We start from the raw sequence: 72,089 nt of genomic DNA on the forward strand, positions 1-72,089 counted from the left end.
GGTTATAAGGCAATACCGATAGCTTTGATTCTGGGGAATGTTATAAAATGGGAGATATCAACCAGCCCTCCTTGTAACGACACCAACCTTTCCCTTTCTGTGGAAGTCAATTAAATAATGCTTCACAACTGTTGCAGTGGCAGCTTTATTTGTTCAGGTGCCACCCAGTTACCGGTAACTGAGCTGTAAAAATTGGGAAAATCTGAGGTCTGATCCTTAGTCTATGTTAAATCGGCTGGGATCAAACACGATAATGTTGATGGGCGGGGACTGCGACAATTAAACACATTGGGTTGGTATCAGAGTTGGGATTCAATCTGCAAAAGCATTTAAAAATCCTGTCAGCCACGTTGAGAAATGGCAGCTATTATTCATAATGCTAGAGTCAACCAACTAGTTGTAGGCTTGGAACTACAGAACATGTTCAGGATAAAGAATCAATGCCTTAAATAAATTGTCTGTAAACTCACTTTGGAACATCTTGAGGTTATGAAAGGCACTATCTAAATGCAAGTTTTTCTTTTGGAATCCTTTTTCTCTTCAAGGTGATGACTGCTTATTTCCAAATATTTGAGAAGGGCTAAATGATGAAACTATGTGGATGTGTTGGATAGATGAGGCCTGTATTCGGTAGTTTGAAGAAGATTAAAGGGTTATCTGATTGAGGTACTTAAGATGATTAAAGGATTTGAAAGGGCTATTGGAAATAAATTGTTTTCTCTGTTGGGTGTGTTGGGTGGGATGGAGGGGGAAAAGAATCTAGAAGTGAACTCAACTTAAATATTGGAGCCACGATGATCAGAATGATGTGAGAAAGCATTCCCTCACACAAAGGAAAGACAAAATCTAGAGTTCTTGGTACCAAAATGTCTGGTGCATTTGGGGATCAAACGGAAATGTCAAAACTGAGATAGGGAGTTATTTAAATAAAAAACAATGAAGGAAATATGTTGACTTGACTAGTCTGGTTGACATATGACTTCAGATCCATAGCAATATGATTGACTCTTAACTAACCTCTGAAATGGCCTAGCAAGCCATTCAGTTCAAGGGAAAACTAGGGATGGATTACAATTGCTGACCTTGACAGTGGTGCCTATATTACATGAAGGAATGTGTAAACTCACACCATGCACACTAGAGCCAGTCTTAACTTTAACAGCCTTATCAAAGGTTTTGGCAGTGTCAATAAGAGGACTAAAACTGCCAAATCAATAATCATTTGTCAGACCTGCACCAACCTGATCTACTAACTCTGTTTCTCACTCCACAGGTGCTGCTGGACTTTTGCTTTATGTTCTTATTTCCTATTATCCCAGCATCTTTGCTTTGCTGTTGTGCTGATTGATTTCTGTTAGACAAGGGCATCTTAATGATTATGGAACCAAGGCAGGTAAATGGGGTTAAGATAGGGAACAGCCATCAACTAATTAAATGGTAAGAAAGGCTTAATTTGGATGGGATTGATGGTGTGGTGGGACAAGACTTGTACTTTAGAATTCCTGCACACTTGCTTCTTCCTTTTACCTGTATACCAGTTATTCTCAAACTGTGGAGACCCATGAGATTTCAGCAGGTGAGTTGATGCAAAATTTAATTCTTGGACATACAATACCATGCCTAAACTAAGATCAGGCCAGAACCTTTATCTGTATCACACAGGGCACACCACTCCAAAGAGAATAGTCCTAACTTCTTCAATCTATCCTGAAAACTGAAATTTCTTATCCCTGGCTTCTTCACCCTTTTTGAAAGGATCACATCCTTTCTGTATCCTAAACTGTACACAAAACGCCAGTTGTGCTCTTAACAAGTGTCTGACACAAGATCAACATCATCTCCTTGCTCTAGTTAATGGATCCTGTCTCTACAGTGAGCGGTCATTTCAACAGGCAGTTAGGACTAGTTCCTGTGCGCATGGCATGAGTTTACTCATTCCTTCATGCGATGTGGGTATCACTGTTAAGGTAAGCATTTGTAACCCGTCCCTAGTTTTCCCTTGAACTAAATGGTTTACTAAATCATTTCAGAGGATATTGTTGTGGATCCACATTGTTGTGGATCTTAAGTCATATGTCAGTCAGACCAGAAAAGGACAGCACACTTCCTTCCTTATCGGGCATTATTCATGATCCAAAATGGTTTCGACAACAACGTATCATCTCTGTTAGGGTCACCATTACTGAGACTAGCTTTCAATTCCAGATCTTTGTTAATTGAATGTAAATTCCACTAGCAGCTCTTCTGGTATCCAAACCCACACCTCCAGAGCATAAACCTAGGTCTCTGGATTAATGAGTCCAATTATACTATCATTCTGTTATTGTTTCCCCCTAAGTTATTAAGTGATGAACATTAATACTACATTATTTGAAATATTCCAACAAAAATGGAGGGGTTGAGTTATAAAGGAAGACTGGATAGGTTGCGACTTTTTTCACTGGAGTGTAGGAGGTTGAGAGGTGACCTTATAGAGGTTTATAAAATCATGAGGGGTAGAGATAGGGTTAATGGTAGATGTCTTTTCCTTAGGATGGCAGATTTCAACACTAGGGGGCAGATTTCTAAGGTGAGGGAAGAAAAAACTAAAAAGACACAAGGGGCAATGTTTTTACACAGAGGGTGGTTCGCATGGAATGAACTTCCTGAGAAAGTGGTGGATGCTGCCACAATTACAATATTTAAAAGACACTTAGACAAGTAGATGAATAGGAAAGATTTGGAGGGATATGGGCTAGGAGCAGGAGATGGGACCAGTTTAGTTTGGGATTATATCCGGCATGGAGTGGTTGGACCAAAGGGTCTGTTTCAATGCTGTATGACTCTATGCTATTACGTCATCACAGTAATCTTCTTCTGAGAAATATTATTTATTTTACACTTGTATTCATCAACCAAAATCAATAGTATTATAAATCTTACTAATGGAACTACATTGTTGTGGCTTGTGCTTTAAGTGAGGTGATGGGACAATGGGAATATCATCCACAGACTCTTGGGGTCAAGAGTTCAAATCTGATCTGAGTAGCTGGTGGATTCCTATAATGATTGTTGTAAAATGTTTCCACTTCTCTAATAGAAGAAAATGAGGACTGCAGATGCTGGAGATCAGAGTCAAAAAATTAGGTCTCAAAAAGTTGAGCCAGTCAGGCACCATTGGAGGAGCAGGAAAGTCGACATTTCGAGCATTAGATCTTCATTAGGAATGACATTCCTGATGAAGAGCTTATGCTTGAAATGTTGACTCTTCTGCTCCTTGGATGCTGCCTGACTGGCTGTGCTTTTCCAGACCTCACTTTTTGACTCCAGTTCTCTAATGTCCTTTAAGGAAATCTGTTGTTTTACATGGTCTGACCTATGATTTCAGACGCATAGTAGTTGATTCTGAACTACCTTCTGAAATGGCTAATCTCTGGATTCCAATAATTAGAACTAGGAGGTGATGTTGAACAAAACACTTGTTCGACTGGAGAATTGTGTATTGTTCTGGGTGCAACATCATAGGAAGGATGTGAATGCATTGGAGAGAAGCAGGTTACAAGAATGTTTCCAGGCTTATGAAACTTCAGTTATGAGGATAGATTGAAGAAATTGAGTCTATTCTCTTTGGGAGTTGAGAACAGGTTTGATATACTTCTTCAAAGTCATGGGTAGGCTGGATAGAGTAGATAAAAAGAAACTGTTTCCACTCTTAAAAGGAACAACAAAAAGAGGGCATCGATACAAAGTGATCTGCAAAAGAAGCAAGGACAAAGTGAGGAGATAATTTTTTACTCAGCGACTAACTAGGGTATGGAATGTAATGCCTGGAAGTGTGGTGGAAATGGTTCAATTGTGGCATTCGAAAAGGAATAGGATGATTATTTGAATAGAACTGTTATGCAAGTGTATGAAGGAAAACCAGGAGATTGGAAATAGGTAGTGATGTTTATTTGAAGAACCAGTGTTGACACCATGAGCCAAATGGACACCCACAATAATTCTGTAAAATGCTGACTCCTGTCAGGCATACCCACCTTGCATTAAAGAATAAATTTGAATTAAAAAAGTCTCGAGATATTGATTAAAAATGTTCATTAAATATTCTGCATTTATTAGTGAAAATGCAGTAACATATCTGTAGTTTCCACTAATTTTGTTGTATTATTCTGATGTCTAGAAAAGTGATGTTCTCAAATGAGGCATTTGAGGGAGGATTGGATAGTGCAGGAATATGAGAAGGCAGGAGATTGGCACTAGATTTAAAAAAGCCTGATTAGGGACTGATGTGGATACAATGGGCCAAAAAAGCCTTCTTCTGCACCCTAAAAATTGGGATTCTGTTATTTTAAAGTACCACGGGAATGCTCTTGGGATATACCCTAAATGACTCATCGGCTGTCTGTAGACTATTTTGCTCTGCTTCAGTAGACTTTGGAGATGGCAAATAAATGATATCTATTACTGACATGTATCTGTTCCAGCAGTTTGGAAGGGCCATAAGACCATAGAGCATACGGAATAGGTGTAGACCATTGGGCTCCTTGAGCCTGATCTGCAATTCAACAGAATCATGGCTGATCCAACATTTCTCACATCCGCTTTCCTGCCTTTCCCCAAAACCCTGATTCCACTACTTATTAAGAATCTATCTACTTCAGCCTTCAATTTTCATCAGGACTCTGCCCCAACTCTACTCTGTGGCAAGGATTTCCAAAGACTCAGTCCTCTGCGAGAAGAAATTCCTCATTTCAGTCTTAAATTAGTGTCCCTTCATTCTGAGACTATGCCTTGTAACCATGGATTCTCCCATGATGGGAAAGATCCTCTCAGCATTTATCCTGTTTAGGCCTCTTAGGAATACTATCCATTTCAATGAGATCAACTCTCATTCTTCTAAACACCAGGGCCTAGAATCCCAATTTTTGTTCTTCTAAATAATAATGTCTAGAATCCCAAACCGTTTAGCCTTTGCTTATAAGACTCCACACTGGGGATCATCCTAGTTATCATTGTCTGAACTGCCGAAAATGAAATAATACTTTTTCTTTAAATATGGGAACCTAAACTACTCACTCCTCTTTTTACTCCAACCCCCTTGAAATAAAGACCAACATTTCATTAGCCTTCCTGACTACCTACCTCACATTTGTCCTAGCCTCCTAGGATAAGTACTCCCAAGTCACTTTACATTACAGCCTTCCACAGTGATGGTCCATTGAAATAATACTCTCTCAGTTATTTCTCCCTTCTAAAACGAACTACAAAGTGAACACCCTGAGTTGGCAGCGCAATCAGGGTGGGGTCAGGACGTTTTCCCAAAGGGGCCGGCCAGCAGTGACCCCGCCCCTTCACCGATAGGGAGCGCCACCCCCATTCCCACGGTTGGCCAAACTGTGAGACACTTGGATCATTCATTGGAGCAGATCGTTGTCAATCAGATGGATCGACAGTTCCCAATGACTCACCCCCTCCCCACCCTTGAAGGAGGAGCCTTATTGAAGAATTTCACTCACATTTAAAGCAGGGGAGACTAGCTACTTTATAAATAGGCGCTTAGTATCAAAGCGGGGGGAAAAAGTTTTCAGTGAAGTTGTCAGTTGTTCTGTAAGTAGGGTCTCTTGAGAGGATTTTTTGTTTTTTTTTCCCCCCAAGAGCTTTTCGCTTGCCTTCAGGAGAACAATGTTCCCTTCAAGAGTTGTCCTGTTCTTCGGTTTGGCTTTTGTCTTTGTTGGAACGAAAGGTAAAACATTTTTCTTGATCTCCGCTCGTTAGTTTGTGGTTTGTGTTGGTGTTTTTGAAAACAGAATACGTTTCGAGGCAGTCCTCTTGGGCGGATTGAATCCAGTGTTAATGGAAGGAATCTCATGTATTCTCCCTTCTGAACTGTCCCCTTTTTATTTGTGCCTTTCGTCCCTTGTATGTTTGTGCGAGGTTTTTAAATTTTGGTGCTCGCCCTAACTTAACTCATCAAGCTGAACGAAATTCTCATCTGACGCCCCAAATGAAAACTCAACTGCAGTGTGAGAGCTTTAGGAACGAATAAACTAAAATATAAACACTCTTTATGGTTTCCTCCGCATACTTTTTAAAACTTGCTCACGTGCAAAATTCTAGTTTACTTTTGAGACAGGCAGATATTCCTTTTGACAAGTTTCATGAAGGGACTTTTGCGCGTGAAGATATTTGCCGACTGGCGCTCACCGTTTCCGTTCAGTGATTCACTTCTATTTAAATTAAATAGGTCTGTGCACCAACCTTCTCCCCCAAAACATCATCATTCTATTCTTCCGTGGATATCAGTGGCCCGGCACTTGTTGCTCATCCCTAATTGCTCTGGAGAGCATGAGCTTATGCTTAATGTACAACATTGCTATTTTTAACCAATACTGTTTTGTATAACAATAATTGCTGGTGAAACTCAGCAAGTCTGGCAGGGTCTGTGGGAAGAAAGCAGAGAAGGTTTTGAGTCCGGTGGCTTCACTGATGGCTGTGGGGAGGGGTGGGGTGAGGAAATGGCATTTATGTTGAAGACTAGGCTGAGGGAAGTGGGAGCAGTGAAATGGCTAGGTAGAGCCCAGAGCGAGACATATGAAGGGGAAAGATAAACGAGAATTATGGGTGGTGAGTCAAGGCAGAAGATAAGCTGAATGATTGAGTATTAAGAGTAGCAGAGAATGATGGGTAGTCTTGTGCTAAAAGCAAATGGTGTAATGTGGTTTGTGTTGGTGTTTTTTGAAAACAAAATATTTTTTGAAGCAGCCCTCTTGAGCAGATTGAATCCAGTGTTAATGGAAGGAATTTCATGCACTCTCCCTTCTGAACCGTCCCTTATTTTTGTGCCTTTTGCCCCTTTTTATGTTGGTGCGAGGTTTTTAAAAGAGGTGTAATAGTGGGTGAAAAATGGGTTGGCTGAGCCAAAAGCAAACCATGCCACATCAGGTCAGGCAGCATTTGAGGAGCAGGAGAATCTGGAATCATTCCTGACGAAGGCCTCCAGCCCGAAACATTGATTCACCTGCCCCTCGTTTGCTGCCTGACCTGCTGTGCTTTTCCAGCAACACGCTCTGACTCTAATCTCCAGCATCTGCAGACTTCACTTTCTCTATGCCACATCAGAGCTAAGTGTGGGATGGGTTTTTAAAAAAAGATGGAATTTAGCTCGCAAGTTATTGAATGCAGTGTTGAATCCCATATGACTCTATACAACTATATGATTTAAGATGCATCTCGATGGGTATATGAAGGGGAAGGTTTAGAGAGATATGGGCCTAATGCTAGCAAATGGTCCCAGGTTAAATTAATGTATCTGGTCACCATGGTTGAGTTGGACTGAAGGGTCTGTTTCTGTGCTGTACAATTCTGACTCTGAGATGCTAGCGGAATTTTGCCAGAAATTATTTTCAGTCCTCCAGCATCCACCATTTGTTTTATTTTTGAATTGTACATAGAGGTATACAGATTTTCTTGGAATGTCTGTGTTTGCCATGGTTGGAAATAACCGCACACCTGATTATTGCTTTTTTTTTACCCATTTGAGGCCTTTAACTTTGGCAGTGCGTGTGGCCAACTTTCTTCCAACACAGCTATGTTTTTTATTTTTAAATAAGTAAATGAAATGTAAAATATTCAGCTGCAGTAATCTGAAACCACAATTAAATACATGCACACTTTGCAGCAGTAGATTTTCAGTTTTCCAGGAACTGCTCATACCATGTTTTAGTAACTTAATTCAGTAAGCCATCTCAGGCCAAATGAGTTGGTGCAATGGTTATAAAACAGGGCAAGCCATCTAGAGTTTTGGGTTAATAATCCACTGAGCACAAATGTCACATTTTTATGAATAAAACTTGATATTTGTTTTGAAATCTAAATTAAAATGTAGACATCCTAATAGTTTTTTTAAAAAAAGTGATCTTTTATTAACAACAAAAACAGAAATAGCTGGAAAAATTCTGCAGGTCTGGCAGCATCTATGTAGAGAAAGCTGAGTTAACATTTCCGGTTGAGGGATCTTTCCTTAGATATAGGTTATATAGGGATTGAGGAATCTCCAAAGATGAATGTGGCCTAGGGTGGATATTGTGTATTCTTGGCTAACTGCAATGCAGTCTGTACTGAACTAGCCAACCTCATCAGAGTAAGTGGAACACTTTTTTTTGGCTGTTTTGTAATCGACAGTGCATGGAATAATTTACTACAGCTGAAGGGAACTAGGCTTTTGCTTGCCCTACATTTCACAAATCAACTGGTGCTCTGGTTTCCTCCCACAGTCCAAAGATGTGTAAGTTGGGTGGATTGGCAATGCTAAATTACCCATAATGTTCAGGGATATGTAGGTTAGGTGTGTTAACCATGGAAGAGAATTACAGGGATAGGTTCGGGGGATGGGTCTGGGTCTGGGTGGGATACTTGAAGGGTTGGTTGGGCTGAATGGCCTCTTTCCACACTGAGAATTCTATGTAAAAGAGAACTTTAAAAATCTTTCATTAGTTTGTCTTGTGTGGCTGATTCTATACTAATGGCAGTTGACTGACATCAAAAGCTACTCAGTCTTTGACTTTATTGGAAAAAGGACATGGGAGTAAATATTTACTTTCCTATTGGTTCTCATATCCTTGGCATTTATATTTCATTTTTATTGTTTATCGTATTTAAATTGAACATGTAGTCTACAATTTTGCCTTCAAGTTTTTTTTAAAGTGTGATGTATGAATACAGGTACAAAAGTCATTAGTGTTTTCTTGAACAAGTGCTAATTTTGTAAACCATGGGCATATCAATTGAGCATTGCTTTGCAAACTGAAGTGTCATGTAGATTTAAGTTTCCACATCACAGAACACAATGTTTTTTAAAAAAAGAATACTTTTTTAAAAAGATTGCTGGGTAGCCTTCAGTGTTTTCTAGGCCAATGCATAACAATTTTTGAGGGGTGAATCCATTGGATATTTACCAAATAATGGGACAAAAGTGTTTGAGCCATTATCAATAAATGCCTCCCCTCTGAAGCCACAGGAAAAGCTGTCTCCAAATCTATGTTGCGACGTGAAGGGTCACTGGATGCAAAATATTAACTCTGCTTTCCTTCCACGGATGATACCTGAGCTGTTGAGTTTTTCCAGCAATTTGAGTTACTAATTTTAACTTGTAAGCAATTCCAGACAATGCTGTCCAAGAGGGTGGACACGTGAAGCTGATGAAAACTTGGCTAATTCACTTGGAAATGTCTTTTGGAAATGAGATGGTGTCTGCAGCTGCCTGTAGGATATGTCATTCTATCCCCACTGTTCACTTTTTGTCCTCCTTTGTGTTCAGAGAGAACTTGGAAACCGAGGAATACAGAATATTTGGTCTTTTTAAAAAAAAAATGGAGTGATTTGAAGAGTGTACTTGAAATGTTTTAGTTATAGTTTCAGAATAATTTAGACAGTTGATTGTTTAGTGCCCTCTAGCTTCAAGTCCTTAATGATTAACGCAAATTATCTTCAAGATGTTGTGGCTGCATTTTGAAATACGACACAACAATCTGTTTCAGTGATAAGATTAAAATTTTAGAATACTGAGCAACGGTGTGAGAGTTCTAACAAACATGGGACTGGTGAGAGTCAGAAGCTAGAGGTGTACAGCACAGAAACAGATCTTTCAGTTCAACTTGTCCTCCATGATGCCCAGATGTCCTAAATTAATCTAGTGTCATTTGGACCATCCCTCAAAACCCTTCCTGTTCATGTACCCATCGAGATGCCTTTTAAATGTGGTATTCATACCAACCTATAACACTTCCTCTGGCAGCTCATTCCACACACTCTCTCCACCCTCAACATGAAAGGCGACACGGTGGCACAGTGGTTAGCACTGCTGCCTCACAGCGCCAGAAACCCGGATTCAATTCCCGCCTCAGGCGACTGACTGTGTGGAGTTTGCACGTTCTCCCCGTGTCAGCGTGGGTTTCCTCTGGGTGCTCCAGTTTCCTCCCACAGTCCAAAAGATGTGCAGGTTAGTTGAATTGACCATGCTAAATTGCCCGTAGTGTTAGATGTGAGGGGGTTGCGCTTCGGCGGGGCGGTGTGGACTTGTTGGGCCGAAGGGCCTGTTTCCACACTAAGTAATCTAATCTAATGAAAGAAGTTGCCCCTCAGATCCCTTTTGAAATCTTTCCCCTCTCCCCTTAAACCTATGCTGTTTAGTTTTGGACTTCTGTACCTTGGGGAGAAAATACCTTATCTATTCACCCCATCCATGTCCCTCATGATGTTATAAACCTCTTTTTAAGGTCATTACTCCAGGGGAAAATAGCCCCAGACCCCCCCTATAGCCCGAACTCTCCAACCCTGGCAACGTTCCTGTAAATCTTTTCTGAACCCTTTCAAGTTTAACAACATTCTCCCTGTAACGGAGATCAGACTTGAATACAGTATTCCAAAAGTGGCCTAACCAATGTTGATTTGAATGTCCGCAAGAGCGGTGGTATTGAGGGTTCTAATAAGGCAATCGTAAGTAAGCAGAACGAATGCAGGGCCACACATTGTAACATGCAATGATGAACAGTCAAAACATACCCACAGCTTTGAGGTGTACTGCTTGAATCACGGTTGGACTTACAATCTACTTTAAACTTAAGTACCACAAGGATCAAGAATATGGAACTGCTGAGGGCTTTTGGATGAAAATTTTTCCAGTAGCGTGTGATTCCTTGGACTTGGTCAGCTGTGACTTGACTGTTAATGACTGAAAGCACAAGTAACATTGAATGGAAGTCAAAGCTTTTAAGACATAAGATGAGGTTTGTTGCTTTGATTGCTGGATAAGCCTACTTTGGAAGAGAGAGGGTGAAGTGCTGGACAGGGCCTATGATGTTTTTCCAGGACATCCTTAGTGTGTCGGTAAAATGAAAAGAGGTCTGAAATGCCTCAAAGACAAATGCCTCTCTCTCTCTCACTCTCTCTTGAAAATACAAGAAGCTTTTCAACAGAAAGCTGCACAGATTTCTCTGAAGTATTTTCAGGAACCTCAACGTTCCCAAACATCAGCATCTCTGCCAAGTTCATAAACTCTGAAAGCTGAACTACTGCTTGTTAAGATCTTATACTACAGATGTTCAGGAAGACAGCTTATCGCCACCATCTCGAGCAACCACAGATAGGCAATAAATACTGGCTGGGTTAACAACATTCGTATGAATCAATTTTAGACCAAGTAGCTGTGTGAAACAGTTAGTTTCACCTGTTGATCAAATTGTGATATGATAGTTGAGGAACCTGCCAGAGGGAGCTGTCTTCTCCTGTTGACAACACTGATCAGTTATAACTAATTTAGTCAACCTGTTATGATGACACACTTCTGGAGTAGCTGGGACTTAAACCTAGGTTTAAAGAAAAACTTGTATCAGAATTGCCAGAGATTTTACCATTCAGGAGGAGACACTGCTTCAACCCAAGCCTTTCAGACCAAAAGAAGGAATGCTGTCACTGTCAGAACGCAAAACGTTACAGTGCAGTACAGGTCCTTCGACCCTTGATGTTGCGCTGACCTGTGAAATTAGTCTGCCCATCTCAGCAACACTGTTACATTATTATCCATATGTATGTCCAATATTAATTTAACATCACAGTCTACTACTGTTGCTTACAGCCAGGTCATTCCATGCCCTTACTACTGAGTAAAAAAAACTGCCTTGGACATCTGTCCTATATTAATCACCCCTCAATTTAAAGCGATGTCCCCTTGTGCTAGTAGTCATCATCTGAGGAAAAATGCACTCACTATCCGTTATTAACCCTCTATCTTAAATGTCTCAATTAGGTCACACTCAACCTTCTCTCTAATGAAAACAGCCTCAGTTCCTGCAGCCTTTCCTTGTAAGACCTTCCTTCCATACTAGGCAACATCCAAGTAAATCTCCTCTGAACCCTTTCCGAAGCTTCCACATCCTTCCTATAATGCGGTGAACAGAACTGTGTGCAATACTCCAGGTGTGACCTCACCAGTGTCTTGTACAGCTGCAGCATGACCTCATGGCTCTGAAACTCGATGCCCCTACCATCCGCCACCTCAAAAATCCTATCCACCTGGGTGGCAACTTTCAGGGTAATGTGCCTGGACACTGAGATTTCTGTTCATCTATACTACTAACAATTTTACCATTAGCTCATACTCTGCATTCCTGTTAGTACTTCTGAAGTGAACTACCTCACACTTTCCTGCATTAAACTCCATTTGCCACTTCTCAACCTAGCTCTGCGTCTTATGTCCCTCAGTAATCCACAACATCCTTTGGCACTATCCACAACTCTGCCTACCTTTTTAGTGTCATCCACCAGTTTACAGACCCATCCTTCTATGTCCACATAGAGATCATTTTTATAAATGACAATGAGCAGTGGCCCCAAAACAGACCCTTGTGGCACAGCACTGGTAATTGTCTTGCCCCAAGTTATACCTCTTTCCCTGAGGTATGCACCTATCGCTGCCCATTGCTATTGTCAACATAACTGAATTGTGGTCGCTATCACCAAAGTGCTCACCTACCTCCAAATCTAACACCTGGCTGGGTTCATTCCCCAGTACCAAGCTGCTGCGGCACGGTGGGCGGCAAGGTGGTACAGTGGTTAGCACTACAGCCTCACAGCGCCAGAGACCCGGGTTCAATTCCCGCCTCAGGCGACTGACTGACTGTGTGGAGTTTGCATGTTCTCCCTGTGTCTGCGTGGGTTTCCTCCGGGTGCTCCGGTTTCCTCCCACAGTCCAAAGATGTGCAGGTCAGGTGAATTGGCCATGCTAAATTGCCCGTAGTGTTAGGTATAGGGGTAAATGTAGGGGTATGGGTGGGTTGCGCTTCGGCGGATCGGTGTGGACTTGTTGGGCCGAAGGGCCTGTTTCCACACTGTAATGTAATCTAATCTAATCTAAAAATCCAATATGGCATCACCCCTTGTTGGCCTGTCTACAAACTGTGCATCAGAAAACCCTCCTGCACACTGAACAAAATCTGACCATCTAAACTAAAATTATAGTATTCCCAGTCAATATTGGGGAAGTTAGTCCCCTATAACTGTTGTATGCCCTGTGAATCATCCATGCAACAAGTTTAGTCTTACGGGCATAAATAGAGCCAAGTCATTTGCTCACTGTGCAAGCTTGATGTTAAATTAGATAATGTCAAAGGAATACTGGTTATCCTGATATCCTGTCTTGTTTTATATCGTAAACTTGAGCAAGTCTAACATTGATACATTGGTCCTGGAAAGTGCCCAGTCTTTATCTGACAACTCACTCTATTGTGCTCACTAGTGACACACCAGCATTCCATGAAAGAATAAAGAAAAACTATGAACAGAAATTACTGGGGAGAGACTCTGGTCTGGCAACATCTGTGGAGAGACAATTAGCATTTAAGTTGAGTCCAGACACCCTTCAGAACTGACAGCAGCTCGGTAAAGCTGATATGTATATATGCTGTTTATGGGAAATGGCAGGGATGAAGGGGAGGGTGAATAGGTGATGAGGGAGCCCAGTGTGAGATAAAGGAATTGTTGATAGCAAACCAGGGAGGAAGAGAAGCTGGATAGTAGGAGCTATGAGAAGTTGGAAAATGATTTGGCCATACTGAAAGCAAACCCATGTGGAGGGAGGATGGATAACAGACATGGAAGGCAGTGATCAAACTCCCAAATTGTTGTTGAAACCGAAAGGCTGTAAGGTCACCAAGCAGCAGACGAGGCAACGGGAAACTCAGGATTATTTTTACAGATAGAAGAGGTGTTACACAAAGCAGTTACCCAGTCTGCTTCTCATCCCCTATGAGGAGGAGACTGAAACGTAAAGGAAAACTCTGTTCTGAAAACAATAGCAATTATCTTTCAACTCCAGCAAAATAGACATTAACATTTGCATGATATTAACCCTTAGTTCAGTCACTACAATTTTTGTAATGCATGGTGCTTTAGCTGTTTAAACAATTTCTGCATACAAAATTGAGGTAACCATTCTGTCTGCTTGTCTGGAGTAACAAGCCTGCTTCCAGCTACCTGGATTACACCTCTTCCCACCCTACCTCCTGCAAAAATACTATCCTGTATTCCCAATTCCTCTGCCTCCGCTGCATCTGCTCCCAGGAGGACCAGTTCGGCCACAGAACACATCAGATGGCCTCCTTCTTTAGAGACCGTAATTTCCCTTCTCACATGGTTGAAGATGCCCTCAAATGCATCTCATCCACATCCCGTAATTCCGTCCTCAAACCCCACCCCTTCAACCGTATCAAAGACAGAATCCTCGGTCCTCACTTTCCATCCTACCAACCTTCACATTAACCACATCATCCGCCCATGTTTCCACCACCTCCAAACAGGAATTGCAAAACCTGTGCCCACACCACGTCCCTCACCACTATCCAAGGCCCCAAAGGAGTCTTCCACATCCATCAAAGTTTTACCTGCGCATCCACAGATGTCACTTATTGTATCCGTTGCTCCCAATGCAGTCTCCTCTACACTGGGGAGACTGGAGGCTTCCTAGCAGAGGGCTTCAGGGAACATCTCTGGGGCACCTGCACCAATCAACCACAACACCCTGTGGCCCAACATTTCAACTCCCCCCTCCCACTCAGCTGAGGACCTGCAGGTTCTGGGCAGCCTCCACCACCGCTCCCTCACCCCTTGACACCTGGAGGAAGAACTCCTCATCTTCTGCCTCGGAAGACTTCAACCCCAGGGCATCAATGTGGACTTCACCAGTTTCCTCATTTCCCCTTTTTTTTTCTCCTCTTTTCCCCCCAAGTTCCAACCTGCCAGCTTGGCACTGTCCTCGTCACCTGTCCTACCTGCCAATCTCTCTTTCCATCTACCTGCCCTACCCTCCTGTGACCTAACACCTCCATCCCCATTCCCATTCACCTATTGTATTCTTTGCTACCTTCTCCCCAAGCCTTCCCCCCCACCCCCCCACCCCCCATATCATTTATCTTTCCACCCTGCAGGCTTCCTGCCTCGATTCCTAAAGAAGGGCACTCATCTGTCACTCATCAAGGGCACTTGGGAACTCGTCTGTCACTCTCTTAATACGATGCCTCGAAGGTTGCCTCTTGAAATATTCCATGCGCTGCTACACTGTCAGCATGGGTGGGACTGGGGCCCTGACATGTGTTGGTTTCCTGGCATTTCTAGAAAAAATCTAGATCAGGCCAATTAATGGCATGTTACCATGGGAAGGAGAGGACAAAAACATTAAAGTGATGAGATAGAAATCAACAGGTCCAAACATTCTTTATAGGTAAGAAAATCAGTGACATTACCAATTCTGGGCTAAACTTGTGGTTGTTTCATAGGTATAGAGCTGTGCAGCATGGAAACAGACCCTTTGGTCTAACTCAACTGTACTAACCAGACATCCTTAATTTATCTAGTGTAATTTGGCCCACATACCTCCAAACCCTTCCTATTCATATGCCTATCCAGATACCTTTTTAAATGCTGTAATTGTGCCAGCCTCCAACTTCTCTGATGTTTGCCACACGCACCACCCTCTGATTAAAATTTTCCCCTTTGATCAATTTTAAATCTTTCTCCTCACCTTAAACCCATGCCCTCTAGTTTTGGACACTCCTAACCTGGGAAAAAGGCCTTGGTTATTCACCCTACCTATGGCCCTCCTGATTTTTTTATAAACTTCTACAAGGTCACCCCTCAGCCTCTGACGTTACAGAAAATAGCCTCAGCCTCTCCATACAGTTCAAACCTTCTAACCCTGGCAACAATCTCTAAATCTTTTCTGAGCCCTTTCAAATTTAATAACATTGTTCCAATAGGAGGGAGACCGGAATTTAATGAAGTATTCAGAAATGGCCTATCCAATGTCCTGTACAACCGCAACATGACTTCCCAACTCCTATACTCAGTGAAGGAAAGTGTACTAAATGCCACCTTCATTACCCTGTCTGTGATTCCGCCTTTCAAGGAACTGCACTCCAAGGTCTTTGTTTGGCAACATTCCCATGGACCCTACCACTAAGTGTATAACGAAAGCAGAAGTTGCTGGAAAAGCTCAGCAGGTCTGGTAGCACCTGTGACAAAAAATTGGTTAATGTTTTGGATCTGGTGGCCCTACCTCAAAATTGAGGAATAGTTTCTGCCAGACCTGCTGAGTTTTGCCAGCAACTTCTCATTTTGTTTCTGATTTACAACATCCATGATTCTTTTGGGTTTAAGTGTAAATCCTGCCCTGATTTGCCTGACCAAAATGCAATACTCTGGTATGCTGGGGGAAGGGCAGGGAAATAGGTATAGTAGTTCAAATACATATCTTCAGCAAACAGTTTTAAGTTATTTGTGAACTTCATGAACTCTTACAGAGAATATCACAATATACTGAATCCTATCCTAGCCCTTGCTGGCTTGCTGTGTTCTTCCAGCCTTCTGCTTGTCTATCTTGTCAATCAATAGCAGAACTGCACATCATACTCCATCATGCCCTAGCTAAAGTTTTATACCATCCCAACATGAACCCCTGCTTTCATAATCTATACCACAACTGATTTGAAGGCAAGTGCTTTTTGACTATACTATTAACCTTCCCTGCCCTATGGATATGCACCAAGATCCCTCTGTTCCTCTGAACTTCTTAGCATCCTGCTGTCCATTGAGTACTCCTTTTTCTTCCAAAGTGCATCAGCTCAGAATTTAACCTTGATAATTGTATCTGCTACTGATCTGCCTATTTGACCTATCCATTTGTATCTTTCTGTATCCTAAGATCACCTTCCTCCGATCCAGCCAGTCAATCTCCTCTTTTGGGCAGTACATTCCAGATTCAAATCCAGAGCTTCTTGAACTGTTGTGACCCTCCAGAGTTGCCAGTGAAAAGCCTTGGGTTGTGAGCTCTGACTCAGTTAGAGCTCACAGTGGAGCTCCAACCAGGCACTAACTTGGTGATGCCCCTTTTAAGTGTGCAGACTTTATTACTGGTCAAACTGACCAATCTTATAGGTTTGTATCCTTTCCTAAAAAATGTGGAGGTGCGGATGTTGGACTGGGATGGACAAAGTTTAAAAATCATACCAGGTTATAGTCCAACAGGTTTATTCAAAAGTGCTAGCTTTCAGAGCCCTGCTCCTTCAGTGACCTGATTAAGGAGCAGCGCTCTGAAAACTTGTACTTCCTCATAAACCTATTGGACTATAGTCTGGCGTTGTGACTTTTAACTAACAAATGATGGGAAGATAAATTATTGATCTTAATTTGAAAGGTCTATGGGTAAAATAGCTTTTCCTGTAATCTCCCCATCCCACACCTCACTCTGCCCCAAGTAGGTAATCATGATCTTTTTTGAATTTAAAAAATGTTTTGTCAAAATTCTTATGAGCCTTGAATATTTAAACTCCATGTTTTGATTTGATTTTGTTGTCACATGTACCTAAGTACAGTGGGCGGCACGGTGGCACAGTGGTTAGCACTGCTGCCTCATAGCGCCAGAGATCCGGGTTCAATTCCCGCCTCCGGCGACTGACTGTGTGGAGTTTGCACGTTCTCCCCGTGTCTGCGTGGGTTTCCTCCGGGTGCTCCGGTTTCCTCCCACAGTCCAAAGATGTGCAGGTCAGGTGAATTGGCTATGCTAAATTGTCCATAGTGTTAGGTAAGGGGTAAATGTAGGGGTATGGGTGGGATGCGCTTCAGCGGGTCGGTGTGGACTTGTTGGGCCGAAGGGCCTGTTTCCACACTGAGTAATCTAATCTAACGTTTTGCTAGCTATGGAGGCAGATTGCACCATACAAAGTGCATCAGGCTAACTGAACATAGTGCAGAATAGTGTTACAGGTGAGGGAGACAGAATTAACATTTGAGGTCCATTCAAAACTCTGAAATCATTTTTGAATCTATTCATACGTGTATTCAAACTTCTGTCGATGGAAGAGAGTATAGGTGGGATGGAATGGCATCTTTGTGTTGGTTGCTTTCCCCAGGCTGCAGGAAATATATAGATGAAATCAGAGATGTACTGCATGGAAACAGACCCTTCGGTCAAACTCGTCCCTGCCATCCTAACCAATTCTAGTCCCATTTGCCAGCACTTGGCCTATATCTTGAAAAACCCTTCCTATTCGTATACCTATCCTGATGCTTTTTAAATGCTACAATTGTACCAGCCTCCTCCACTTCCTCTAGCAGCTCATTCCACACCTGTACAATCTTTATGGAAAAAGTTGCCCCTTAAGTCCCTTTTTACATCTTTCCTCTCCCCATAAACCTATGCCCTCTAGTTCTGTGATACATCCAGATAGAATGCTTTCTATGGGCCATCTATAAAAATTGGTAAGCATCTGAGGGCATGCTGAATTTCCTTGTCCGCCTGAGGAGCTAGAGAGGTTGTTGTGCTTTCTTCACTGTCGACATGGGTGAACCAGGACTGGTTGATGATCATCACTCCAGGAACTTGATGTCTACCTTTGTAATCTTTATCATGGTATTGAATTCTCTGCATTATTGTAACTATATACTGGGTAGTGATGTCCCATTCAAGACCATAAAGCAGTGAGTGTTTGTTATGGCCAGCATTTTTGACCTACCTTGCTCTTGAAAACAGTATTGCCTCCATGAGCCATTACAATCCATGCCGTTCAGGCACATGGAGAACTTATTTATGAAGAAGTTTTGAGGATTTGATCAGTGACTCTGAAGGCGAATTGATATTTTCAAGCCACTGTGGTCAGCAAGTTGTCTAGAATCATACAGTTGGTAGTGCTCCTTTTGTCCTCCTTGAAGGTAGAGGCTATGGGTTTGGAAGGTGGTCTTCTAGGAAGCTGGAACAGTTACTGTAGAGCATCTTGGATATGTAAGACTTGGTACATCCTTGAAGTAAGGAGTGAATGTTTAAGGTAATCAGACTGCATTTTTCTTGAAGTTAAGCTGTCTGAATGTTGTTTATAACTGCATCAATCAAGGTGAATGGAGAGCATACTGTCACATTCCTGGTTTCTGTGTTTGTAAATGGTGGACATGTTTGTGTAAATTTCCACCTTTATGGACCTGCTTTTGTAATCATTGTGGTTCGTTCAGCTTATTTTCTGGACAATGATAACCCCTTGGGTGTTTAATATGGGATTCACTATTGGCGATGTTTCCTTGAGACTTAATGACAATTAGGTTTCTCTGTTGGAGATGGTCATTGACTGACTGGCAATGTGTTGAACGATGTGGATATGACTTGCTGAACATGCACTATTCCCTAGTAATGCTATTGCTGTTGGAGGTGACCAAAACGATGGGTCACTAGGGCCATTGGCTGAAGCATTCCAATCTTGCTGTTAGCAAGCAGTGGTAAGTTCTTGCATTGGAATTTGGCCACTGCATAATGAAGCCTTCTTTTTTCACAGCAAAGTGAATTTGGATGCTGCTACGGGAGTCTTCCGAAAGGAGGGGGTCTGAAATCTGTCTCAAGTATGCAATGATGGTTCATCAATGAATATGACATGTACTTGGTTCTTTTTTACTTTTTGACTTGAAGTAACTTAGAAATTATGTTGGCAACCTTTCAACCATGGCATGTATTTAAGTTTTTGGGAGTATTGTGTTTAAGCCTGTGATAAATATTTAAAGTTAATTTTCCAGTTTATAGGAAATATTTTCATGCAGCTTTCAATTTGATAGCATGTCATTGTATCACGAGCGGATGTGTTGTAGCAAAAAATCTATTGAGGCTAATGCATTATTGAAAGCTTGCATTTATTACTAGTGTTCAGCTGAATCAATATTTTAATAGGCTGTTATAGTGCTGCAGGTTGTAGTGTTTAGATGCAAATGTAAAATGCTTCATACTCAGCTGATCTCGTAAACTTTTTCCTTCTTCCAAAAACATGTTCTCTCTTGAGGCACTTCAGCCCTGCAATCGGGCGTTTGTTTTTGTGTCCATTAGTTCAGAGTTGCTAATTAATTATATAGTAGCCCAGCCCCCACAATGCTATACTTTCTCATTATCCATATGGAGATTCTAAATGGAGCCAGTTGTAGCTTGTCATGGTAACTATGAGGCATCAACTGGGTGTGGAGCCAGACTGGAACCTCTAATTTGTGACTTACCTGTCTGATATCTTTTCAAAATTGAGTCTTGAGTAAAAAAAAAATTGAAATGCTATTTTCCATTCTTGCAACCTACTTTAATTGTGGTTATTTGTGTACTTTAGGTACAGAAAGAGGCTATTTCCCCCTTTTTTTTTATAGTTTGTCAGCTCTGGGCAATCCAATCAGTCCCACTTCCCTTGCTCTGTCCCCACAGTACTACTTTCCTTTGTGATTTTTCCAGAAAGAATTGAATGGATATTGTCTCCACTTCCACTGTCAATCCTTTGGCAGAGTTCCAAGTGATTTATGACTCTCTCCACTTTTTAAAAGTTCTTCCTGTCACTTTTCTCCCTGTATTTCTTGCCCAAATTCAAGGATTGTGTCCTGTGGTCTTTGCATCATATGGGAGTAGCTTTTTCTTTGCTGAAGTCCTTTCACAATGTTGTATCTCTGTCAAATTTTCTCTTTTACAAGATGGTAGGTTTGTCTTCTCAATGAGTAGGTGGGCTTGTATTCAATGATAATGAATGACCTTCAAAAATAAGTTGGATAGCCACTTGAAAGTAATTTGGCTGTGCTGGAGCAGGGACAGAATGTTTCATTTATGAGCTGAAGTGGCCTCTGAGCTGAATGGCTTCCTTCTGTCAACCTCCTTTTCTTGAACAATGGGACTGTTTTCATCTTCCAGTCTGGTTCTGGAAGCTTGGATAGTTTTATTTTGTTGAACAGAATCAGTATTTTGATTTATCTCTCTAACTCCTTCCGTTCAAGGTATCGACTGTCTGCCAGTGTTTGTCATAATTAATTTCTCCAGTGCATTGTATTTGCTAATGTTTTAATGGCTTTAAGTTCCTCACTGTCATTGGTGTCTTTGTCTTTGTTTCCCAGTATTTCCTGTGCAAGCTTTTGGTTTCTACAATGGAAATAAACAGCATTTGTTTTAGAAATAGAAACCTGAAATGGGGAACGAAGTAGTGGAGAAACTCAGCAGGTCTGGCAGCATCTGTAGAGAGGGAAAATCCTCTGTTCCGAAGATGTTTCATATGAAACATTAAATGTTTTAACTGTTACAACACTTTTCTCTACCCAGGTGATGCCAGGCCTGCTGAGATTCTCGCAATTTCAGATTTCCAGCCTTTTTTTAGTTGCTTCATTTGTGTGTGAATGTCACTGGCCAGGTTCGCATTTATTGCCCAGAGAACAGTCAAGTCTAACACTGCTATGGACCTGAAGTCAAGTGGAGGCCAGGTCAGGGAAGGATAACAGATTTCCATTCCTAAAGGACGATTTTGAACTAATGGGCTTTGAGACAAGAGCTGCCAATGTTTACGCTTGCTCTTCAAATTTTCTGTGAATTCAAGTATAACTCCAATGGGATTCAAATCCAGGTCCCCTGAGTTGTACGTGGTATTCTGGATTCTGGATGTGTAATTACTGCTCTTTTCTGCCCCCCCCCCCCCAGTTCCCTAATCTGTTTACTATCCGTGCCATTTCTGAATTTATCATTTCTCATCTCCACTTCTAATTATAGAGACCCAATTATTTTTGAGGCAATGACAAAAAGCATAGCCAAAGTGTGATTGAAAGCATGGTGAATTTGTGATAAGTATGGTTGAATGTGTAAGGGGGTGTAATTAAAGTATAAAGAATGTGGACATAGAGGTGATTGAGAGGGGAATGTTCAAAATTCACTAGTTTGGAATATTGGAAGGATGTTGTGAAACTTGAAAGGGTTCAGAAAAGATTTACAAGGAAGTTGCTAGGGTTGGAGTATTTGAGCTAATGGGAGGGGCTGAATAGGCTGGGGCTGTTTTTCCTGCAGCGTCAAAGACTGAGACCTTAGAGGTTTATAAAATGAGAGGTAAATAGATATGCTCTTTTCCTTGGGGTGGAAAGTGAGAACTAGAGGGCATATATTTAGGCTGAGTGGGAAGGTTTAAAAAGAACTGAAGGGGCAACTTTTTCACTGTTTCTACACTTGCAACATTTACAACAGAAGGTGGTGCATGTGTGGAATGAGCTGCCAGAGGAAGTGGTAGAGGCTGGTACAATTTACAGCATTTAAAAGGCATTTGGATATGTATCTAAGTAGGAAGGGTTTAGAGGGATAAGGATTCTGGATTAGTGGTGCTGGAAGAGCACAGCAGTTCAGGCAGCATCCAAGGAGCTTCGAAATCGACGTTTCGGGCAAAAGCCCTTCATCAGGAATTTACCTTAGAGGGATAAGGGCCAAGTACTGGCAAATGGGACAAATTTTAAATTCAAGTGTCTGGTCAGCATGGACGAGTTGGACTGAAGGGTCTGTTTCTGTGCTGAACATCAGACTCTGACTATCTTTGTGCTAACTGGCAGTATTATCATGCTCTCTTGTTGCTGTTATAGCACAACAGCTCAGGTAGCATCTGAGGAGCAGCTTTTTGGGCGTAAGCCATTCATCACTCGCCACACTCTTGACTCTGACCTCCAGCATCTGCAGTCCTTCCTTTCTCCTAGTAATATTATGCTGCCCTTTATTCTTGTATGTGACTGTTCATAGTACCACCTGACACTGGTGGTTCACAGTAAACACTATGTTCTGTATTTTACAAATTTGTTCTCAGTTATGTTCAGCACAGCATTGATAGCCTGCAATAGCCTGGTGCTTGCTGTTCAGTACTTCTGGTTGGTGAGCAGGTAGTGGGGTGTGAATGCTGACTTCCTGCAGCTATTGTTTGGGTGAAGATGTGTTTTTTTTAAACTAACTCTCTGCTTTCACACATATGCTTGATTTAATTTGCTCATGTTTGGAAGTTTTCTAGTAAAAGAATTTAAAGGGAGACGTGAAAATCTTTTGTACGATGGGAGACTGATTAGCAAGGTTAGATCTCGTGGAATACGGAGAACTAGCCATTTGGATACAGAACTGGCTCAAAGGTAGAAGACAGAGGATGGTGGTGGAGGGTTGTTTTTCAGACTGGAGGCCTGTGACCAGAGGAGTGCCACAAGGATCGGTGCTGGGTCCTCTACTTTTTGTCATTTACATAAATGATTTGGATGCGAGCATAAGAGGTACAGTCAGTAAGTTTGCAGATGACACCAACATTGGAGGTGTAGTGGACAGCGAAGAGGGTTACCTCCAATTACAGCAGGATCTGGATCAGATGGGCCAATGTGCTGAGAAGTGGCAGATGGAGTTTAATTCAGATAAATGAGAGGTGCTGCATTTTGGGAAAGCAAATTTTAGCAGGACTTGTACGCTTAATGGTAAGGTCCTAGGAAGTGTTGCTGAACAAAGACATCTTGGAGTGCAAGTTCATAGCTCCTTGAAAGTGGAGTCGCAGGTAGATAGGATAGTGAAGAAGGCGTTTGGTATGCTTTCCTTTATTGGTCAGAGTATTGAGTACAGGAGTTGGGAGGTCCTGTTGCGGCTGTACAGGACATTGGTTAGGCCACTGTTGGAATATTGCGTACAATTCTGTTCTTCCTATCAGAAAGATGTTGTGAAACTTGAAAGGGTTCAGAAAAGATTTACAAAGATGTTGCCAGGGTTGGAGGATCTGCGCTCCAGGGAGAGGCTGAACAGGAAGGGGCTATTTTCCCTGGAGTGTCGGAGGCTGAAGGGTGACAAGAGGTTTACAAAATTGAGGGGCATCGATAGGATAAATAGGCAAAGTCTTTTCCCGGGGGTCGGGGAGTCCAGAACTAGAGGGCATAGGTTTAGGGTGAGAGGAGAAAGATATAAGAGAGTTGAAACTTTATTGCTGGAACAGCACAGCAGGTCAGGCAGCATCCAGGGAACAGGAGATTCGACGTTTCGGGCACAGGCCCTTCTTCAGGAATTCCTGAAGAAGGGCCTGTGCCCGAAACGTCGAATCTCCTGTTCCCTGGATGCTGCCTGACCTGCTGTGCTGTTCCAGCAATAAAGTTTCAACTTTGATCTCCAGCATCTGCAGACCTCACTTTCTCCTGAAAGATATAAGAGACCCAAGGGGCAACTTTTTCACGCAGAGGGTGGTACGTGTATGGAATGAGCTGCCAGAGGATGTGGTGGAGGCTGGTACAATTGCAACATTTTGAGGCATTTGGATGGGTATATGAATAGGAAGGGTTTGGAGGGATATGGGCCGGGTGCTAGCAGGTGGGACTAGATTGGATTGGGATATCTGGCCGGCATGGATGGGTTAGACTGAAGGGTCTGTTTCCATGCTGTACATCTGATTCTGATTCTCCGACCAACCCATTGTCAGGAATATGTGCCACAATGTGTTTTTGAGATGTTGAACTGCTATCTCATGGGATAATTGTCCTTTTGAAGTGCCGGAAAAGAATTGTCAGTTCTTTTTGAGGTTTCTCACGAGATGCAATTTGCACACACTGACTTCTGCAAACAGTTAAAATTTATTAAAGCTTGTACCAAGCTAGGTGATCCCCTTTGACCCTCTTCACAGGTGTGTGAAGTAGACTGAGATCCTGAACAAAGAAAATACACCCCCCTTTATACAGGTCAGTTAGTCATGATCACAGATACTCTGGCCACTCCCCCACAGTCACATGCCACTCAAGACAACACCAGTCACTCCCTCAGTCACATGTTACCACAGGTACAATGGTAGGATGAGACCCTATCCTGTGGAGTTGTGATGCAGATGATTTCCTGATTCTTCAAGACAATGCAGGTGCAAGATACCAAGCTTCAGAGGATGGCTAGAAAGCATTTCTGAATGGAAGCAGTTGAAAGCTTTAATTTGATAATTGGGGGGAGTAGTAGCAAATGATTGACTGACTGTCTAACTGGAGTGGGGGTGATTCATGTTCTTGCCTGACTGCAAGAACATCCCCACCCACTTCAAGCATGTTCACTCAGTGCAGTTTAACTCTATTAATATTACACTAATGTCCAGAGATATTCCCATTTAATCTCAACAATTTGCTCAAGTCTAATTATGTTATTAACCTTGCAGTCATGTTTGTCCAAGGGATGAGCTTCTGATCTAACTTGTACCATTTACTGAGGACACTTATTTCCACTGCTTAACTTTGCTTGACTTTGGTCCTTTCTCAACTCCTGCACTATTAAACACACACTCAAGCCCTTTTACCTTGAGACTTGACTGTTCCTTTGCATATTTGCTGGACTTGCACATCTTAAGTCTGGAAACTGAATGTCCTCCAAAATTCCAACTGTCATAATCTGCAGCAAACTCCACTCACCTATTAGCAACTGACCAACATTGGCTTCTGTTCAAGCAATGTTTTTGATTTTCCTTTATTCCAAAGGATTTGTCATCTTTGCTCAATGTTAATAGTTGCATGTTTAGCAGCCATGATTTTAGTTGCCTAGGCCACTTTGGTCTTGAACACCATTCTAACATCCCTCAACCTTTACTTTTGTCTTTAAGACACTCTTTAGCACGTAGCTCTTTGACACCTACCTCCTCACAAAGCTTTTGACCACCTGTCCTAGTATCCCCTGATGTGGCTTAGTGTCACACTTGGCTTTATAAGACTTCTGCCACACATCATAGGAAATTTTATAATGTTAAAGATGCTTTATTAATATTTTTCCCACTTTGAATCTATATGTAGATGTTCAAGCATCACAAGATCACTAATTGTATAAATGCTGAATCCTAAATCCTTAAGGGCCGAATTTGGTGGGTTCGCTCACTAGTGTACAGCTTAACCAGATTCTGTTTGCTTTCCACCTTTTTAACTCTTGGTATCCATTCAGGTGCAGGTACATGAATACTTTATTTTCTGTTGCTCTCCCCTCTGAGACATTTGAAGGGCAACCTGATTCCCATACTGAGACACTAATTTCAGTCAGAGTCTAATTCTGAAGCAGTCTTTAATCATACGGTCTTGCAAGCTGGGTGATCATTAAAGGAGGTACACCCGAACAGGAGGTTACATTACCATTTATACAGTTCAGTTGAGTCTCTCGGTTCTCCCCCTTTTTACTCCATATCTGATAGTTGTATTGCTCTGTGCAGTTGCTAATCTAATCGGCTTACCACATCTGTCTGTCTGGCCTGTTGTTTGTGTGCAACCACCTCCCTTGATAGCTGAGTCTTATTACTTTTGCTGACGCAACACTGGGTCTTATTTGGTCATCTTGTCCCTATGTGCATGACAATTGCAACTGTGATGTCAATACACCTGTTTCTACCAGTCGACCATCTCCCTTTACGGTTAGTTATTTATTAGTATACACCCACGTGATTCCACCTTGTGATTTTTGCAGAAGCAAGATACAGCTACTTATAACGTTTGTGCAAGCATATCTAGCTTAACATATTACCCTCCCCCAATATGACTCAGCTTTGATTTTTGCAGAAGCAACAACCATCGCAAGGGCCCCTCACATCCACTGTTTCTAATATCTGCTGTTGTGGGCGGCACGGTGGCACAGTGGTTAGCACTGCTGCCTCACAGCGCCAGAGACCAGGGTTCAATACCCGCCTCAGGCGACTGACTGTGTGGAGTTTGCACATTCTCCCCGTGTCTGCGTGGGTTTCCTCCAGGTGCTCCGGTTTCCTCCCACAGTCCAAAGATGTGCAGGTCAGGTGAATTGGCCATGCTAAATTGCCCGTAGTGTTAGGTAAGGGGTAAATGTAGGGGTATGGGTGGGTTGCGCTTCGGCGGGTCGGTGTGGACTTGTTGGGCCGAAGGGCCTGTTTCCACACTGTAAGTAATCTAATCTAAACATTTATGAACTCCTTTTATTGCATATGCGTTTTTGTTGTTTTCTATTCTTACTTTTTGGTTTGAGTTCTTAGTTGCATCTAAATGCAAAAATGTTTGACCTCTGTATTAAAACTTCATAATCTCATTCCTCCTTCCCTTTCTTCAACATTTTCCCATTTCTGGGGGTAACCTGGCCACCAATATCCACTCCAAATCCACTGACTTTTGGTTATCTGACTGTTATCTGACTATACAACCTGCTTCTTAAAAAGACTCCATTCTATTCTCCCAGTTTCCCCACCTTTTTTTGTCACACATGTTCCAATGATACCAGCTTCTACAGGTGACTTCTGAAATGTCACCTCCTTCCTCCCACTGAGGATTTACCACCTTTGTCAGACAAAGCTGTGGGCCCTGTCAACCACATCTCCCACACTTTATCCCTCACCTCCCTGTCTTCCCTTCAACAACAGCAATAAGGTTCCTCTGGTTCTCCCTAATCACCCTGCCAGCATCATAGTCAAAGGATCATGTGCTCCCATTTCTGCCACCTTGAGTGGGATGCCACTGTCAGATGCACATTCCCCTCCCCTTCCTTGTCAGCCTTCTGCAGGGACCATTCCCTCTGGGATACCTTGGCACACTCCTCTGAAATGTCCCTGTGGCACCTTCCCATGCAATTGCAGCAAGTGTGACACCTGTCCAAGTACTTCCCTCTTCATTATCCAAGGCTTCAGATACACTTTCTAGGTGAAGTGATTTACCTGCACTTTGCTCAATCTAGTATACTGTATTCACTGCTCTCAGCACTATCTAATCTCTAGAGGGGAGATGAAACACAGATTGGGTGAGTCAATGTAGATCAGTCAAGGAGCGTAAGGGCAATGATGTGTAAAAGCAAATTGCTACGAGGTGGGTTGCAGATAGGTGAACTTTGCATGAACTCGACATGGAGAAAGTGAGGACTGCAGATGCTGAAGATCAGCTGAAAATGTGTTGCTGGAAAAGCGCAGCAGGTCAGGCAGCATCCAAGGCAGATTCCTGAAGGGCTCATGTCCGAAACGTCGATTCTCCTATTCCTTGGATGCTGCCTGACCTGCTGCGCTTTTCCAGCAACACATTTTCAGCTATGAACTTGACATGGGAGAGCTGAAAGGCAATTCTGGAAAGCATTATCTAGCATTTGTGTATGTGTTAATTGAAGTTGTCAAATGTGTCGTCATCCAATTGTTGTAACTGTACAGTTGCAAAGAAAGTCTGAAATTTGAATTAATTTAAGCTAATGCAGCATGTATCAGGGCTTTGCAATGGCAATAACATATAGCCGGTCGAGTCACTGTTATAATTCAGGAAAAGTTTACGAATGGTTATCTGAAAAGATGTACTCCATATATGGGGACAATATATGTATCATTGCTGTAATAGTGTAAATGATCCCACGTCCCAAACCAAACATCTTTGTTTGTTTTTTGAAATTTGAAAATTACTCCTAGGAAATGGGTATGATGGAGTAGGCCATCCAGCTGCTTTGCCATCTGATCACGGCTAATCGTTGACTTGTATCCATCAGGAAAGTGGAATTTTCTGATGCTTTAATTCTTGGTGTTCAAAGCTATATCCACATGACACCAGTGACTACTAGATAGAGAATCCCAAAAACACTCAGCCTGCTGAATGAAGAAATTTCTCTTCCTCGCATATCCAAAACACAATTGTTCATGCTGAGACTATCCTCCTATTTGTAGACATGGGGGAAAATCTATCTCTAGGCATCTAACCTGTCAAACCCTACCAGAAGTTTTTCATTTGAGATGGTCCGATTCATACAGCACAGAAACAGACCCTTTTGTCCCAACTTGTCCATGCTACCTAGGGTTCCTAAACTGAACTAGGTCCATTTGCTGGTTTTGGCCCATATCCCTCTAAACCCTCTTCCTATCAATGTGCCTGTCCACCTTTACCAATTCCTCTGGCAGCTCATTCCATATGCAGACCTCTGCAAAAACAAATTTCACCTCTGGTCTCTTTTTTTTAAGGTCTTGACCTCTCACCTTAAACCTGTGCCATCTAGTTTTTGGACTCCCTTACTCTGGTGAAAAGACCTTGGCTATTCACCTTGTCTATGCCCCTCAATTTTATAAACCTCTAAGCTTGCGCCCTCGGCTTTCTATGTTCCATTAGGGAACAAGACCCATCCTATCTAGTGTCTCCTTTATAGCTCAAACCTTCTCTGGCATCTTTGGAAAGTATGCAAAACATTTTTACAGTTTAATAATTTTTCCAGTAGCAGGGCAACCAGAATTATACACAGTACTCCAAAATGTGGCCTCTCCAATGTCTTGTGCAGCAGTAAAATGACATCTCAACTCCTGCACTGAATGATCTGACCGATTTTTGAAGGCAAGCATGCCAAATGCTGCCTTCGCCATCTTATCTACCTGGGATGCTACTTTCAAAGATCTATGTACCTCCACCTTGAGGTTTCTTGTTCAACAACACTCCCCAGGGCAATACCATTAACTGTCAGTCTTGCTTTGCCTTGCCAAAGTGCAACAGATTGCATTTATCTAAATTTAAACTCCATCTGCTATTCCTCAGTTCACTGGTCCAGTTGATCAATGTCTTGTTGTACTCTTGGATAACCACTTTCACTGGCCACCATACCACCAATTTTGGTGTCATCTGCATACTTAGTAACCATGCCTTCTATATTCTCATCTAAATCATTTATATAAATGATGAATAAGTGAACCCTGCACTAATCCCTGTGGCATACAGCTTGTCACAGGCCTCCAGTCGAAACAACAGCCTACTACCACTGTCTCCTACTGTCGAGCCAATTTTGTATCCAATTGGCTAGCTCTCCCTGAATCCTGTGATCTAATCTATTGGAAGGGAAGCACAGACCTCAGTGGTTAGCATTGCTGCCTCTCACCAGGGACCTGGGATTCCAGCCTCTGACTGTGGAGTTTGCACATTCTTCCAGTATCTGAGTGTTTTCGTCCGGGTGCTACGGTTTCCTCTCTCAGCCCAAAGATGCGCAGATAGGTGAGCTGGCCATGGTAAATTGCCCATAGTGTTCCAGGGATATGTAGGTTAGGTGCATTAGTCAGGGGTAAATACAGGATAATAGGGCAGGATTACTCTATGGAGGGTTGCTGTGGACTTGTTGGGCCGAATGACCTGTTTCTGCACTGTAGGGATTCTATGAAGTGGAAACAGACAGCATCCACCACTTTGCCTTTATCTATCATCTTGGTCACCTCTTTCCAAAAAAAAACAAATTTGAGACATGGTTTCCTACCCCTAAGTCCATGCTGACTATCCCTAACCAGTCCTTGCATCTCCAAATTCTGTCCATCAGAATCTCTCCAAGACTTACCCACACTGACATCAGGCTCACCAGTCTATAGTTCCCCAGCTTCCTTCAGTATTGGCCCATTAGCTACCAAGTGCACCCCCACCCACCCCCCAGATCTTCTGGCACCTCCCCTGTCTTGTCAATGAAATGAATATCTCTGCTAGGGTGCTTCCCACAATGACTGGGATACTCTTGATCAGATCGCAGGGATTTATTTATCTTTATACATTTTAGGACTACTAGTATCTCCTTTTCCATACTGCGGACATTATTTCCCAGAGTTCCATAGCTTCCATGTCATTTCTCCACAGTAAATATTGACATGAAATGTTCATTTAGGATCGACCCCCACCCTCCCCTTTTTCCTGTGGTTCCTTGATATTGTTGATCTTTAAGGGTCCTATTCTCTGCCTGGTTATTCTTTTATCCTTTTTTAATAAATCATTGAAAGATGTGCAGGTTAGGTGGATTGGCAATGCTGAATTGCCCATAGTCAAGTGGGGTGCTGGAAAAGCACAGTAGGTCAGGCAGCATCCAAGGAACAGGAGAATCGACGTTTTGGGCAAGATCCCTTCAGGAGTGAAATTGCCCAGGGATGTGTGGGTTGACCATGGGAAATGTGGTGTTATGGGGATATTTTATGGGGGTGTAGGTCTGGGTCTAGTTGGAATGTTCTTCTTTTGAGTCAGTGTGGACCCCAGTGGCCTGGATGGCATGCTTTCACCATGAGGAGAAAGTGAGGTCTGCAGATGCTGGAGATCAGAGCTGAAAATGTGTTGCTGGAAAAGCGCAGCAGGTCAGGCAGCATCCAGGGAACAGGAGAATCAACGTTTCGGGCATAAGCCCTTCAGGAACTGCTTTCCTGAAGAAGGGCTTATGCCTGAAACGTCAATTCTCCTGTTCCCTGGATGCTGCCTGACTTGCTGCGCTTTTCCAGCAACGCATTTTCAGCAGCTGCTTTCACCATGATTCTTGTAGAACTTGCTGAGGATTCTTAATACCCTATCTGCTGGAGTTATCTCTTGCCTCCTTTTTTAACCCACTTGATTTCCCACTTGCGTGTACTCCAGCGTCCCCTACCCTCAAGGAACATGCTAGGCCCTGAACTCTTATTCTCTTGCTTTTGAAAGCCTTCCCTTGCCAGATGTTCTCTTTTCTGTGCGAACAACCCCCCTCCCCCCCCCCCCCCCCCCCCCCCCCCCAATTAATGTTGGGAAGTTCCTTTTGAAATCATCAAATGGATAAGTTCTCATTCTCCTAAACTCCATAGAATATCTTCCCATTGTGCTCTATCTCTTTGCAAGGCAAGCTGTATTTTCAGAAATCCCTGTGCAGTAAGCTTTTTCGTCTGCATCTCCTCCTTGGGGATACACTGCACTTTTACAAGCACGGATTAAGTCAACGATGGTAGCTTCTGAATTCCAGCCTTTCTGGAATCCAGCTTTAGTGTTTTAGATCTATGTTGGGATCTGCTGCAAGCATTTCCTCCTGCCTGTTGTCATGGATTGGCTGTTGCTCCCTTGTGTAAATAATAATAATTGAAATTACAACATGAGTTTTTGTCTTTCAGGGCAAGATGGTTTTGACCTTGCTGATGCTTTCAAAGACAGTCCCACTAAAGCTCCAGGTGTGTATAAATGTATAACTTTATCATTAATCTATAATGGAGCATTTTAAATACATCTATGTAGCATTACTATTCCTACTTGAAGATGGTTTGGACACTACACTGCAAGAAGGGATTGCACATGACTTTGGCTTGTTTTGATGCCATCGAATAAATAATCGGCAAGTTTCCTGTTTTGCACGATCATGAAGCAAGACACTAGGAGTGTTTTCTTGTCCCTCATTGTCTCTTCAGACTTGAATAAAACTAAGGAACAGCAACTTACACTTGATCATATGTTAACTTTGACACGTTGAGATCTCCTTCGTTTCATTGGAAATGGCGTGTCACCAAGTGTACAGTAATTCAGATAATCTGATAAATGTAATTAAAGTGCACAAGTTAGCCTGTGATGACAACACAATCAAAACTGAGGTAGCTTAGTGGAAATATCATCTGCCTGATGGACCCCTGCCCTTGCTTAACAAAAATGGGTGATAGATGGTAGAGCAGCTATTTTGAAAGCCCATTAGAGATCCTTGGATGCAATCATGTAAAACAAGAATTTAGAATGTTTGTTTTTTATTTGAATGGATTGAGCCTTCAAGGAACCCACAACAACCTCCCTGAAGGAAGACAAAGGGCCCTGATGTTTCATTTTTTGTCGTTGTCGTCGTTTCACATTTGCCTTGGCTTTCCTCTTTGAAGTTTGCTGATTTACCTGAGGTAGATCATTCAGCTATTAAGGCAGGAGAGTGCCTATGATGACATTAGTTTTGTACTGTGGTCCCAGTGGCTGAGTGCCCTCATGGTACAGCCCGTAACTTTGTCTCCAGGTCTCTCGGACTGGCTTTAGAGTCTGTTCTGCACAGTTGAGCACTTCCTGTGTCATAAATCAGGGTGTTGGTTTTCAGGTAAGATGTTAAGTAGAGTTCTTCTTCCCTGTTGCACCTGTCATCTGGATGTTGAAATTCCCATTAGAGTATCTGAAGAATTGAGTAATGCTCTTGAATGGTTTCCAACTCTTAAACCAATGCCATCAGAAGCCAGTATTTTCCTGTCATCCCTACATTAATGAAACGATCTGAGTAAAATAGATGGTCCACTTGCTTATGCAAGTCCCTTAGTACGGGGTTATAATTATTTTGAAGGGTGTGGGCAATCCCAATATAAATGTCACTTGTTATTAAATTGTGAATTGAGTATGCTGGTAGAGTGCTACTTGAATATGGTGATACCACCCACATTGGATATATTGTTGGAGGAGCCAGTCATTAGCAATTAGTCAGTTTCATCTTTGTTTGTTCAGAGGCTGTGGGTGTCACTGGCAGGATCAGCATCTCTTGCTCATCCCTAATTGCCATTGAACTAAATGGCTTGCTAGGTCCTTTTGGTATCAACCACAGTGCAGTAGGTCTGGAGATGGGTAGGTCAGACCAGTTATGGATGGCAGATTGCCTTTAAAAGGCAATCAGTGGACTAAACCAGTTTTGTAATAGTCGGTTAAAATTCCTCAAGGCAGCCATTAATGAGCCTAACTTGGATTTCAGAGGCTGAACAGGCTGGGGCTGTTTTCCCTGGAGTGTCGGAGGCTGAGGGGTTACCTTATAGAGGGGCATAGATAGGGTAAATGGGCAAAGTCTTTTCCCTACAGTTGGGAGTCCAGGGCATAGGTTTAGGATGAGGGGGGAAAGATACAAGAGACCTAAAGGGCAACGTTTTCACGCAGAGGGTGGTATGTGTATGGAATGAGCTGCCAGAGGAAGTGGTGGAGGCTGGTACAATTGCAACATTTGAGAAGCATTTGGATGGGTATATGAATAGGAAGGGTTTAGAGGGATATGGACAGGGTGCTGGCAGGTGGGACTAGATTGGGTTGGGATATCTGGTCTGCATGGATGAGTTGGACCAAAGGGTCTGTTTCCATGCTGTACATCTCTGACTCTGACCAGCTGCTACAAAGCTGGGTTTTGAACCAGTGTCTCTAAGGTATGATCCTGGACCTCAGGACTGCTAATCTAATGGCACTACAACAATGTCACCATCTCTCCAAGTGATGGTGTAACATTTTTTCTGCAGTCCTTCAGGGACACACCGATCACCTGTGGCTTCAAATGTTTGCTGTGGTTGATGGTAGATAATAAGACAAAATCTTAGTCGGTAAGAATATCACACTGAACAGTATGCTAAGTAATTGAAGGTGCGTTGATGTTTGTTTTTGTCTTACGTTTGCTAAAAAATTTAATGTTCTGAATGTAGCAAAAGGATTCGAGATTGCTATATGCAGTGTCTTTTCTCCTTCACAAATTATTGTGAAGCAATACAGAATATGTGCAATGTTACTTTACCTTGAGTCTCCGCTCTTTTTCATATCAGTAATCCACAATGGGAAAATGCTTTCCAAACCCACTCAATAGCTGAAATATTTGACAATATTTTCTGCAAATGTCCTTGAGTGAGTATTTCTCACAGTAAAAATTCTTGTTCTAATTGCACATTATCCTCTCTTGCAGCTGTTGATTCTAATTTTCCGGATGTTGGTGAGTTGTTTATAAATGCCTTTGATGTGGGAATGTTTTAATTAAGAATATTTTCCTTCTGATGAAGACTCTGTAATATAGGCTAACTCAAAAAGGATATTAATGTTTTGTGTTGACTTGGCAGTTTTCTTTGACCAGATTCCGTTCTGTTCTTGAATATGTGTATGGTCATGATTTGGAGGTGCTGGTGTTGGACTGGGGTGTACAAACTTTAACGCTACATTCTCAAGTGAACTAACTTTAAAAGTTCTTGGATTTACATATGAAAGAATTGGAACCAAAATGGTCATTCTAAACAATGAGAGACTTAACAAACAATCCAGGTCTCTTTCAATATATAATTTCAGTTGCATCACACTGTAAACTGGTATAAATTCTGTCTTATGATCTTATACTCCACACCACCTGAAGAAGAAGCAGTGCTCTGAAAGCTACAGCTTCCAAATAACCTGTTGGACTATAACCTGGTGTTGAGTTTTAACTTTGAACATATAAGGAGAATCGTTTCAAGGACTTGACTTCATGATTACACATGTCCTAAACCATGAATTAGCTCTGAGTAATGTAGTGCTTTTTGCTTAATGTGAGCATGTTGTTAACATTATATCTATTAATTAAAATAACTATTTAAAGCTAACTTTTAAATGGTGGTTTTATCCCAACATTTTCATATTTAAAAATGTTTTCTATATGACTGCAAATATGGCAAAATCTTTCAGGTGATTATCTGCATCACCTTTCGCTGAGCTGCCTATATTTTCTAAAGCATTGGTGGGCGGCACGGTGGCACAGTGGTTAGCACTGCTGCCTCGCAGCGCCAGAGACCCGGGTTCAATTCCCGACTCAGGCGACTGTGTGGAGTTTGCACGTTCTCCCTGTCTGCGTGGGTTTCCTCCGGGGGCTCCGGTTTCCTCCCACAGTCCAAAGATGTGCAAGTCAGGTGAATTGGCCATGCTAAATTGCCCGTAGTGTTAGGTAAAGGGGTAAATGTAGGGGTATGGGTGGGTTACGCTTCGGCGGGCCGGTGTGGACTTGTTGGGCCGAAGGGCCTGTTTCCACACTGTAAGTAATCTAATCTAATCATTCACAAGTTAGACCAACTCTCTTCCCTTTCCCAGAAGAAATCCAAGTATTAATTCCTCCATTTTAAGTTGTAGATTTCTGTCAAATCTTTTTTCATGTGGAGATCCATAATATAATCTACATTCCTTATTTTACAAAATATCTTGAAAATTCACACATGAAAACTGCCTAAAGGCTGTCTGAAAATACAAAATGGATTGTATTCTGGTCAGTTTGTTTAGCCAGACCATCACCAATACAATATCAGTTGAAATGTTTTTAAATCACGCTCCTCTTCCTTGTTATAAATCTGTATTAGCTATTTAGCCAGAGCTCCATGTTTAAGGACATGGGCAATCTGAGCAAGCACAAGCCAGACCACACCACTCCTTGAGCTAACTTCATTAGTAAGATCATGGTTGATCTCCAAACTCCTATTTTATACCTTTAGAAGGCAATCAAGGGATCATGGAAGATATTTCAGGATGGTAATCAGTATAACTTGACAGTATCACTGAACAAAATTACCAAAAATGCAATCTCTCCTTGAGTGCAGCTTAACTGCCCTGCTTCCTTTGCCTATACTCCAGCTTAAGGACAAGTTATTTGCAACCAGAATTGACTAACCCTGCACAGTGCAAGGAATGTAAAAACTTGCATAAGGTTGTCTTATTCCTACTTCATTTTCACGATCTTTATTCTGATCTTCTAACCCTTTTTTGTGTTTATTTTGTAGATTTAGATTTTGATGATCCCAAGGCTCCTGAAACCCCAAAGAAACACAATAACAATCGTAAGTTCATGTGTGACTCCCACAAGGCACCTGTAAGGCATTTCGGGATCCATCTGTTTTTCTTTCCCTTCATAATTTCTTAAGGAAAGAACTTCATGACCGGAGAGCTTGAGGACCTTTTACCTCCAGTGAAATAGTTTTTAAAGCTATGTTTACTGTTGCAATGTATGAAATTAAGCAGCAGGCTTGTCCATTGCTGCCTCAAAAGGAGTGGGGCAATTGGAACATTCCCTATGGTTAGGGAGTAGGTATGGACAGGGGACAGATTCTTCGTCATGCTGTGAAACCACCTTTCTTTCCATCTAAATTCTGGATTCCTACAGTGCAGCAACCCCTTAAATCTGTGATGCCAACCTAAACCATTCCCTGAAATCCCTGGTGAAGTCTTTAATGCACAACCTCCTGCTCCAGAGGCAAATGTACCAACACGGAGTCTTGACCTATGTTCAGCTTTTTTTTTTGTAGAGGAAGCCAGGGAGGAGATTGTGGAGCCGCCTTGCTTTTGATCTTTGTTATCATTGTCTACTAGAATAGTACTAGAAGACTGGAGGATAGCAAATGTTATCCTCCTCTTCAAGGATGGGAGTAGAGATCACCCTGGTAATTATACACCAGTGATCCTTACTTCAGTTGTGGGTGAAGTGTTGGAAAAGGTTATAAGAAAGAGGATTTATGATCCTCTAGAGAAATAAGTTGACTAAGGACAGTCAACATGGTTTTGTGAAGGGTAGTTCATGCCTTGAGTTCTTTGAGATGGTGACCAAACAAGTGGATGAGGGTAAAGTGGTTGATGTGTATGTGAATTTCAGTGAGGTGTTTGATCAGGCTTTCTATGGTAGGCTATTGCACAAAATATGGAGGCATGGGATTGAGGGTGATTTAGTGGTTTGAATAAAAAAATGGCTAACTGAAAGAAGGCAGAGGATGGTGGTTGATGGGAAATGTTCATCTTGGAGTTCAGTTACTAGTAATGAAATGCAGGGATCTGTTTTCTGTCCACTGCTGTCTGTCATTTTCATTAAAAATGACCTGGATGAAGACTTAGAAGGATGGGTTAGTAAATTTGCAGATGAGACCAGGTCAGTGAAGTTGTGGACAGTGCTGAAGGATGTTGCAGGTTAGAGGGACATAAGCTGCAGAGCTGGGCTAAGAGGTGGCAAATGGAGTTTAATGCAGAAAAGTGTGAGGTGATTCACTTTGGAAGGAACAACAGGAATGCAGAGTACTGGGCTAATGGTAAGATTTCTTGATGGTGTAGAAGAGCAGAGAGATCTGTGTCCATGTACAAAATGTTTCCCTTCTGATTTCTGATAGTTGCCACCCAAGTTGATAGGGTTATTAAGAAGGCATACGGTATGTTAGCTTTTATTGGTAGTGGGATTGGATTTTGGAGCCACAGATCATGCTGTGACTGTACAAAACTCTATGGTTGCACTTGGAATATTGTGTACAGTTCTGGTCACCGCATTATAGAAAGGATGTGGAAGCTTTGAAAAGGGTTCAGAAGAGATTTACTAGGATGTTGCCTGTTATGGAGGGAAGGCCTTAGAGGAAAGGCTGAGGGACTTGAGACTGTTTTCATTAAAGAAGATTTGAAGTGTGACTTGATTGAGACATACGAGATAACCAGAGGATTAGATAGTGGACAGTGAGAGCCTTTTTCCTTGGATGGTGATGACTAGCACAAGAGGACATGGCTTTAAAATGAGGGGTGATAAATATAGGACAGATGTCACAGGTAGTTTATTTACTCAGTAGTAGGGGTGTGGAATGCATTGCCTGCAATTATAGTAGACTTGCCAACCTCAAAGGCATTTAAATGGTCAGTGGATAGACATATGGATGAGAATGGTATAGTGTAGAATAGATGGGCTTCAGATTGGTTCCACAGGTCAGCGCAACATTGAAGGCCTGTACTGAACTGTAATGTTCTGTCTTCTAAAAGAGTAGTTGAGGTGTGGGGTAGATGTCTCATGCCATTATAAAATGAGGTAGGTTTGAGGGGCTGATCAGCCTCCTGCTTTTTGGAGATATTTCTTTTTTGTTCTTGTGATTTTGTTTTTAAATTCAGCACCAATATGGTGTTTTAAGCAAACTTTTTGTTCTGCATTTGAGAGGGTGATAGCTTTGTCATTGTAATAACACCTTTTTAGGTTCTTTTTCTTTTTAAGATGAACAATACACCTGATGAAATTGTCCAAAGATGTGCAGGTCAGGTGAATTGGCCATGCTAAATTGCCTGTAGTGTTAGGTAAGGGGTAAATGTAGGGGTGTGGGTGGGTTGCGCTTCGGCCGGTCGGTGTGGACTTGTTGGGCCGAATGGCCTGTTTCCACACTAAGTAATCTAATCTAATATAATCAAATTAGAATTGAAATGTTAGTGTTTTCTGTCCACTAATGTTGCCAGACTTGTTTCTTTTGTTTGTTTGTTTCAGATCCCCAATGCTAAAACAATTCTTTATTTCATTTGCTGCTAGGTGCAAGATAACTTTCTTCAATCAGATGGCGTTACGTTGACTAATTTGATGCATGTGAAAGTCTGATCCTTGCGTGGATACCTTTGTTTGAATACTGAATCAATCTGTTAACTTCACATTTTGTCTCTTTTTTTTTCCCCCAGCTGATGAATTTGATTTAAATGATGCCATTGATGGCATAGGTAAGCACCACTATTTTTAAATTTTGTTTTGGTATGATAGAATGTAATTTATCTTTTCAGTAACACTGATTTAACCTTGGGCAAGCACTGTTATAAAATATTAAAATTTGAATTGCTTCAATTAGGCAGGATGAATTCTACTGATTTTAAATCTTTATCTGTGAAGGTTTAAAGCATTCAGTAGCCTAGTCTTGTATAGTATGTAATTAATGTCCACATACAGGAGGGACTGAATTTCAACTATAAGTTTGAGTTTCAAACAGTTAATAAAACAGGCAACAACCTTTTTTTTTCTCATTGTTTAGGGCTACCTTCAAATAAAAAATATTGAAGATACAAACTTGTGTAGTTAGTAGTCACTAAATCTCCTACCTTTTTTAATTTGAAATAAGTCTTGATATGTTTGCCTCAACAGCCCATTCAACTGGTCTAGTCTGTTTTTAAATTCTGAAGGGTCACTTGCAGGTAGAAAGTTGGTTGATAAAGCATGAAGCTAGAAAAAGCACAAGTCAAGCAACATCAGAACAGCAGGAGAGTTGATGTTTCAGGCAGGATCCTACTGCAGGATCCTGCCTGAAATGTCAACTCCTGTTCTTATGCTACTTGACCTGTGCTTTTCCCAGCTCTGTGCTTTATGAACTCTCTGAAGAAGGGTCACGCTAACTCTGATTTCTGTCTGCAAATGCTGACTTTGAGCAATTTCTATTTTTATTTACAGCATCCACAGTTCTTCTGGTACAGATTTTAGTGCTGCTATTAATTCCCATGCTGTACTCAGTAGTTGGAGTGGTATCCCTGTTATCTGCCTCTTTGTCAGTCCAACACTGAGCTGGGTTTCAGAACTTATGGCTCCATTGTGGGTAGTTTGCTCACTAGGTTTGGGGGGGAGGGACATATTACCTTGAATTTCTGTCTCTTTGTATGTCAGCGGGTAATTCATTCACTCCCAGCTTTATCATAGATATTTAGAAGGTGTGGATGTGTGCGTTTCTTGTGAGATCCTTGGTAACTAAGGGATCAGCCTTGTTCTATTCTGTGCTCAAAAATATGAAAAGTATTGACCATGGCCAAATACACTTTTATAGAATGTCTCAAAACACATTGTAATCTGCCCTTGACCAGTGATGGATTTCAAACCTCAACCAGTATTTTTGCTCTTGTAACAGACAAGTTTACTCCAACGAAGCTTCCGAAGCAGCCAGCTAATGGTGATCCAGGTAATGAAATAGTTTCTGATCCAGCAAATAACTTTTCTTCAAAAAAGAAAAATAACTGTCTTCTAAATTCTGGAATGGTTTTAACTACTACTTGGCTCAGTGGTTAGTACCAGCCTCTGGCAACTATCTGTGTGGAGTTTGCACGTTCTCCCAGTGTCTACGTGGGTTTCCTCCGGGTGCTCTGGTTTCCTCCCACAACCCAAAGATGTGCAGGTCCGGTGAATTGGCCATGCTAAATTGCACATCGTGTTAGGGAAATGGGTGGGTTACTCTTCGGAGGGTTGGTGTGGACTGGTTGGGCCGAAGGGCCTGTTTCCACAATGTAGAGAATCTAATGTAACCTTGGAGTGAAATTAGCACTGCCTCATGGTAAAAGGAAAACATGCCCTGTCAAGCCCTTTAAGCATTTTGTTTTAACAATAAATTGATATCTTTTAATATAATAAATACCTACAATACTTCACCACAGTGATTTGTAATTGTAAAGTATTGGGCACCTAACCACAAGGATATATTAGCCTGGCTTTCACTCACTTAGTATGCTGAACTAGACACTAGAACCAATACCTAGTGACTCTCCTGTCTATACCTAGGACTTTTTATAATCTCTATCGACTCAAGATGCCCCCCCCCCCATCACCTCCATTTATCTTTATACACACACTGCCAACTTGCCTCGAATGTGCCATGGGCAGATCTCCGGGGTGATGTTGAAGAAACTAAGTTCTAAAATATTTCTTACAGACTTTAATGTACACACAATTCTCATTTCATGAAAGCAATTTAAATGCAGTCAAATCCTGTCAAGTACTTGGTCCCTTACAAAAAAAAAAATTTGTGTTCATAAACCCACAACAAAGACTGTTAATCCTTTTATACTCTGGGGTGCTGACCAGTAAATGTTCAGCCCATCTATAATGACAAAAGGTCCTGGAAAGTAGCCCAGCACTAATACTGTTATAATTACATCACTTGGGATTGTCAACAAATAGCTATTCAAATTGGTAGTTTTAAGTTTTTTTTTTCTTGAAAAACTGCCTGCCTATGACTGAGCTAAATTTTAGTTTTTTTTTTATAAGACTAGCAGTTTAAATAACTTGACAGTTCTACAGTCTTTATCTGCATTTCACAAGTATTTGCTATGATTCCTAAAGTTTTCTAGCTCCCACACAGATTCTTGCTACAGTGAAGGTGTTTTCCATTTGAGCTCTGCTTTTTGTATTTGAAAACAGCTGGAATTGCGTATTGGACTTTAAGTAAAGCCAGCTTTGTTACTTTGCTGGAGTTGAGTAGCTGCTGTGGATGTTGCTGGAGAAAATCTCTTGAAGCTATCTGCTATTTATATCAAGATCTTTCTAAATTGTCATGTGTTTATAATGTCATTTAGCTCAGTTGCCTGCACGGCTAGTTTGCAATGTAAAGGGATGCCAACGACATGGGATCAATTCCCACACAGGCTGCACTTGCGATGAAGGGCTCCCCTTCTCCACCCCTTCCTCACCTGAGATGTGGTGACCCACAGGACAAAACATTGGTCATCTCTCTAATGAGAAAGCAACCCTGGCAAGATCATGGTAGCTTTAACTTTATAGCATTTATGGTTCTTTCTGAAATATTCTTGTCTTTTATTCAATGAAAAGAATACATTGCAGTGTTGTGAACATGTTCAGTAACTGACCAGCATGATAAACTTTAAAAATAAAAAAACTTGTTTATCAGGCAGGTTTCTGTGCCATAAATTCTGTCAAGAGATGTGGCAAGGCGACAGCTGTACTGATGAGTATAAAACATTTGACTTAAATTGTTACTGTGCAACAGCTGAGGCAATATTCTTGAGCTTAATTGCTATGTCAAAGATTTGTTTTAATGAGAGATTATTACCTAGTTTGGATATCACACTGGTTTGTGATAGACCTGTCAGAAAGTGAAGGGAGTGGAACTTCATGTTTGGAGGAAGTGTTTCCTCAGCTTCTAGGAACAAGATACTCACTCTGTTATTGCTTTTAATCTTGCAGATCGGCAGTTTGGGGATGTGGACCTCGTAGATGTTGCAGGTGGTGCTTACAGCCCTGAAAAGATCATCCCTAAAGGTAATGCTCAAGTCTTTACTGGGTTTTCCTATAATGTGCAAATACTTGAATAAATAGGTCACTTTCAGACTGTCAAATTGTTAGATAAGATGGTGAAAGCGATCGGTGTTAAGTCCTCAACTAATTACAGAATGTCTGCACAGTTGTATTCTACTGATTTTTGAATGAAGAGATTGGCTGCATGCTTTGAAGCCAAGACAAAACTGTCTTCTAATATGACACCAGTCAATTGTTTTATGTAACCATGCCATCAGTTTATCACTGCTATTTAATCTCTACACTGGAGACAGCCATTGGTAGCCATTTCTAATGTCTGGCTTTAGCTGCATAGTATAGGCCCACTCCTCTTCATTCTATGCTGCGAAATGTTGATTCATTTGAAAATGTTCGCTGAAGGTGGCAATATAGAGACAATAACACTATTATAAAAGTAATGCTAAATTGACTAGGTGCGTGTTTTGTATTTGTGTAGCTTGTTTTATTTGGGATACTGTGGCGATCATGGATCGATGTGAATGGGGACAGAAGCTGTGGAAATGCACAGATTGAAGATGCGTCCTCTCACTGGGAGCATCAAATTTAAAAAAAAAATTAGCACATTAACTTTCAAAGATTAACTCTGACGTGGCCAGGCCAATAAGTGAGGAAGCAGCAAAGAGTTTACAAGCTGCAATCGGGGCTCTGGTTCAGAGATTATGGCATACTATGTAAAGTTCCCCTTGTAAATTTCTGATTTACTTTTTTAATCCTTTAACATCAAAATTGTTGTTCCTCTGTTTGAAAATGCATGTCTTGTGCCTATTCAAAAGTCTTGTTTTCTAAATAAACTAATTTTAACTGTTTGCATCTCTGCTCACTATTCTTACCCAGTAATTCCTAACTTTCCACTTTGGTGACACTTTCTCTCTCCTCTCTCTCTAAATAATTCTTTTATTTTGGACAGTTGTAAAGGATGACCATCAAAGCACACTACTTGAAGCAATCTAACAACTTTTTTATTTTAATCTTTTTCAGGTGATAATCAGGAAAGTGGTCAAGGTACAGCTATTATGTTAATACTGAATCAAAACCATCCATTTTAAAGACAAATCCAATAAGATTGCAGTTCAGACAACTTGAGCATACTTCGGATGTTGGGATCTTATTTGCTGGAAGCACTCAATTTTATTTCAGCTTCTTAAAGCATTTGCAAGTTGATCTCCTCCAAACGCACGTTTGGTCAAAATCAAAGTGATTGACAAAGCAGATTCTGGGAAGAAATCATTGTGCCCAGTGAAGGTCATAAGACCTGATTTGTATGGTCATGTCAAACATTTATCTATATGGAGCAATTTTCACATCTCTGGGACATCCCAAAGTAATTAAACATGCTTCCATCTTGTTTGAGCAGCGACTTGAGACTGAGGCATCCACTGGAAGGGTGGGGTTAAAATGCAGCAAGAATGGATTAATAAATTCATCCCTTCTTCCCTCCCTGCCCATGAAGGGAGGTGCGCTCCCGAAGAGTGCATGAGTCAATTTGTTTGCCTCTGCCATCCCTGATCTTAATGTTCCCATTGTGAACAGCAGCCTGTGGCTTCGGTTTCATTTTGAAATGGCGGGGGGGGGGGTAACCCCAGCACTAATGACTCATCTCTGTTGGCCATAGCAACACATCCACATGCTCTGTCTTTATGCGAACTGGTTTGTGTCTGGCTGTGGTCTTCAAATCAGGAACACAGAGGCACAGTCACAGGGACTGCTGTCCATTCAGTAGCATCTTGACTCTAATGCCTAGTTCCGTACTCTTTAATGTCTAGTCAATTTTAGCTCTACTGGCTTTATGAATCAGTCAGTGTGGCACTGGGGAAAAAAGCAGTCAGTCAGGCAGCATTAGAGGAGCAGGAGAGTCGACATTTCGGGCATTCCTGATGAAGGGCTTCTAAACGTAGATTCTCCTGCTCCTCGGATGCCCCCTGACCGGCTGTGCTTTTCCAGCACCATGCTTTTCAACACTGATTTCCATCATTTGCAGTCCTCACTTTCTCCTGGCTTTATGGATCAGTGTTCTTATTGTTTGGCACAAACTTGAGTTTACACAAAGTTGTCCAATAAAAACAATAAGGAATGGGAATAAGCCATATGTACCCTTGAGACTGCTGTGCCATCCAATAGATTGTGGTTGAGTTGGCATTCCTCATGCCCACTTTCCTGGTCTTTTCCCATAAAACTTTTTGATTCCTCTACTGATCCAGACTCCATATCTTAACCTATAAACAGATGCAATTACTTTGTCCCCATGGCTCTGTGGTGAGGAGTTCCAAAGACAAACAATCCTTTGTCAGAAGCAATTCCTCCTTAACTCGGTCTTAAATTGGTACCCTTTTTTTTCTCAGTCGACTGTGCCCTCAATCATTAGAGGGAGCTGCTATGGTGGCTTCAAATGTTATACTTTGCTGCCATCTTGTGGATCTGACACTTCCCTTGGGGCAAGAATTCTCTCAAAGTATTTAATAGATGGGAACTTTTTGAGGAATCATTGAACTTTTTCTCATAAACCTCCTTTCAGATGGTGGCAATGGTACTCTTACTGGTATTATCACTGGTGTCTTGCTGGCTGTGGGCGGTGGAGTATCCAGTTATATCCTCTACCAGAAGAAGAAGCTATGTTTCTCTTTGACAGGTGAGATGGTTTTGGAATCTGCAAATTAATTGGTGGCTAACTAATCCTTAACTGTTTGAGAAGCAGAAGATTCTAGCAGAGCAACAAAACTAATTTGGACATGACACATAGGTCAGGGAGGTGTTTGAGGGACTTTAAAAGCTGACAGATATGAAATGTGGACATGTGATGGTGTTGAGCAGCTCTGACTCCATAATAAAAATGGGTCTAAATTCCAATGGGTTGTTTTTACCTTTCTGCCTGATGGAAAGAGATGCAAATGCATGATTCTGCAAAGTATAACCATGCTGTTATCCACAGTCAGTGGATCATCTTGCTCCCACTGACTTGCCAGGGAATTAGGGTGAATTTGAGAACGTAGCAAAGGGGTAGGTTTATCAAGTCCATCATATCCATTCTACCATTAGGTTAGATTCTGGCTAGCTGGCTGTCTCAAGCCATGTCCTCACTATCTCCATACCCTTTGATGTCATTAGTCCCCAGAAGTCAGTTGGTTTCTGACTTGAGCAATGAATGAACTTCCAGAACCCTGTAGAGTGGAGAATTCTCCAGATTCTTCACCCTCCATGCAAAATAGTTCCTACTCCATTCAGTCTCGTTCAGCCCCATGTTTTTATATTTCCCAGCTAGGGGAATCCTCCTATCAGACTCTAAGTTTGAGTTGACCCCTCTAATCCTGTACACGCTAGAGTACACAGACCCAGTTTCCTCCATTTCTCCTCTGTGTAATATAACCAGGGAATTATGATGGGCAAGTGAATGCATAGTTACAATTGGTGGGAAAGGTGGGGCATGGAAGGATTTGACGACAAAGGAAACTTTAAAATTAATGCAATGCTAAACTGAGTCAGCAAGCACAGGATGATGAGTGAGTAGTTCTTGATGCATGTTAGGGCATGAGCAATGGAATTTTAAATAACTTTAGTTGAGGGGAGGATAAGAATGAGTGAGGCCAACTAGAAGTCTGGAAGAACTGAGTCAAGTGTGAACCAGTTGTTTGTTTTTTCCCCCTGAACTAACCAAACATATAGGAAATAAAACAGAACTACTTCAAAACACTCAACTTGTCGTCCTCTTTAAATTTTTTTTATTACCAGGGAACTCAACTGAGCAGAACACCAAGCAAGAGAATGTACGTGGTCAGCGAGAGGACCCCCAGTGTATGTATTCAGTTTTGCAGTCCAGTATAACAGCATAACGTTTTTCCTTTCTGAAATGTTAATCAATTTCAAAGTGGAATAATGCACCTATGATTAATTCAAGTCAGTGTCTCTTTTCACTTTTTTTTTTTCTTTCCGTTCTTCCTGAGAGCTGGAATCTGGTCTTTGTTTGATTCGGGATTCAGCCTGACTCCTGTGTCTAGGATTTACTTATTGGAAGCCAAGCTTCATTATGGTCTCTCAATTTGAGAGTGAAGCAGTTAAATGATTGTCATTTAGAAATGTCAAGTTTACTAACTGTGTGCTGGCTTATTCTCTCCCCTCTTTTCTTTCTCCACTCTCCACCCTGCCCCCCTCCCCCCACCCCCCCCCCCAATTAGGGTGCTGTGCTATGCACCCTAATTTGTTGATGCGGATTTAACTTTAGTTTGTTGGAAGGTCCAAAGGTGAAGGAAACCAGGAAGGGGGATACAGTTTCATCACTGGATTGAAAATACAGATCATAGAGCCTCTCAACACTGTCCAAGAATAAACAAGCTTCCACAGCAGGAATTAAAGGTTCAGCTGCTTATTGCCACTACTGCCAATACCTCTTACCAGTGGCACGTGCCACACTCAATGCCTCTGTTTAGCCATGCCATTGGGCTTTCCTGAAACTATTGGCTAGCATAATGCAATAATCTTGTCAGTCTCTAGTAGAAATCTAAGCATTCAGCAGAGATTGTGCTCGGAGCAGTAAATGGCCTACATAATTTCGTCGTGTTGTTTTTCTGCTTTTAATCAACCTGTCCAGGTGTTATGAAGTTCTAGTGCAGGTGGGACTTCAACCCAGGCCTTGTACCTCAGAGGAAGGTGCAGTACCAATGCTCCTCAAGAGCCAACACTCATTCTCACCATTTTGATTTGGATTCATCTTAATTGTCCACAGTGTCAGGTGCATTAGTCAGGGGTAAATATACGGTAGGGGGTTAAATATATAGGTGGGTTACTCTTCGGAGGATCGGTGTAGATTTGTTTGACCGACGGGTCGGTTTCCATACTGTAGGGAATCTAATCTAATCTAAATTCCTCTGAATGTAGAAGGTTAATGGTGATTTGACTTGGTGTTTAAGTTAAAGGAGTTAGTCAGTCGATGAAAATAACACTTTCATTGTCTGCGAACAAGAGCTTATAACGCAGTAGTGAGTTGGGCCAATCATGGGGATATCGGGAAGCTCCTCTTCAATCAAATGGTGGTAAACACCTAAACCTCCTATACAATCAAGAGCTGAGGCTCGACTCCACTGAAATTGGAGATGAGAGATTTTTAACAAGTAAGGTTATTAGGAGGGACACCAGGCAAGTTGGTTGAATTATATTATGGATTAGCTGTGATCTATTTGAATGACAGAACAAGCTTGTGGGGCTAGATGATCTGCACCAATTTTCTTATGAATTGGAATCCAGAGAATGTAGCAGATTGGGGAATATCTGGTCCTACATTCAGCTTGGAGCAAATGGTCTGAAGTTCATAATATTTTTCCAGTGTTTGGTCCCAGCAACAAATATTCAGGTCAATAAACATTAAATGTTAAGGAAAATGTACCTTTTTTAAAATTCTGTTCCATCGTCACATTTAAAACTGAAACGAGTAATTTCTTGCACTTTATGGTACTGTGGGGGCAGTAATCCAAAGTAGGGCCGCTCCCAGTTTTGCCCTAGGAAGGAAGCAGCTAAAATTACAGGTGGTCCTGATTTATGAATATCTGAAGATATGAGATCCCACTAGTATTAAGTTAAAGTATTCAACTTCAGTTGTCTTGTATTTACAAATGACTACTGTATTATGTTCTAACTGGTGTACAAATCAATTAATGCGTGTACTTGAATGAAACCCATTTCTAACCTGGGGACTGCCTGTATGTAAATACAATATGGGACCTACTGTCCTGGGTCTGACATAAATCAAGTGGTATTCTGAAGCAGCTAATCAATTGAACTTTTTCAAGTTACTACATGGTTTGATCACTCCTCCACTTGTAAGGGACTCTTGAGTGATTGATATTAATATATTATGACTTGCAGCATTTAATGCATCTAATGTATATTAGAGCTTTTTTGCTTAGCCCATAGTTACACAGCATGTGTTAACATACCATTATCTGCATTAAGCTGATGTGTCAAAAGGATGGTTCAGAAATGGCCTGTAATGCAGCTATTTCTGTTCTGCCTTTTCTAAGCCCAGCACTGAGTTTGTTCTATCAGATCTAGTGTGATTAGAGCTGACTCTGGTGAGGCCAGGGCTGTATTTGTTCCTTGGCCTGTCAACGGTGACCCTGATGTACAAGCAGAATTGCCATCACTACCTGGAACCTCTCGTCAACCATGGCAAGTTTGTGAGGCTCTTTTTCCCTTCCTTGAAGGGGAATTTCTGATTTCCAGTCCAGTGACCTGCACTTCCTGCACTCACTTCTGACTTTATTTTTGTCTCGGAACATGAAAATCTGAGCCTACTCCTAAGTGTGGCATGACTTCTGGCTTTTTTTCCTCTGCACCAAGTTAGGTGTAGACAGTAGCTGAGCTGAAGGTCAAACTGATGGACTGGGCCATTGTAATGTTGCTGTGGAGTAGTGAAAACTGGTTGCCAGTGAAGGGTGTGTTTGGCCAATCCTTCGGAGGAAGGATCACATGCTCATAGGAAGGACCTGATCATGTTCTCTTGGATGCGGGAAGGCTTTGCGTTTGCAGATACCACGCAGGACTGGCTTCACCTGTTGCTCACCTGATTGGCTGGCTGAGCTAAGGCAACCTACACGCCCCCACCCCAAACAAAAAAACTGTGCTGAATGGGATTTGAACCAGACCCTCTGATCCAGAGTCAGGGATACTACCCACTACGTCACACCACCACCACCACCTCTGTGCAGTGAATTGTATAGATCATCCAGCAAATTCAGTGGAGGTTTTATTCAATAGTATTTATTGCAAAGCCGTTAATCAAGTTGTGTTTTTTTGTTTTGCAGCTTACAGTACTCTTTTGCAAACACAGCCTGTTGGAAGTAACTAGAAGACAGTGGACAGCAAAGAAACCAGAAGCTAACACTTGTCCAACATTTCTGTTCTCCTACAGATTTTGTTCTTATCTTTAGCGTTGAGCGATTTTTAACTGTTGATTTTCAATTGGTTTTCTTATAGCCCTGTATTTTCCAGTATGGATTCAAATGAGAAACTTGACCTAAAATCTTTGTTTAACTAACTTACAAAAGTGCCAAGCCTTGCCTTTTTGAACATCATCAAAATGAATCTTAGACACAGACATTGCCATTCTGTTACAGCTTGTAAATTAGTTAAACATACTTGAGCTTTTTGGTAGAAATTTTCAATCTTGGATATAACTAAGTCCACTCCTGTGTGCTAAAAATCAATCTACCATTGTAGAGCAAATAATGACTTGTATTTTTGAACAACATTTTGATCGAAGTTTGAGCACACTACCAAGTGACAAACTTTTTTTTAAAAACTTAGGCCTTGACATAGTTAGTGTTGGAGTTTTGTGACTTGCACATAAAAAAACCTGGTGTTTTTAACTGTTTTTATTGCTGGTGAATGTCATTCAGAATATTTTGTAAAATGTTTCTGTAAGACTTGCAGTGTTGTGCATTTTTATGCTATGGTTATTGAGTAGAAACTTGTTGGAGGTTTTTTAAATAATTATTTTGTTCTTGCGCACCACCTCCCCTTGGAGAGGGTGGGGTTTTGGATGTTGGGGTGGGGGGTGGGTTTGCTGTTGAGCAAACTGATAATGGGGAGGGGTGACTAAATGTGTGCTTGTACAGATTTTTTTCTTTGTAGCCTACAACCCCCATTTTACCCAGTGACTTCAAATATTAAATATGGTAAATTAGAATGTTCAAGTGTGAATTTTTACTATTGTACTTTAACATCTCCATTTAATTTTGCACAGCTGAAACTTAGTGTGAAGTATCCTACGTAACAGCAGATAAGTTTCAAAGTAACTTAGACAAAGCACTGCTCTTCAACCTGCAACTACAAGAGTGGATGGTTCAATTCTTTTGATCTTAGAAATTTAGAATGAACTCTAGTTTGTGAATGAGTTTGGGTGGGAAGTGTAAATTACAGTTGCAGACAGAAACAGGTGTGTTCCAGTGATTGTGCTCCCTTGCAGTACCCAGAGCAATCCTTTTTTAACGTCTTTTGAAGTTTTATCCAGTTCTTTGCTCCAGTCTTGGTGTCTGTAGATCGAGTTAATTGTAGAAAGACTGCTTGGGAATGTAACATCTCTGGCATCAAACTGGCTTACAACGATTTGGACATCAGTGAAAATTCATAGTAACCTTGTGTTGCAATATTCCAGGATTTTGGCCACTGAATAGAAACTGGATTGGTGGTAGCTATGGCTCCCAATATTATGCCTTGCTTCCACTGTGCTTGCAATCTCTAGAAGGTGCTGCCATCTTCTTCCACCCAGAGTTGGCTGCACAGGCTCTGAAGCTTGGAATGTTGTGTGCTAATCAGCTATACTTTCAGGTCACTAAGTATCAGACAGCATCTCTGAGCACCTGGGACTGTTGCAGCTCAACTCTGTTTAGGAGATTCCAGAGTCTTTGTCAGTGTGCCATATCCCTGCATGAGGGAGTGTGTTTACCTTGTCAATCAACTGAAGTTGCTCAATGTTAATATGTGAAATAACCAGAAAACCTAAGAGCTTATTTCCCAATCTCCTACAAACCTTCAAACACCAAGGAAATACAATAAAGACAGGACCCTTAGAAGCATTGCTATATGGTGGTATCTTGGAGTGCAAGTCCATAGCTCCCTGAAAGTGGCAACACAAGTGGACAAGGTGGTGTATGGCATGCTTACCTTCATAGGGTCAGGGTGTTGACTTTTTTTTAAAAAAAAAAGTTGGCATTACATTGCTGTATATAACTTTTATTTTAGGCCATGTTTGGAGTCGTGTGCAGTTTTAGTCACCATATTATAGGAAGGATTGGAGGCTTTGGAGAGGGTGCAAAGTAGGTCTATCAACATGTTTCCTGGATTGGAGTGTATTAGCTATAAGCAGAGGTTGGATTGTTTTTGCTGGAGCATCAGAGGCTGAAGGGCAACATGATAGTGTATATAAGACTGAGTGACATGGTTAGTCTCTCTCCCTCCCCCCCCCCCCCCCCCCCCCCCCCCCCCCCCCCCGATGGAAACATCAGATACTAGGGGCCATACCTCTAAAGTGAGAGGGGAAAAGTTTGAAGGTGTGGCAAGTTTGTTTTTTAAAGAGGATAGTAGGTGCCTCGAATGCATTGCCTGGGAGATGATAGAAACACCTTAGCAAAAGGTTGAGACATTTAGAGACACAAATAGGCAGGGAATAAAGGGGTACAAACAATATGCAGGCAGATAGAATTAGAATGGTATCATGGTTAACACAGACACTGAACCGAAGGGCTGATTCTGTCTTCTATTATTCCATCTATTTATGAAAAGCCCAAACAAAGATCTCGGAACTGAAAATTAACACTGCCTTATTGTCAGATGTCCCTTTTTTTTGCTTAAAGGAATTTTTATTGGCAATTGCTTTATTTAAAGAGATTAAACTTTCATTAGTAATGCAAATTTGACATTTTTGTCTAAAAGGATTAGAACTCAGTTGAATGGGGCCACATTACAGCCAATCAAAATGGTTGGAAGAGTTGCTGTGTCTAGGTGGGGAACGAGGTTGCTGAAGGAGGAACTGGATTAGGGGAGAGGGTTTTGCATTGCTGTATTCCACATACGGAACTGTAATAACATGTTACAATTTGTGTGTATGTAACTTTTGCTGCAATAAGTGATTAAATCACACTGTCTGTGAACCTAATTGTTTAATCTGATTCACAAAAAGCAGACATCTTTTCAGGAAAATAGATGTTTAGGTCATGTTCCTGGGTTCTAAATCTACAGAAATATTCTTCCCTGGATTTTGGTACCATGCATTGGAAGTAAGTTGCCTTGTTCATCTACTCCTGTTTTGCAATGCAGTGAGATGCCATCTGTGTAGGTTCAATTCCCACGCCTAAGGCTACCATGAAGGGCTCCCTTTGCCTGAGATTTGATTACCCTCATGTTAAACTACCCACCAGTCATCTCTTCAATAAGAGAACATCCTTGGTAAGACGATGGCAACTTAGCCTTTTCTCCTGTGTACCCTCAAATGCAGGACATTAATCAGGAATGGATGTGTATTGACCTGAGGGACACTAATTGCCATTCCAAAAATGCTGCTTTTATCTCAAACTTTTCTATTATAAATTATACCCAATTCATCCCACTTCAACAAATTCATTATTACAGATTTGAGCCTGTTGCTTTACCCAGGTGTTAATGCTATCACTGTTTAAAGAAGTAATCTTCATCTGCTTCCACAGTAGCCAGTGTGTCTCAATAGGTTCTGTGGGTTATATAGACCAAATATGTGGCCCCTTTCTTGAACAATAACGGGCCATGTGAAATGGCAGCAGCTGCAGACCATTCGGTCTGTTCTTCAACAAATTTGTGGGATTGAGAGAGAAGTGGGCATCACTCTCGTGTGCTCTCCCTCAGTCTTTTGATGTTAGCATTGCCCTTAATAGGCTTTGCATGTTAATTATTCAGTTGGCCACGTGTGGTAGTTGACTTTTGAGAGTTTTTGGTGATGGGAAGGCTCTGTGTGTGACACTTCTGGATAGAAGAGGGAAAAACAAGATTGAGAGTTTGAGATGGGTGCCACAGGGGGGAGAGCTTTATTTACATCCCCTGCCCAACTACATTTTGATTTAGCCCTTTCCTGCTCTCCATATCTTGTCCTCACTTCTGATGAGGTCTGAAGTCACATGACACCAAATTGTAGTCCAATAGGTTTATTTGAAAACCCAAGCTTTCGGAGCATTGCTCCTTTGTCCACTGAAGAGAAGCACACAGGCAGAATTTTACAGGCAGACTGATCTTTCTTTTCTCCACTGCAAGCCAACACTGGCACCTCCCAAATCACATCTGAGGATTTGCATTGTGCATTAGAGCTTTTTGTCATACTTAATTGAATGCATGGATGATTACAGGTGGTTATAAAAAGAACAGGGTGAAGGGGGAACATCTTGGTTATTTTTGTATTGGGAGTTGTTCAGTTGTGTGTAATAGACCTTGGGAGTATAGAAATTAAAATGTTTTAAAGGTGGGCACTGGGAGATGGTGCTTCATTTCCCCCTCCAGATTCATTTTGATTTGGCCTCTTCCTAGACCTCTCTGAATTTTGATGGCTTTCAGTACCTATATTGCACTTTGCCTATAAGTATTTAATTGGATTCATGGGTGATTTTTACTGGTGGTTAGTAGTTGAGGGAGAAAAAATATCATGGTGACTCAGATAAATGACTTTCTGGCCACTACGAGCACCTCTAGAGCTGAAAAGTTGGTTGGGTTGGGGGGGGGGGGGGTGTGGAGAGAAGTGGGGTGCATGTGCAGAAACAAGATTAGGGATCCTTTCTATCTTCTCCTCTTTCCTCCCCTCTTCCTTCACCCCCACCTCCTCTCTCCTCTTTGGTCTGTATTGTCCTTTTGAATAGCATAAATTATTCAGTTGAAAACACTGGTGATTGATAGTGGATAATAGACATTAAATAATATGGGTGATTTTAATAGTCATAGAGAAGGACAGCATAGAAACAGATCCTTCGAAGCAACCAGTCCATGCTGACCAGAATCCCACCCAATCTAGTTCCACCTGCCAGCACCTGGCCCATATCCCTCAAAACCCTTCCTATTCATATACCCATCCAAATGTCTGTTAAATGTTGCAATTGTACCAGCCTCCACCACTTCTTCTGGCAGCTTATTCCATACACATACCACTATCTGCGTGAAAAAGTTGCCCCTTGCGTCTCTTTTATATCTTCCCCCCCCCCCCCCCCCTCACCCTAAACCTATGGCCTCTAGTTCTGGATTCCCCAACCCCCGGGAAAAGACTTTGTCTATTTATCCTATCCATGCCCCTAATTTTGTAAGCCTCTATAAGTTCACCCTTCAGTCTCCGACGCTCCAGGGAAAAACAGCCCCAGCATGTTCAGCCTCTCCCTGTAGCTCAGATCCTTCAACCCTGGCAACATCCTTGTAAATCTTTTCTGAACCCTTTCAAGTTTCACAACATCTTTCTGATAGGAAGGAGACCAGAATTGCATGCAATATTCCAACAGTGGCCTAACCAAAGTCCTGTACAGTCGCAACATGATCTCCCAACTCCTGTACTCAATACTCTGACCAATAATGGAAAGCATTCCAAATGCTGCCTTCACTATCCTATACCTGCAAACCCACTTTCAAGGAGCTATGAACCTGCACTCCAAGGTCTCTTTGTTCAGCTTCACTCCCTCGGACCTTACCATTAAGTGATTTGTCCTGCTAAGATTTGCTTTCCCAAAATGCAGCACCTCTCATTTATCTGAATTAAACTCCATCTGACACTTCTCAGTCCATTGGCCCATCTGGTCCAGATCCTGGTGTAATCTGAGGTAACCCTCTTCGCTGTCCATGACCCCTCCAATTTTGGTGTCATCTGTAAACTTACTAACTGTACCTCTTATGCTTGCATCCAAATAATTTATGTAAATGACAAAAAGTAAGGGCACAGCACTGATCCTTGTGGCACTCCTCTGGTCACAGGCCTCCAGTCTGAAAAACAACCCTCCACCACCACCCTCTGTCTTCTACTTTTGAGCCAGTTCTGTATTCAAATGTCTAGTTCTCCCTGTAGTCCATGAGATCTAACCTTGCTAATCAGTCTCCCATGGGGAACCTTGTCGAATGCCTTATTGAAGTCCATGTAGATCACATCTACCGCTCTGCCCTCGTCAATCCTCTTTGTTATTTCTTCAAAAAACTCAATCAAGTTTGTGAGACACTATTTCCCACGCACAAAGCCATGTTGACTATCCCTAATCAGGCCTTGCCTTTCCAAATACATGTACATCCTGTCCTTCAGGATTCCCTCCAACAACTTGCCCACCACCGAGGTCTGGCTCACCGGTCTATAGTTCCCTGGCTGGTCTTTACTGCCCTTCTTAAACAGTGGCACCATGTTTGCCAACCTCCAGTCTTCCAGCACCTCACCCATGACTATTGATACAAATATCTCCGCAAAAGGCCCAGTAATCCCTTTTCTAGCTTCCCACAGAGTTCTTGGGTACACCTGATCAGGTCCTGGGGATTTATCCACCTTTAACCATTTCAAAACATCCAGCACTTCCTCCTCTGTAATCTGGACATTTTGCAAGATGTTGTCATCTATTTCCCTACAGTCCATATCTTCCATATCCTTTTCCACAGTAAATACTGATGCAAAATATTCATTTAGTATCTCTCCCATTTTCTGTGGCTGCACATAAAGGGTGCCTTGCTGATCTTTGAGGGGCCCTATTCTCCCCCTAGTTACCCTTTTGTCCTTAATATATTAATAAAAACCCTTTGGATTCTCCTTCATTCTAATGCCAAAACTATCTCATTCCCTGTTTGGCCCTCCTGATTTCCCTCTTAAGTATACTCCTCCTTTCTTTATACTCTTCTAAGGATTCACTTGATCTATCCTGTCTATACCTGACACATGCTTCCTCCTTTTTCTTAACCAAACCCTCCATTTCTTTAGTCATCCAGCATTCCCTATACCTACCAGCCTTCCCTTTCACCCTGACAGGAATATACTGTCTCTGGATTCTTGTTATCTCATTTCTGAAGGCTTCCCATTTTCCAGCCGTCCCTTTACCTGCGAACATCTGCCTCCAATCAGCTTTCGAAGGTTCTTGCCTAATGCCATCTAAATTGGCCTTTCTCCAATTTAGAACTTCAACTTTTAGATCTGGTCTATCCTTTTCCATCACTATTTTAAAACGAATAGAATTATGGTCGCTGGCCCCAAAGTGCTCCCCCACTGACACCTCAGTCACCTGCCCTGCCTTATTTCCCAAGAGTCGGTCAAGTTTTGCACCTTCTCTAGTAGGTACATCCACATACTTGTGAGAAACAAAACCTCACTCACTTCAATAATTTCAGTCCGAGACCAAAATTCTGAACCAGTAGTGCCGTTTATTTGTAAACTTGCAAGTGGGTGCAATGTCTAATGCCAGGTAAGGCAATGACAAATACACATCAAATCCAACAAACTCTCGAAATTTATACAGTTTGAATCCCCATATTTTTTCTTATTTCATTGTTTGCCCCCTCCTCCGCTTACGTCACTCATTTCCTTAAGACTGATCCCACAACTTCTGTTTATCCGGCCTTGTCTGTGACAAATGCCTATCTCTGGCCCCCATAAGGTTGTTTGACGTCATTCCACTGCAGATCACCGCTAGGCATATCCTTTCTTTATCAGCATTTATTCCTCTCTGGAGGCCACTCTGACCTTTATGACCTCTTTAATTAGGGTTTGTTCCTGTGTCCCCATACAAGTGGGAAAACAGATGTTTATACAGGCCTCTCTTCACAGCATTTTAGCTAGTGCCTGTATTTCTACCATTGTTTTGTAATCACGTCTCAGGCTAACATATCATTTTGTAACTGATTATATATTTCCTCATTCTTGCTAAGTCAGCTCTCGTCCGAAACAATCCCAAACTAATGTGAATTCATTTACTCTGTATCAGAACTTATAATTGCAGAAATAACATTAATTCACCTATATCCCACATACTGAATCAGAAAATTGTCTTGTACACACTTGAGAAATTCCTCTCCATCTAAACCTTTAAGATTTTGGCAGTCCCAGTCGATGTTTGGAAAGTTAAAATCCCTGACCATAACTACCCTATTATTCTTACAGATAGCTGAGATCTCCTTACAAGTTTGTTTCTCAATTATTACATTGACTATTAGGGGGTCTATAATACAATCCCAATAAGGTGATCATCCCTTTCTTATTTCTCAGTTCCTCCCAAATAACTTCCCTGGATGTATTTCCAGAAATATCCTCCCTCAGCACAGCTATAATGCTATCCCTTATCAAAAATGCCACTACCCCTCCTCTCTTGCCTCCCTTTCTATCCTTCCTGTTGCATTTGTATCCTGGAACATTAAGTGCCAGTCCTGCCCATCCCTGAGCCATGTTTCTGTATTTGCTATGATATCCCAGTCCTATGTTCCTAACCATACCCTGAGTCCATCTGCCTTCCCTGTTAGGCCCCTTGCATTGAAATAAATGCAGTTTAATTTATTAGTCCTGCCTGCCCTGACTGTTTGACTCACTTCTGTTCTCAGCTGTACCTGTTTCAGATCTATCTCTTTCGTCACTATCTCCCTGGGTCCCACCCTACTAGTTTAAATCCTCCCAAGCAGTTCTAGCAAATTCCCCTGCCAGTCTATTAGTCCCCTTCCAATTTAGGTGCAATCTGTCCTTCTTGTACAGGTCACTTCTACCCCAAAAGAGATTCCAATGATCCAAAAATGTGAATCCTTCTCCCATACACCAGCTCCTCAGCCATGCATTCATCTGCTCTGTCCTCCTATTCCTGCCGTTACTAGCTTGTAGCACTGGGAGTAATCCAGATATTACTACCCTTGAGGACCTCCTTTTTTAAATTTCTGCGTAACTCTCTCTAATCTCCCTTCAGAGTCTCAACCTTTTCCCTTCCAATGACCTGCTGGCCATCTTCCCCGTGAGAACATTCTGCACCCTCTGAGACATCCTTGATCCTGGCACCAGGGAAACAACACACCATTCTGCTTTTTCTGATGAGGGAATTTTTTAAAAAAAAACTGAGTTGTGTGTAAGAGCAATTCTGGGTGTGAGCACATGGAACATAGCCCCCTCCCCCCTCCCACTCTCCATCAGTGATCTGCTTTGCCTGTAAATTAATCAACTGGAGAACAGGGTGATTTCCTGGTGGTTAATGGGTGGAAAGAAAAAAGTGTGATTGGGTAGGGGAGAAAGAGGGAACTTTTCAATTGTTTGAGCACTTTTGGGTTAGAGAAATGAACAGGTCACTGTTATAGAACATTACAGTGCGGTACAGGCCCTTCACCGACCTGTCAAACCAATCTAAAGTCCACCTAACCTACACTATTCCATGTATGTCCATATGCTTGTCCAATGACGACTTAAATCTACTTAAAGTTGGCAAATCTACTACTGTTGTAGGTAAAGCATTCCATACCCTTCTTACTGAGTTAAGAAACTACCTCTGCCATCTGTCCTATATCTATCACCCCTCAATTTAAAGCTATGCCCCCTCGTGCTCGATGTCACCGTACTTGGGGAAAAGGCTCTCCCTGTCCAACCTATCTAACCCTCTGATTATTTTATATATCTCTATTAAGTCACCTCTCAATCTTCTTCTCTCCAACAAAAACAGCCTCAAGTCCCTCAGCCTTTCCTTGTAAGACCTTCCCCTCCATACCAAGCAACATCCTAGTAAATCTCCTCTGCATCCTTTCCAATGCTTCCACATCCTTCTTGTAATGCAGTGACCAGAACTGTACACAATACTCCAAGTGTGGCTGCACCAGAGTTTTGTACAGCTGTAGCATAACCTCATGGTTCTGGAATTCGATCCCTCTATTAATAAAAGCTAAAACACTGTATGCCTTCTTAACAACCCTGTCAACCTGAGTGGCAACTTTCAAGGATCTGCGTACCTGGACACCGAGATCTCTCTGCTCATCTACACCACCAAGAATCTTACCATTAGCCCAGTACTTTGCATTCTGGTTACTCCGACCAAAGTGAATCACCTCACACTTGTCCGCATTAAACTTCATTTGCCACCTCTCAGCCCAGCTGTGCAGCTTGTCTATATCTCTCTATAACCTACAACATCCTTTGTCACTATCCACAACTCCACCGCCTCAATGTCATATGCAAATTTACCAACCCACCCTTCCACGCCCTCATCCAGGTAGTTTATAAAAATGAGGAACAGCAGTGGGCCCAACACTGAGCCTTGTGGTACACCACTAACAGCTGGACTCCAGGATGAACATTTCCCATCAACCACCACTGTCTTCTTTCAGCAAGCCAATTACTGATCCAAACTGCTATATCACCCACAATCCCATTCCTCTGCAATTTGTACAATAGCCTACTGTGGGGAATCTTATCGAATGCCTTTTTGATTTGAATGTGGTCTTAACTAAGCTTTCCTGCCTCTCTCTGCCAATACTTTACAAAGTCCGTTTAAAGCATTATCCAATTCTGTTGTGCATATCTTCCAGCATCCACTACTTTGTGGAATTAAATTGCATGACCCTTAGAGATGAAATACCTCTTTCTCAGTCTTAATTGGAGGGCTCGTTATCTAGAAACAGTACACACTAGTTATTCAGACCCGCAATTAGGAGCCATCTTTCTCCTAATCTACCCTGCTGAGCTCCCCTCAATCTTTTCAATAAGGTCACCTCACAAAGATCATCAGATATCTGCCACTACCACGAGTGAAAAATGTAAACTGGAATCACCTGTAAACCTTCTGTTCCTTACCTTCAATATGTTACCTTAGTTACTGACCCCTTTTGAGGAAGCATTTCTCCCTGCTTAGGTCCCTCAGAATTTTGTAGGTTTCCATCTGCTTCCACCATCTCAACCATCTCATTTAGGGAAGGAAATGGTGCACATGTGATTCCAGATCCATGCCATTGTGACTGACTCCCAATTGCCCTCTGGGACAATAACTGCTGGCCTAGTTGGCAACGTCTGTATATTTGTTTTGATATGTATAGAATTCCTTCTGTTTTTCAATTTTTTTTGGTCTTCATCCCTGGAAGTTGCAGAGCACCTGCATGAAATGTAAACAGGAAAAGCTGATTTATCTTCAATCAAATCTACAAATGGATTGAATAGCTTTTCTGACTAATTTCTACTGCTTTTATATAAAAAAATTAATAACATTAATAGTACAAATGCTTTGGAGGAAAGCCATGTTCAAGCTCACTAATCCCTAATCCTCTGACTTTTAATTAAGTCTAAAGGTGTATATAGCTATAGCCTGCTGTTACTGCAGGTCTTTTTTAAAGTTGTGTTGGATAAGATTCAGCCCTGCTGAACTGTCAAAGTTGATTGAAATGCCCTCTTTCCTTCTTATGGCATCCTGAAGCATCTAAACATTGGTTCAGCCAAGTGCTGCACTTTCTTTCGATGTTATGGTGAAACTGTACCAAGATGATACCAGGTCATGCTTGAAAGTATAGCCAATAGGCAGAATGTTTAACATGGAGGATTGGTCTGTTGAGCTTCAGTGTCAGTGAGGAAGTCATGGGAAAGTGATGGCATGTGAGAGGGAAATTCTGACAAATTTTTGGTGATCCTCAAAATCCCCTGTGGCAGGAAAGGCTTTCAGTGGCAAGATAATGGCCACAAATGCCTGCAGGAAGGAAGGTCACTATTATGTGGACGAGTGACCAGGGATATCCTTGTGGGATGCCAATGGTCTAAATATGGGCCTACAGAAGGACCAGCTGGTGGCAAGGGCAAGAAGCCAACCATTAGCCCGTAAACCAAAATCTGCTCGCTCACCTGACCAGCTCCTGCAAACTCACCTGATATATGGAGCCTTCCACATCCATCAAAGTTTTACCTGCACATCCACTAATATCATTTATTGTATCCGTTGCTCCCGATGCGTTCTCCTCTAGATTGTGGAGACTGAGCGCCTCCTAGCAGAGCGCTTTAGGGAACATCTCCGAGACACCCGCACCAATCAACCAAACCGCCCCGTGGCCCAACATTTCAACTCCCCCTCCCACTCTGCCGAGGACATGGAGGTCCTGGGCCTCCTTCACCGCCGCTCCCTCACCACCCGACGCCTGGAGGAAGAACGCCTCATCTTCCGCCTCGGAACACTTCAACCCCAGGGCATCAATGTGGACTTCAACAGCTTCCTCATTTCCCCTTCCCCCACCTCATCCTAATTTCAAACTTCCAGCTCGCACTGTCCCCTTGACCTGTCCGGACTTGTCCGACCTGCCTAGCTCCTTTTCCACCTATCCACTCCACCCTCTCCTCCCTGACCTATCACCTTCATCTCCTCCCCCACTCACCTATTGTACTCTATGCTACTTTCTCCCCACCCCCACCCTCCTCTAGCTTATCTCTCCACGCTTCAGGCTCTCTGCCTTTATTCCTGATGAAGGGCTTTTGCCCGAAACATTGATTTTGCTGAAGCTCCTCGATGCTGCCTGAATTGCTGTGCTCTTCCAGCACCATTGATCCAGAATCTGGTTTCCAGCATCTGCAGTCATTGTTTTTACCTTGCTGGAGATTAAAGCCAAGAGTGTGGTGCTAGGAAAGCACAGCAGATCAGGCAGCATCCAAGGAGCAGGGGAATTGATGTTTCAAGCATAAGCCCTTCATCAGGAGCTGTGTTATCAGATAAGGAACCTTGTGTGTCAATGCATTGTTTTGCAGTGAATAAAAATCCAGTGAGACATCCTCCAGAAGGAATTGATTAAAGGTCATAGGTATGCTATAAGTAACACTCCAGTACAGGGAAAAGAAATTATATACTAGAAACATTTCATTTGCTACATAATGAAAGTTTTCCATTTTAAACAAAAGCATTAATTCGACCTTATTCTTATTCAGAAGACACAATAATTTCATCAAATTTGGAGGGCTAAAAGGGGCTATGAAATGTTCTAGACCAGCTGAGTTAAGGAGAATCCCAAGACATTTTCTATATATAATAGGAGCAAGTGCTATGGAAAGAGTACGCCCACTTAAGAGTAAAGGAGAGAGGTCATAGATAGAACCCTTAAAGTGTGGAAACAGGCCATTTGGCTCTTCTGAATAGTATCCCAACCAGACCCACCCCCTACATAAACCCTGTATCCCCCCACCACCCCCCTCCATTTCCCATGTCTAAGTCACCTGGCCTGCATATTCTTGGACACTATGGACAATTTCACATGATCAATCCACTTAACTTGCAAATCTTTGGACTGTGGGAGGAAACCAGAACACCTGGAGGAAACCCGCACAGATATGGAGAAATGTGCAAACTTCACACAGTCAGCCAAGGCTGGAATTGAGCCCAGGCCCCTATCACTGTGAGGCAACAGTGCTCACCACCAAGCCACCAAGCCACCATGCCCGTTCCTATGTGTGGAGCTGGAGAAAATGGATGAGTTCCTTAATGAGTACTTTATATAAGTATTCACCAAAGAGAGGGATGTGAGGGATGTTGAGGTTAGGGAAGGTGTGTGAATGCTCTCAAACAAGTCAATATAATGAAGGAGGAAGGGGGTCTTGAAATGTTTTAAGGTAGACATGTCCCCAGGGCCAGATGGGATCTATCCCAGGATACTGTGGGAGACAAGGCAGGAAATAGCTGGAGCCCTAACAGATATCTGCATCTTCTTTGGCCTCAGGCAAGGTTCAAGGAACTGGAGAATGGCCAATGTTGTTCCTTTGTTTAATAAGGGAAACAGAGATGATCCATGTAATTATGGACAGGTGAGCATGATGTCAGTGTTGGGAAAGCTGTTTGAGAAGATACTAAGACACAGGATTTATTCACATTTGGATGTGAACTGACTTATTAGTGATAGGAAGCATGGCTTTGTGTTGGGAAGTTAATGTCTCAACAACTTGATTGAGTTTTTTGAGGACAAGAATGACTGATTAATGAGGGAAGGACAGTGGCTGTTGTCTACATGGACTTCAATAAGGCATTTGATAAGGTACCTCATGGCAGGCAGGTACAAAAGTAGAGGCACATGGAATCCAGGGTGAGCTGGCTGGATGGATACAAAACTGACTTGACCTTGAAGATAGAGAGTAGCTGTGGAAGGATGTTACAGAATCGAGATAGTAACTAATGGTGTTCTGCAGGGATCAATGCTGGGACCTTTGCTTATAATACATAAAAATTATCTGGAGAAAAATGTATGTGGTTTGATTAGTAAGTTTGTGGATGGCACTAAAATTGGCAGAGTTGCAGTTAGTGAAGAGGGTTGTCAAAGGATACAGCAAGATATCGATCGATTGCAGATTTGGGCAGAGAAAGGGCAGATGGGGTTTAATCTGTTCAAATGTGAGATGATGCATTTTGAAAGGTCAAACACATGTGAATTATACAATAAATGGCAGAACCTTTAGGAACATCGACATACAGAGGGATCTGGGCATACAGGTCCACAGATCCCTGAAAATGGCAAAAAAAGGTGGATACATTCGTGTGGACTTGACTAAATTCATTTGCGTGATAGCAGGAGAAATTCATCCAATTTCTTAAGTAGGTGAATGTTTAGCAATGTTATCCAAGAGTAAAATGTTCACAAAACGTACCTTGAACATTGGCTTTTGGAAAGGTCCTTTGCATAAGCAGTCAAGTTTACCAACAATCTTCATAATTCCACTTAGAAGATTTTATTTGAATGATTTAACATAATGTTATCACTCAAAATTCTCCAAAGGACAACGTCAGTTGTACAATACACTGAGTAATATGGCACATCAGTGACATTTGGTCCATGGTATTTCTAATGAAGAACACAGCCTGAGCATGATGGTAAGTTTGGATCATGTACAGGAAGAAGACCTTAAAACTTAGACACTCAAATGAAAGGTGTGAATTCTCAAAAATGTTGACTTATTTTGAACACAGTGAGTAGCAAGATCGTCTTGGCAGACCTAAGAGAAAACGAGGACTGCAGATGCTGGAGGTCAGAGTTGAAAGGGTGGTGCTGGATAAGCACAGGCAAGTCAGGCAGCATCCGAGGAGCAGGGGAATTGATGTTTCGGGCATAAGCCCTTCACCAGGGGAATTGATGTTTCGGGCATAAGCCCTGAAATGTTGATTCTCCTGCTCCTCGGATACTGCCTGACATGCTGTGCTTATCTAGCACCACACTCTCATCTTGGCAGACCTGCAAAGGACAAGAGTCAGTAGTGAATTCCTGACTCCTACATCAGTCCAAGCTCTTCAGTGATTTCTCGGAATGGTTAATCAGCTGAGAAAAAATTCCATTAAATTTGGCTTCAAGTCACAGAACCTTTACAGCAACTTCATAAAGAAAGGCCAGTCATGATAGATCTATAGAGTCATAGAGATGTACAGTATGGAAACAGACTCTTTGATCCATCTTGTCTATGCCAACCAGATATTCTAAATAAATCTATCCCCATTTGCCAGCATTTGGCCCATATCCCTCTAAACCCTTTCTATTCATGTACCCATCCGGATGCCTTTGAAATGTTGTAATTATACCAGCCTCCTCCACTTCCTCTAGCAGTCATACCATACACTCACCACCCTCTGCATGAAAAAGTTGCCCCTTAGCTCCTTTTTAAATCTTTCCCCTCTCATCTTAAGCCTAAGCGCTCTAGTTTTGGACTCTCCTAACCTGGGGAAAAGCCTTCATTATTCACCCTATCCACATCCCTCATGATTTTATAAACTTCAATAAGGTCACCTCAATCTTAAATATACACAGGGACTCTGTCCCTACAGCTGTCTGTGGCTCAAAGTTTCAAAGACTGTCAACCCTCTGAGAAGTTCCTCCTCACCTCTGTTTTAAATTGGCACCCTTTACTCTGAGACTACCTCTCTGAAAAAACCAAGGACGCAGTATCCTTGAGAAAAGGAACAGTTTTTAGAAAAAAGAACCAGCTTTGTGACGTGATATTATGAGAGGTGTCTCCTTTTTCAAATGCAAGTTCAAAATCCTGAAAAGGTTAGTTCTCTTTTGACACAGAACAGAAGCAAATGTGATGGCTCAGTGGTCAGCACTGCTGCCTCACAGCACCAGGGACCCAGGTTCAATCCCACTGTAGGGTGACTGTGTGGTGTTTACACGTTCTCCCTGTGTCTGCACAGGTTTCCTCTGGGTACTTTGGTTCTCTCCCACAGTCCAAAGACTTGCAGGTTAGGTGGTTGGCCATGCTAAATTGCCCAGGGCAGGGATAGTGTTTAGGGATGTGTAGGATAGCCATGGGGATTACAGGGTTTGGGTGGGATGCTGTTTAGAGTGCTAGTGTGGACCCGAGGGGCCAAATGGCCTGCTTCCACACTGTAGGGATTTCGTGATTGTCTTCCATTTGATAACAATTGAAATGGTTTAGTTGAATGGAATCTCATTATGACTGTAATGATCATTTACGTTTAGATTAGTTAAGCTTAATTAAGTTTAGCTAAGTTATGATTATTGAAGTTTAGCAGCAAAAGTCACTAAAATGACCTCCCTGTCTAGCAGAGTCCTGTGATTATTTTCAATCCACAATCTTGAATAAAGACCACCTCCAAAGACAATGGTGGTTCTTTTACATTCATTCTCAGGACGTGAGTGTGTATGGTAAGGCCAGCATTCATTTCTTATGACTAACAGCCCTCAAGAACATGTCAGTGAGTTGCCTTCTTGAGCTGCTGCATTCCACAAGGTGTAGGATCACCCGCAGCCTATTTCATTGTGTAATGGTCTAGGACAATGGAATGATTGTATTTTTCAGAGGCCAGTTAAGAGTTAGCCACATTGCTACGGGTCTGGAGTCATGTAGAGGTTAGACCAGGTAAGGATGGTGGAATTCCTTCTTCAAAACACATTACTTATGTGTTTAAAGCACTTTACTATTGCTTTAAAACAATCCAGTAAGTTTTATTGTCTTTCTTAATGAGACAGGTATTTTGTTACAAATTGAATATAGATTCTCCATCCAGTAACATGTGGGATTTGAACCCATATCTCCAGAGATTTACCCTGGGCCTCTGGTTTATTAACTCAGTAACATTATAATCCCCATAACTGACCCTTGTTCTGAAACTTGAGTGCTCCAGATAAACACACATTTAAAGAGAAAAGTCTTGAATTTACATGTGGTTATATGATCTTGGCTCTCTCAAAGTGCAGTGCAGTCAAATAAATCTTTCTGAACTGTAGCCATTGTGGTAATTTAAGAAACAGAAGCTGATTTTCACACAGCGAGGTCTCAGAAAGAGCAGTAGATATTGTGGCCAGATAGTGACGTTGGTGGATGATTAAATTTAGGCCAAGGTACTGGTAGAAATCATGTGATCTTCTTTGAACTTGTATACAGAATGTTTCATACTCACCCACGAGAACAGAAAGAGCCTGGGTGTAATGTTTTAGCCGAAAGACAGCACCTCTGTGCTCAGTACTGTGCTGGAGTACAATAGTCTAACTCAAGAGGCCATCAAGCATTCTCTTCATCCCCTACAAGATGAGATTTCACTTAGTTGCTTTGTTCTCTAGTTTAGCAGCATGTTATTATTTGCAGAGCAGTTGTCCATTCATCCCTCTGGCTGTTTGTGGAATCTTCCTGTGCAATGCAGATGTCAAAACCATTGCTGTGCTTCAAAGCAGTCAATTATTTGTCAAACAATCCTGAAATGTTCGTGGGTAAATTGATAAAGTGCTCTACAAATGCTAGCTTTTTTTTCACCTTATCATTCTTTCCCAACTGACCTTGTGATAGCGAGGAACCAGTACTCAAAGAGATAAGATTGTGTGTTGGTTGATCTCTGCTGAAAATACTTCAAAAGCAGATCATTTCAATTGCTCTAACTCACTCTGGGTATAATTGGCAGGGGATTGTACACTTTGTTATCACAACTATTATTTACTATTTAAGATGGGATTGGAGGGTTTTCTTTTGTAACAGTCATTCCATACTGATTTAATCTCAATTCAATTCTATTGTAAGATTCCTTAAAATAATTTTGTTTCGTAAATTATCTCAGGGCAACTTGGGATCAGTGTGTAATTGCATTGTGTAAGGGTTAATAGAAGTTGATGATATCCAGTGTACTTGTGCACATATTGCGGCTGAAGAAATGATCAACATTATCCACAAGGATGACTTGGTCACACAGCTCATTGAGACTCATCGCTTGAGCTCGCTCATACAGAATGACCACTTGGATAAGGATTTGAAAACTTATAGTTCCTGTGATACCATTTCCCATCACCATAGAAGCTGAGGAGAAATAATTTTAAAATGTTTTATAGGGTCATATAGTCAGACAGCACGGAAACAGACCCTTCAGTCCAACCATGCCGAACATAATCCCAAACTAAACTAGTCCTACCTGCCTGCTCCCTCCAAACATTTCCTATTCATGTACTTAAGTAAGTGTCTTTTGAATGTTGTAATTGTGCCCAAATCCACCACTTCTTCGGGAAGTCAATTCCACATGTGAACAACCCTCTGTATAAACAAAAAATTCCCCTCATGTCTTTTTTAAAACTCTCTCCTCTCACCTTAAAATATGCTCCCAAGTCTTAAAATCCCCCATCCTAGAGAAAGGACAACTCCCATTGACCCTGTCTATATCCCTCATGATTTTATAAACCCCTATAAGGTCACCTCTCAACCTCCTACAACCCACTGAAAGAAGTCCAAGCCTTTCTTTATAACTCATACATTCTATACCCAACAACATCCTGGTAAACCTTCTCTGAACCAACATCCTTGGCTCAATGGTTACTGATCTCGCTTCAGTCAGAATATTGTGGGTTCAACTTGTGGCCCAGAAATTTGAGAACAAAATCTCTTGGCTGCAATCCTGAGTGAGCCACAGATGCACCACTGGAGATCTTTTGACAAATGAGTCATGGAAAGGAAGCCTAATCAAGATGAACTCCAAGCAATATTCTGAAGAAACAAAAATAGAAATTGCTGGAAAAGCTCGGCAAGTCTGGTAGCATCTGTGAAGAGAAATCGGAGTTAACATATTTAGGTCCAGTGATCCTTCCACAGAACCAATATTCTGAAGAAGTGGGATTGTAGTCTGGTGAGTATTTATCTCTCAACCAAGATGAGTAAAACAGATGTTATTGTCACATCACTGTGGGAACTTGCAGCATGTACATTGATTGTCAGTCTCCCAAATTAGGGGCTACCTTCAAATAGTACTTCAAAGGCTATCTGTAATATTCTGGGACATCTTAAGGTCATGGCAGGTGCAATATGTTATGAAGTTGAAGGTGTGTACTGTACCTTTAAGAGGGAGTGAATGCTGTTTTGCACTGTGAGCTTACAGCACCTGTCATCTGACTAATTAGCAGTCTCAGAGTGTTCTGGAAAATTGAAAATATGTAACATTTGGCTGTGAAATAGATACCTGAGTTGGTTGCTGTTTTGACAACAACTTGAATTTAACCAATCAGTTTAAAATTATGCACCAGGATACCAAAACTCAATTGAATTTTAATTTATTATTTTTGCCAACATTGAACCAATGAGACATCCGATATTTGGGGTATAAAAAAACAGGCATTTTGAAAGTCAGACAGAGTAACTGCCATCGAGAAGCAATTGCCATCGAGAAAGAATGCCATGCAAAAACACTCTCTATCAAAGGTATCTTCTTCATATGAAACATCTTCACAGTAAAAGAAAGAAGGCAACCCAGGGAGATCTTCAGTCAGAAGAAGACTGACACTGAAGACAATAGCTGCTGCATGGTTTTGAAATTAATATGATTTAATTTTGATACATGTTTTTTTTATTGGAACAGTATATTGTTATAGAGTTGAGGCAGATATTAAGCAGTTAGGAGAAAGGGGGGCTGGGAGTTGTAAATAGTTGTTGTTTAATGTTCAACTTTAGAGTTAAGGAATAAATTGATATTATTTTCTTGAAATAGTGTTCGGTTTAATTAACAGAAGGGTTCACCGCTGTGTCATAACACATATAATGGCAAGTCTTTATTTCTCTATTGGAAAACTACATTTACAGAATGAAAAAGTTTCCCAAAGAAGAATATGTTTCAAGGTAAGAGGGGAAAGATTTTAAAAAGACCAAAAAAGCAACGTTTTCGTGCAGAAAGTGATGTGTGTATGGAATGAGCTTCCAGAGGAGATGGTGGAGGCTGGTACAATGATGACATTTAAAAAGCATCTGGATGGGTATATGAATAAGAAAGGTTTAGAGGACATGGGCCAGTTGCTGGCAAATGGGAGTAGATTAGTTCAGGAAATCTGGTCGAGTCAGACCAAAGGGTCTGTTTCCATGCTGTACAACTCTTTGACACTAAGCCAGTTTAATTATGAGTTTCAGGTTCTTTACCTTGAGTATAGGTTAAAGGGTAGAAATTCCGCGGTAAGTAATTCATCTCCTGACTCCCCAGAGCCTGTCCGCCATCTACAAGGTAAGAGTGAGGAGTGTGATAGAATACTCCCCACTTGCCTTGGATGAGTGCAGCTCCAACAATACTTAAGACATTCAGCACCATTTAGGACAAGGCAGTCTGCTTGATGGTACCACATTTACATTCATTCCCTTCACCAACAAGACACCAGTATATACCAACTACAAGTTGTGAGTGAGTGAGGCTCCGAGACTCTGAAGGGAGATTACAGAGAGTTAGGCAGAAATTTAAAAAGGAGGTCCTCAAGGGTAGTAATATCTGGATTACTCCCAGTGTTACAAGCAAGTGAGGGCAGGAATAGGAGGATAGAGCAGATGAATGCATGGCTGAGGAGCTGGTGTATGGGAGAAGGCTTCACATTTTTGGATCATTGGAATCTCTTTTGGGATAGAAGTGACCTGTACAAGAAGGACGGATTGCACCTAAATTGGAAGGGGACTAATATACTGGCAGGGGAATTTGCTAGAACTGCTTGGGAGGATTTAAACTGGTAAGGTGGGGGGGGGGACCCAGGGAGATAGTGAGGACGGGTACAGCTGAGAACAGAAGTGAGTCAAACTGTCAGGGTAGGCAGAGACAAGGTAGGACTAATAAATTAAACTGCATTTATTTCAATGCAAGGGGCCTAACAGGGAAGGCAGATGAACTCAGGGTATGGTTAGGAACATGGGACTGGGATATCATAGCAATTACAGAAACATGGCTCAGGGATGGGCAGGACTGGCAGCTTAATGTTCCAGGATACAAATGCTACAGGAAGGATAGAAAGGGAGGCAAGAGAGGAGGGGAAATGGCATTTTTGATAAGGGATAGCATTACAGCTGTGCTGAGGGAGGATATTCCCGGAAATACATCCAGAGAAGTTATTTAGGTTGAACTGAGAAATAAGAAAGGGATGATCGCCTTATTAGGATTGTATTATAGATCCCCCCATAGTCAGAGGGAAATTGAGAAACAAACTTGTAAGGAGATCTCAGCTTTCTGTAAGAATAATAGGGTAGTTATGATAGGGGATTTTAACTTTCCAAACGTTGACTGGGACTGCCATAGTGTTAAAGGTTTAGATGGAGTGGAATTTCTTAAGTGTGTACAAGACAATTTTCTGATTCAGTATGTGGATGTACCTACTAGAGAAGGTGCAAAGCTTGACCTACTCTTGGGAAATAAGGCAGGGCAGGTGACTGAGGTGTCAGTGCCTGAGCACTTTGGGGCCAGCGACCATCATTCTATTAATTTTAAAATAGTGATGGGAAAGGATAGACCAGATCTAAAAGTTGAAGTTCTAAATTGGAGAAAGGCCAATTTTGACGGTATTAGGCAAGAATGTTCGAAAACTGATTGGAGGCAGATGTTCGCAGGTAAAGGGACGGCTGGAAAATGGGAAGCCTTCAGAAATGAGATAACAAGAATCCAGAGAAAGTATATTCCTGTCAGGGTGAAAGGGAAGGCTGGTAGGTATAGGGAATGCTGGATGACTAAAGAAATTGAGAGTTTGGTTGAGAAAAAGAAGGAAGCATGTGTCAGGAATTAAGGGCTACGGGGAGAATGCGGGTAAGTGGAGTTGAAATGCCCATCAGCCATGATTGAATGGCGGAGTGGACTCGATGGGCCAAATGGCCTTACTTCCGCTCCTATGTCTTATGGTCTTATGGTCTTATAGGTATAGACAGGATAGATCGAGTGAATCCTTAGAAGAGTACAAAGAAAGTAGGAGTATACTTAAGAGGGAAATTAGGAGGGAAAAACAGGGAATGAGATAGCTTTGGCACATAGAATTAAGGAGAATCCAAAGGGTTTTTACAAATATATTAAGGACAAAAGGGTAACTAGGGAGAGAATAGAGCCCCTCAAAGATCAGCAAGGCGGCCTTTGTGTGGAGCCACAGAAAATGGGGGAGATACTAAATGAATATGTTGCATCAGTATTTACTGTGGAAAAGGATATGGAAGATATAGACTGTAGGGAAATAGATGGTGACATCTTGCAAAATGTCCACCAATCCTTGTGGCAAGTGCTAGGGAAAGAGTAAGCCCACTTAAGAGTAAAGGAGAGAGGTCATAGATAGAACCCTTAAAGTGTGGAAACAGGCCATTTCTGAATAGTATCCCAACCAGACCCACCTCCTACATAAACCCTGTAGTGGCAGATGGAGTTTAATTCAGATAAAGGCAAGGTGCTGCATTTTGGGAAAGCAAATCTTAGCAGGACTCATACATTTAATGGTAAGGTCCTAGGGAGTGCAGGTTCATAACTCCTTGAAAGTGGAGTCACAGGTAGATAGGATAGTGAAGAAGGCGGTTGGTATGCTTTCCTTTATTGGTCAGAGTATTGAGTACAGGAGGTGGGAGGTCATTTGTGGCTGTACAGGACATTGGTTAGGCCACTGTTGAAATATTGCGTGCAATTCTGGTATCCTTCTTATCAGAAAGATGTTGTGAAACTTGAACAGGTTCAGGAAAGATTTACAAGGATGTTGCCAGGTTTGGAGGATCTGAGCTACAGGGAGAGGCTGAACAGGCTGGAGCTGCTTTCCCTGGAGCATCGGAGGCTGAGGGGTGACCTTATAGAGGTTTACAAAATTATAAGAGGTATGGATAGGATAAATAGACAAAGTCTTTTCCCTGTGGTTGAGGAGCCCAGAACTAGAGGGCATAGGTTTAGGGTGAGAGGGGAAAGATATAAAAGAGACCTAAGGGGCAACTTTTTCACTCAAAGGGTGGTACGTGTATGGAATGAGCTGCCAGAGGAAGTGGTGGAGGCTGGTACAATTGCAACATTTAAGAGGCATTTGGATGGGTATATGAATAGGAAGGGTTTGGAAGGATATGGGCCGGGTGCTGTCAGGTGGGACTAGATTGGGTTGGGATATCTGGTCGGCATGGACGGGTTGGACCGAAGTGTCTGTTTCCATGCTGTACATCTCTATGACTCTATGATAGTGCCTATCAAGTCAATGACCTCTACCATCTAGAACGTCACAGTTAGAGGATACATAGGAACACCATCATCTGCAGGTGTACCATCAACTCACAGACGAGCGGAACCTGGACATTTTTGTTTTACTCATTTGTGGGATATGGGTGTCGCTGGCGGGGCCACCATTTGTTACCAATCCTAGTTGCCCTTGAGAAAGTGGGGGTGAGCTG

The 72,089-nt window shown here is 41.9% G+C and overlaps 1 protein-coding gene across 1 annotated transcript; it reads left to right on the top strand.

Moving 5' to 3' along the window:
* The first annotated feature begins 5,491 nt into the window (after positions 1 to 5,491).
* On the top strand, positions 5,492 to 50,738 carry LOC122550923 (CD99 antigen-like). The gene is made up of 11 exons (XM_043692388.2): positions 5,492 to 5,722; positions 31,629 to 31,685; positions 34,178 to 34,204; positions 36,003 to 36,059; positions 38,680 to 38,718; positions 39,885 to 39,935; positions 41,951 to 42,025; positions 43,040 to 43,063; positions 44,574 to 44,687; positions 45,785 to 45,847; positions 48,850 to 50,738. Exons 1-11 carry the CDS (start codon positions 5,662 to 5,664, stop codon positions 48,891 to 48,893), a joined length of 612 nt encoding a protein of 203 aa, XP_043548323.1. The 5' UTR covers positions 5,492 to 5,661; the 3' UTR covers positions 48,894 to 50,738.
* Positions 50,739 to 72,089: the final 21,351 nt, after the last annotated feature.

This window comes from Chiloscyllium plagiosum, unplaced genomic scaffold (genome assembly GCF_037043375.1).
Source record: "Chiloscyllium plagiosum isolate Xiang-an unplaced genomic scaffold, Cpla_swu_hap1 HiC_scaffold_6, whole genome shotgun sequence".
Taxonomy (NCBI): Eukaryota; Metazoa; Chordata; class Chondrichthyes; order Orectolobiformes; family Hemiscylliidae; genus Chiloscyllium; species Chiloscyllium plagiosum.

Bases quoted from the DNA above. Each gene is read 5' to 3' on its own strand.
- LOC122550923 (XM_043692388.2), top strand. From the start codon at position 5,662: ATGTTCCCTTCAAGAGTTGTCCTGTTCTTCGGTTTGGCTTTTGTCTTT. The intron at 31,686-34,177 runs GTGTGTATAAAT...CCTCTCTTGCAG, and splicing joins CAGTCCCACTAAAGCTCCAG to CTGTTGATTCTAATTTTCCG. The intron at 43,064-44,573 runs GTACAGCTATTA...ACCTCCTTTCAG, and splicing joins TAATCAGGAAAGTGGTCAAG to ATGGTGGCAATGGTACTCTT.